The sequence below is a fragment of the Aythya ferina genome (genome assembly GCF_964211825.1).
Source record: "Aythya ferina genome assembly, chromosome: 6".
NCBI lineage: Eukaryota > Metazoa > Chordata > Aves > Anseriformes > Anatidae > Aythya > Aythya ferina.
The window spans coordinates 41,196,447-41,263,617 of NC_140303.1; the positions used below are offsets into that span (position 1 = coordinate 41,196,447).

The 67,171-nt window shown below is 48.5% G+C and overlaps 3 long non-coding RNA genes across 3 annotated transcripts; 1 reads left to right on the plus strand and 2 right to left on the minus strand.

The window, feature by feature from the left end:
- Positions 1 to 13,811: 13,811 nt before the first annotated feature.
- Positions 13,812 to 16,718, minus strand: LOC311439236. Its single transcript, XR_014694613.1, has 4 exons — positions 16,688 to 16,718; positions 15,618 to 15,681; positions 15,141 to 15,276; positions 13,812 to 14,607 (listed from the first exon to the last, which is right to left on the minus strand). It is a non-coding gene; the product is annotated as an uncharacterized lncRNA (long non-coding RNA).
- Positions 15,710 to 39,853, plus strand: LOC311439237. Its single transcript, XR_014694614.1, has 2 exons — positions 15,710 to 15,907; positions 39,386 to 39,853. It is a non-coding gene; the product is annotated as an uncharacterized lncRNA (long non-coding RNA).
- Positions 33,773 to 36,257, minus strand: LOC311439170. The gene is made up of 2 exons (XR_014694569.1): positions 35,866 to 36,257; positions 33,773 to 35,028 (listed from the first exon to the last, which is right to left on the minus strand). It is a non-coding gene; the product is annotated as an uncharacterized lncRNA (long non-coding RNA).
- Positions 39,854 to 67,171: the final 27,318 nt, after the last annotated feature.

Consider the following 67,171-nt stretch of genomic DNA (forward strand, 5'->3'; position numbering starts at 1 on the left):
CTAAAAATTGGATTGTAAAAATCCCAGAGCTTTTTTTCTCTCCGTGAATGCACCAAACATGTATGTGACAGGGCTTCTCAACCATTGTCCAGGCAGTTATCTGGAGTTCCTGGAGGAGATGGGTGCTGGCCGGGAGGCAGTGGGGGACCCATGGGACAGGAGGATGCCCTTCCTGGTGCCAGCCCTGGCTCTGCAGGTGGGGTGGTGGCAGCAGTGCCCGGTCTCCGTGCCCACGGCTCCAGGCGCTGCTGGCGGCCGCTCGTGGCACCAGGCTGCTGCTGCGTGGGCTGGGATTGTTGTACCCCAACCTGCGTGCCTGGGGGCAAAAATCCTCCAGGCTCATTAGTCCAACTAGCCTCTTGTTCCCAAACCTACTGCCTGGAAATGCTTGGGACTTTACCAACTTACGTCTCATCAGTATTCAGCTTCCCTGCCAAAGCATGAGAGGGGGGAGGAAAGATAACCATAAGGACAAGAGATAAACCAGAACTCAATAGAAAGCAAAAACAAACACTTCTGTGTCTGCACCGTGGATGACTTCTGCCATTTAGATAACCTCTGTACTGGGCCAGATCTCCTCCCTGCTGCTCCCGGTGAGGCTTGGGGAGCAAGCACGGCCGTGCCATGCTGGTCCTTGCTGTTCCTTCAGGACACCCGCACAGCCCCGCGGTGCCGCGGAGCTCCGGCTTGTGTCCACACTGCGGGGTGCTGCGGGTCCCAGCCGTACCGTGACAATGAGGAGCTGATGGTGGGGTGGTAGGAGGAACACATCCCTTGTGGGAAACCTTTGTAAGATTTCCAAAATTTGAATGAGTTGTCCCTGCAACCAGCTCCCTGCAAACCCGCTGCTCCTCCTTCCTTCTCTCCTCACCCATCCGGGGCTGAGAGGTGCCCAGAGCTGACAGGCAGGCAGGCAGGGCTGCCTCCTCCTGCGTCCATCCTCCCTCCCACTGCTCCTGCTCCTGGTCCTGGGAAAGCCAGGGTAAGGCCCATGGTGTGCACAGTCCTGAGCACAGTAGCCGGATCCTAAGCTATGCTTTCTTTTCTCAGCAGATATTTTAGGACTTCTTCAAAATCAAATACAGGTTTTTTTAATCTAGTCTAAACCTACTAAAACATTCACTATTCTTACTGCCTAATACATTTATTCATGGCCTATATATATTCTCCACTATAACTAACCTCTTTTTTCATGTCTTCATTTTTAATAATATTGCTTATGTGAAAATTGCTGGATAAATTATTCAATTCTCTCCATAATCTAGTATATCTGCAGTAAAACTGCTAACCCGGCTCTGTAAATACATTCATAATAATTCAGGTTTGTCTCCTCTGCTTATTTGTCCGTGTTTCTTTCCTCCCTCCCCTTCCTCCCCGCTCGGGGCTGTGCTCAACCCTCCCTCGGAGCGGTGCCGCGGCCGCGCGTGTTGTTGTTCCCCGTGTGATGAAGAGGAGCCGCCACGCCGGCGCACAAGTTAATAGTTACATCTCAGATGAAATTTCATTAGTGTTTGTAAGTATGGAAGGAGCATGGGTAATTAATTACTCCCGTAATCAGGAGCCTGCAAAGCCCAGTCACCTGCCACGAACACCTATCCGCAGGGCTGGCAGCCGGCTGCCAAGGAGGGGAGCACTGTGGGGTCGGGGCAGTGCCCACCCGGGGGATGTGGGTCCCCAAAGGGGATGTGGGGTGCAGGCAAGGGCAGGGACCCAGGCTAGAAAGTGCTGTGGAGAGGGAAGGCATCACATAGGGGAGGTACAGAGGGTCCCTGGCAATGGGCTGGAGGAAGCATGGCCAAAGGTTGGAGCAAGGAAAATGGGCCCTGCAGAGGGAAGGGCTGATTTGGGCATTCTGATGTATTAATATACTTGCAGGGGTTTACCATATGTGTGGCCCCTGCTCATTATGGACTGTGCAAATTAAAAATTAAATGGATCATTCCCTTCCCTCTCAGCTAGGGCCCCGTGGCTGATGCTCGAGTTTGCCTCCTCGATGCCCAGAAGCCCGTCTCACCTCCTTCCCCACGTCCTCTATCATTTAAGATGTCGAACTATAGCAATATGGCCATTTAAATAAAAAAGGGCAAATAAAATGCTGAGAGTCAGTTTGATCTAACTCAACCTTTTCAAATGACTACACTAATTTTCGACATATGAATTTAACTGTGTGTTTGCCCCCCAATAAACAGGACGAATAAACACTATATCATTTTTACACTTGAACTGTATTATGATTTTAATGCAGGCTCAGGTGAGACGAGGTCAGAGGATACAATTAAATGGATCTGGTACCATCTGGAGATTAGGGTCTCTTTAACCATGCTTGGGTGATTTATCCATCAGCAACTCATGTAGTGCTTCATAAAAATTGGTATCTGTTTAAAAAAGATGTTCAAATACAGTGTGTTTTTAAAATTAGAGACTAAAATATTGTGCAGCTGCAGGCAAGCAGTTTATTTCTTATCCACTGAAACAGAAATTCCTGTATAAGAATAAAGCTGCTAATTTAAATCGACTGCACTTACTGGTATTTATATAAGGCTTCTTTGTGCAGGGCAAAAGAAAAACAACAACAAAATCCCACACCCTTTTCAGTGACTGCCTAATGAGGCAGACTTCAAGGGGCTCAAAATTCCCTGAGTGAAGGATGATTACCTGCTTTCCTAACGGGGGTGGGGGGTGTCTTCGGTACTCATCGTTCCCACCTTCAGCTCGGTGATATCCCTTCTTGAAACCATTAAGGAGGGTGTGCCACAAGAGCAGCTTTATTACGGCAAACAAAAGTTGTGAGCCTTCTACTACATTTTATTGCAAGGCTGCAAGTAATAGTGTATGGCATTCGACAGAATTTATTTTGTAATAAAACAAAATGGGTGTAAAATCAAATATTTAAACTGTCAAGTTTCAAAGCAAATGAGTAGCTAAAACTCAGTTTAATAATTGATCCATCAATGTGCGGATCAAAAGCTAAGGCCAAAATTAAACAATTATTTTTCTGAAATTATATTTGATTAAAAATTTCCTGAAAGGAAAACAATTCAGCCATTCTTCTGGACAGTAATTTATACAGTTTAGTGATCTCGCTGTCAATAATATACAAATAGCACTAATATATTACTATAATGCTTCATTTTCATTAAGACATCTGCCAAGATCTCAAAAACCTTTTCCATTTGGGACTTGACTTATAATTGCATAATCCCTTGGGGGAGCTTCAATATTATTTTAATCAATTTTAACCACAATACACAATATGGATGATTACATTGCAATGTCATTTCCAAAGTTACTTTCCCCCATTACTCATTTGCAAGAGGAGAGGACACTAGAAATATTTGTGAAACGTAATCCAGTAGGGAAACAAACGACGAGCATGCAGAATGCATTTCTCTGTCTTTCAGAAGGATGACAGAGCGAATAAATACAAATGTCCATCTGCCAGGGGATGCAGTGCCTGCCGTGCTCGGTCCTGTGCCTGACCGAGACTGGGGCCGGCTGCTTCTTGCTGCCCTCCTGCTTCTTCTGGCCCCGTCCCATGCCAGCAGTGCTGGTGTGTGCCAGGATCACCAGCCCGACCAAACGGAGCTCGTTGCTCTTCCTCCTCTGCCGGGGCTGGCACGGGAGGCTGGAGGGTGGTGGACGAGGCACCGGGAGGGAGCCGTGCCCGCGGGGCTCAGCTCAGCCACTGGGGAGGGAAACCAGCAGAGAGGGAGGGTGCTCTAGGGGCACTGCTCCTGCACATATTTAACGTGCCAGCTCCCACGCAGCCCAAAACCGCCGTCAGACGTGACCTTGGCAATATTACAGTGGTAATATTTTCACAAGCATGACCTCCTCCAAATCTGGGTCTCCAATATATTCTGAGCAAACATACTTTCCTCCCTGTCAGGCATACTGTAGATATCTTCTTTCTCCACCTGTTTTTGCCTGAGTGAGCGTATTCCTTGGATATATTTCAGTCTCTCAGATGAGGCACATTATGCACACATGCTATGGATGGAGAAGTGACAGCTGTATTTTAATTGTCGCCACTAGGCTGGATGTGGTTTCTTTATAAATTTTGGTGTTAATCTTGGAGAAGATGTTATTTAAAGTAACAAAAAAAAAAGTTATTTAAAGTATTTAAAGATGTTATTTAAGAGTAACTCCCTGTTAGATGATTTTGTCTTAATTTCTGAGGTGTTCCTTGTCAATGTGCTGATTGCAGAAGGTGTGGAGCTGCTGCCCAGTGCAGCAGGTGACAAGGGGGTGGCTCCTCCTGTTCCTTCGGGAACAGCAGGCTGGTGACACCATCGCTGGGAGCAAGGTCCCTCTTGCACAGAAGGATGGAATCGATGTCTTCTCTGTGTGAGCAAACAAAACCAACATGCCCTGAACCGGTTTAAGTATGCATTGAATAATTTCTGTAATGATTTGCAATAAATACATTTTGCTGCTGTGAAGCCATAGGGCATGGAAAGCAACAGCAGAAATAAGCTCTCCTCCCCTTGCCCATCAGAGATGGTCACTGGGGTCTTCTGTACACCCCAGAGAGCTGCACCATCCATTACCGACATATTTGCCATTAATAGGCAAAAATATCCAATTTGAATGAATCTTTTAAAATCACTTTAATCTAGAGCTCAGGTCCAAAATCAACCAACGGTTCTTTGCCTGCATTAAATAATTTCCTGGTGTACTTAACAAATCTCAGAAGTGTCATCTGTAGTATAAAGTAAAAACTACAGTGACCCCTGTAGCATAAATTCATCCCCTACAATTGTCTGCCAAAACCCTCAAAAACTGTAAACAAAAACCTTAACACCAAAGTTATTAATGGATGTCAACCCAATCCACCACATTTAAAAGCAAAGACTGTTTGTAAAAGTTGCACTGCAGTCTGTAACCAGGGAAAAACATTGTTCTTTACTTCAAATTATAGATTTAGAGGGCTCTGCAGCCAAGGGGCACTTCCTAGGTGAAAAGGAGATATTCTGTGTGAGCCAGCACTGAAGTCAGGCGCTGCCTGTCACCACAAGAAAAATATAAGAATAATTTTTCCATGTTCTTTAAATCAAGGGAGGACTCAGAATGATCAGGAACTTTCCTCTGTGTGGTTTGTCTAAGCCCAAACCACAATGCATTGCATCAAGAACGCCCGATGCTGCCCATCTTACGGGACTGCCGAGCTGGTGTTCAGATGAACCAAAATGTGAGAAAGAGGAATCAGTTCTGCTGGGAGAGAGAAAGGCTCATCTTTTCTTCAGAACTGATGGAAAAATAGGACTGGGAACTTAAAAGCAGTCAGAAACTTGCTCATTTGGGGTTTTCTTAAGTGCTTCCAGATACAGTAGCCTCTGGATCAGGTTTGAGCTCATTTTAGGACTTCTCACCTTTGCCAGTATGAAATGTGGCACCTTGTCCATCATTTCATCTAGCAGACTGATAGCAGGCTTGTTTTTTTCAGTGCGATGACAACATCGAACGTTTCTGTTCTCCTGATGTCGGTGCTGAATCCTGCATATCTCATTAAAACTCCAGCTGAAAGGAACTGAGCTGGCTAAATGCTTATTAGTCTTTTTTGGAAACTGGAATACCTATTTTTATTTTTGCGTGTGTGAGAAGCTCCCTAAATAAAACATAATACCTAATTATTTAAAACAAGCATGCAAACTGAAAACTTGTGCAGCATCTCCACAATGACATGTGTGGTTTGGTTCCATAAAACATTTCATTCTCAGAGAACAGTTTCATTGATAAAATAATTCATTTTTTATTATGGCAGTTAGCATTTTAAAAAAAAAAAAAAAAAAAAAAAAAAAAAAAAAAAAAAGAGGAGCTATTTTGCAACATGGAACATGAAAGAAAAGGAAACTTTCAGTTCCGGCAAAATGCTTTCAGCCCACCCAGTGCTCCGGGAGTGATGCAGAGCATGACCACAGCTCCCTGGGGACATTCCCTTTCTCCCCACGCCACAGCCCCCTGCCTCCCTGCCTGCCCCACTCCCAGGGCTCAGGCTCACAAAAGGAGAAGTCGGAACTACTGGGTAAACAGGGAGAAGTCTGTGGTGGCCAGGCAAAACCACGGAGAAAAAATCATTAAAAAGTCATTTCCATCAAATGGAAGTTTTACGAAAACATTTCTAAACCCAACCCATAGCACTTTGCATAATTCCTTCCTGTTTATGAAAATGAAATCCCCGAGAAATCCGTGCTCGAGCCCATATGGTGGCTGATGTGATATTTGGCATAATCGCTGAGGAAAGCACGGTGCTGCTAATTTGCCTTTCTGCCCCTGGGACGGGTCCCCTGGCCCCGCCGCCTCTTGCTGCGTGGATGTTGGACTTTGTTCCGCCGAGGCTCGGGGCGGGGAGGCCCAGAGATGAGCCTGGTGCTGTGCTCCCTCTCCTCGCTCCATCCATCTCCTCGCACCTGCCGGGAGGCGCGGACACGTCCCCAGAGCTGCAGCACCGGGGCCAGGGCAGCAGCAGCCCCGGGCCGTGCCGGGGGTGTTCAGGAGCTGAATGGGGGCTGAGGGGGCCCAGCCCCGTGGCCACGCTGCCACCGAGCCACCACGACAAGGGTTAAGGGAGTTTTGACGATTTCACTGCATGAACACTGTCGGCGAAACGCATTTTGAATCCCTGTTTAAAAGACATGTAATTGCCTCAGATTCTTTATATTATCATAACTCTTCAGAACTGATTGATTTTAGGTTTATGGAAAAATATGCAAATGCGCAGAGAACGACACACATTCCTCATCGCAGGCATAAAAGCAGTTCACAGAGAATCCGTTTGATTGAGTTTGATTACTGAACAAAATCTAATTATTTTAGATACACGTTCAGGCTTTTCTGGAGAGGCGTACTGAAGAGAAGAAATATTTGGTATACGTGAGTGCTGTTTGCCTGCTCAGGTTTGTTTATTCACATATATTTTGACAGTCCAGAATTTTAAATAATTGATACCAGCGTTCATTCTTCAGCATCAAAGAAACAAACCTAATTGCACGAGGTGCGGTGCTGACGTGCTCGTGCGTGCATGCCCTGTGTGCCCTGCACCTCCGGCGGTGCCTCTGCAGTGCCTTCTGTGTCAGACCGGACGGGCCTGTCGTGTCGTTTCGTGCCACATCGTGTCATGTCGTGCCATGTCACATCGTGCCGTGCCGTGCCGGCAGCTCCGCCACAAGCAAGGGAGCACGGCGAGGCGGTGCTGTCCCGCGTGCGGCTGTGCTGTGCTGGCAGGTGGGGAGCCGCTGAGCCTGGGCCTGCGAGCCTTTTAAAGCAGCTCTGAATAATTAGCAAATCCCTCCTTCTCATAAACAATTATCATCCTCTCCCAATTACCTACTCAATTATGAGCTACAAAGTCTCTCGCATTGAATTAAACCGTATGTTTTCCACAGGCACTTCTAGTAGGAACACTCCTGTCCGCCTGCTCCCCGGTGCACAAACTTTTTCTCCCCCAGCTCCCCCCTGACAGCCCTTCTCTCCTGCACCAAGCAGCAGCATGAAGCACCAAAACCCATCCCAGGAGGGCCGTATCCACCCGAGCTATGCTTAGCCAAGTCCTGAAACTCCAGCCCTCTCCTTCTTCCTTTTTCTTTCCCTTGCACTGGATGAATCAGGCGCTAACTTTGGGCGTTTTCTCCAGCTCAGTAGGCTGGCATGTCTCCGGGGCGCAGGGAAGGCAGAGATGATGCTGCAGGTCTCCGTCTCTGGACAGACTTCAACAATTACAATTATTAAGCATCAATATTGTGCCATCAAAACCCCCCATCCTTACATGTGGGCCTCGCTGAGGTCAGCATCGAGAAAGGGCAGGCTCTTCCCCTGTCAAGAACAACAGGAACAGCATGTTCTTTGGTCACTAACCCTTTTCTTTTCTCGGTAACCGTGAACGTTTATCATCCACCCGAGTCATTTCCCCTTGCCTTTCAAGAGAATTTTTCCGAGTAGCTGAGTACCGCTGTTGGGTGCTGTTGGGACATGAGGGCTGCCCGCCCCTTAAGGAAATTGCTATGTGATAATTAGGTGTAGAGCCCCTCAGATATACCCTGTTATCAAATACAAAAGCATTACTTATGCATTCTGCTGTGAGACCCATCATTAATTAGGAGTTTTACATATTAATTGCAACACAGAAAAAAAAAAAATGCAGTTTTCCTCTCTTTGTGAAGCACTGAGGAATGCCGAAGGTGCATGGCTGCACTGAGAAAAGCGGGGTGGAAATCTCTGGCCTTTGGGTACAGCGGTGGGACGATGGCCTCGGTGAGGCAATCCCGGGGCTGGCAGTGGGCAGGTGGTGTGCCTGGCAGCATGGGCACGGAGCCCACCCAGATCCCGGCACTGCCACGCTCCCCCTGGACCCTGCACCCCCTGCACGCTGCCTGCACCCTCACTGCAGCCGAGGCAGGCTGGTGCCCACACCTGAAGGCTATTGCCGAGGAGAAAACAAATCACACGGTATGTCAATAAGGGTTTGCACGGCATCATCTGTGCCAAAAAACTAACTCCATCTCCTCCACTTCAGTACGAATTAGAATTGATATGCAACTCCCCACTTCAGGTGGGCAATCCAAAGAAATTAACCTCAGGAGAAAATTGCTTTTTTCTGGCTTAACACATAGCTTATTATCATGTCAGGCAGAAGAGACAGTGGGGAAAATGCAAAATCACAGACATGATACAACAATGCATCCATACATTCCCAACTAAAGAACCATTTATTAGGAGAAATGTTTAAAATCAGAAGAGCAGAGTTCATTCTTTATGGCAGCAGGCAGAGACTAGCAGTCAATCCTGTGGGCTAATAAAAGGCTACAAAACTTCAGCCCAAAATAGTATGTCTAGGGGAGAAGATGTACTTACACTGCCAGTACTGACTTACAGACACGAGGCTGTTTTCTGCAAACACCCCAAAGCACTTTACAGACTTGGCAAAGTTTCCTGCATCAGGAAAAATAAGAATCAGAGTGAGTGAGTGCAGGTCACCTGATGACGAGTTGCAATTATGCAATCTGTTGGGATATCTATCACGATAAGCTTAATGCCACTGCTAACCAGGAGAAGGCTAACTAGCAAACAAGGCTTGCAGCAGGGCTCTGAGGCAGGCAGAGCTGAGGACATGGGATGAGTGGGGAGGAAGTTTGCTCTCCAAGGGCTCGAGGGGGGTTCCTCCCCCCACGCACACACCCAGCCTGAATCCAGACATTCCAACAGAAACCATTTCTGTGGTGTGTCCCTGGGAAAGGGATGGGGAACGTGGGTACAGGGATGTGCAGTGCTGTTAGGTGGTGCAGGAACAGTGCCCTGCCTGCCGCCAGAGAGGACAGGTCCAGGGTTGCACGCAGGCCATGGCGAGGGCAGGAAATCCACGGTGCTGCCCGCAGCAAGGGGACAAGCCCGCGGGCACAGAGGGAAGGTGAAAGGTGCCCGACCCACAGCCAACCAGGTTCCTGCAGCCCAGGCTGGCAGCAGGGCACAGCCAGAGGCGATGTCCCTGCTGTGCACGGCATCGCTCCTCGCAGTAATAAGCCACGGGTGTTTGGCTTTCCTAACAGCCTAAAAGGGAAAGCTTGACCTCCACGGTGCCGGCGGAGCTCGTTTATCCCCAAACATGTGTTGAGGGCTGGATACTGGCTAAACAAACTCGGCTCTCCTGTGGTTTGCCCGCCGGTAGGGCTGCAGGCACACGGTTGTTTCTTTCCGTAGGCACTTCAGCAAACGGAGCGAACAGCTCACCAGAGAAAAGTTGTCACATTCACTGATTCATCAACACTTCTCCGGCGGCAGCGGTACCTGTGCCATCTGTGTTGAGCACTTACAAAGAAACCTCTCTGCAACTGCCATACAAATCAGGGGCACCATCAAGGTCACCCTGAAGGGAATTTCGGGACACAGAGAAGATGTTCGGTGGCGCGGCGGTAAGCAATAACAGCATCCCCGCGCACGTCCTGCCGCATCCCCGCCTGCTCCGCCCCAGCCTGGAGCAGCCCGGGCCCCGCTGGGAAATGTGTATTATGCCTGGGTTAATTTACTGATTAATCTCTAGTCAGTGGTTTGTGCTTTCCCCAGATGGCCAATTAAAATTTACAACTGGCAGAGCAGTGCCCTGTTGGCAGGCTGCTGCGGGGCCGCGGCTGCAGGCAGCGACAGAAGGCGCGGGCCCGCTTTGCCTCTCCTCCCTTGCTGGTGGGGCAGGTTCGGGGTGCTGGCAGGCTCGGGGTGCTGGCAGTTTTGGGATGCTGGGCAGCACGACCCCCACCTGGCCCCAGGACAGGGCACCCCATGGCCAGGCACCCCAAGCACCCCGCTGCAGTCCCCGCGGGCACGTGGGACGCACACAGCTGGCTGCGCGAATCACACCGCAGCGTGTGGGGCTGGCAGTGAGGAATGCTGTGATGCGTACAACGGATGGCACACTTTTACAGCAGTAACGGAAGGAAAACAGAGAATTTTGTCATTTGGCATTCTGTACGGACGATGTTGGAGCATCCAGCTACATAAGCATAGCGCAAAGCAGAAACAGGCTATTGTGTGAGTCTTTGTTCAAAAGTTACTTTTGCATGGGAGTCACCTACGCTGGAAAACTCCAAAGCAAATTATTAATTGAGGCCAACTGATTTCCTGAAGAGACCAAACACAGCCATGATGATGGGTGATATATATCGCGACAATTTCCTATTTTCAATAACTGTCCTTACAGCTCAGAGCAACACTGAGAAATTTGTGAAGATATATTGTGAAAAAATGCTGCTTCTGCAAGTGCTTCCAGAAGATACCACAGTTCAGTATTTCAGAGCAAAATTTCCCTGCTGCTGCTTTTTTTTTTTTTTTTTTTTTTAAGAAGACTTCATGAATATTGATGGTAAACATAATAACAGCAATACTCAGGAGTATAGTCAACTCTTGCTGTACAATTCACATAATTCCCCTTAAATTAATGGCAGTTACATGTGTGCCCTGGATAAAGACTGCACCCCCATGGAAGCAATACTGAACCTTCAGCTCACTCTACAAGAACACAGCAAAATGCCCACTGCCTGTCAGACAGGCAGAACTGCAGCATCAGGCATCCTTGTAATTGTTTTGAATTTTCCTTTTTCTTTTTAAGGTTGAATTCTCTTATGTTGAATCGCATGTACTTTTATATGCCCCTGCTCCACGTAATCATTGCCTCTGTAAGGTAAGCACCTGAAAAAAAAACCGCTGTTGATTACATTCACAAACTCCCAGACAAACATCTTTTCCTCCCACCTCTTCAGCAAACCTCCCTGTAGGGCGAGGGCAGCCCCTGGATGCCAGCACCCCACCAGGACAGGGCAGGGGTGTGTGACCAGCCCTCCACCCAGCCCTGCGGGATCTGCATCCCTGGCGTCATTGTGCTCCCATAGCACGGCTGCCTGCTACGGGGACTGGGGTATTTCTTGATGCCCACAGTGTTTTCCCCAGTCTCACCCCACTGCGAGCTGCCCAGCTGCTGTTAGCTCGTCCATCAGGACGGCACTGGCATCACGAGGGCATCCTGGAGTCATCCTTCAGCACGGAGGCACTGTGGAATTGCACTCCCAGCACTGACTGTGGATGGTTCACCCCAAATGTCTGATTTTCAGTGTCTAATGACAGGAACCCCACCGCAGAGCTGCTCAGCTCATGCACTGAAAGACACAACGGCACTGAACGGGTTGCTGCTGGTGGGTAGCCTTTGTTAAAGATGTGTCTCGTCTTTCTCTCTGCCAAATTTCTTTTCACTTCTTATAAATCTTAATGGTAATTTTTTAAAATTTCTTAATTTTAGAGGCTTGTTGAACTGCAGTTGGCTAAATCCTGTATCACTATGTCTCTTCTCTTGTAGGATGAGAGCATAAGCACTCCAGCTGAAGTAAGTACACGTGAGAATCTCAGATCCACAGCCTCCTCTGAAATGAGCATTGTGACAATATTTTCCTCTGACCTGAGATCACTGGAACAGTGCTGGAAAACAACACAAAAGGGGGATGAACATGGTTCGTGTAAGCATTTGAGATTCGGTATCAGAAGACTTTTTGTACTGGGCTCCCTTTCCCAAGGCTCTCCAAGGAGTAAAGGCAGAACTACAATACACAAACATCCAAGAGCTGGAGTGGCAGCTGAGCAGCGCAGCCTGGGCTGCCACACTTCTACAGGTCCTGAAGGAAAAGCATGAGCCAAATTCCTAGGCTCTGCAGTACCTCTGGATTTTCCTTCTTGAGACAACACGCGCTGTGGTGACCAGGCCTTGGCAGTGAGGGGTTTCTGGCTGCGAGGTGCATCCAGGGTTTCTGCGTGATGCCCAGGCTTGGGGCCAGGCTGGTGTGCTCTGTGTCTGCACAGCTGTGGTGTGTGCTTTGCCACCCCTTAGCCAGAGAAGGCAACTTGCAGAGATGAAAAAGCACATTTTACTGCACACTAATGAGTTGGTTCAGAAGTGCTGTGCTTGTTCCAGTTTCCAACACCTTGGCATACAAACACATGCCCACACAGACCTGTGTCTGTCCCAGAGGCTGAGACCCAGCCCTGTGCTCCCAAGTGCTCCTGCAGAGAATGTCAGCAGGGGAATCGGGGCCGGGCACCACCACAGTGCCTGGTTTGAGGACTCCTTTGCCCTTGGGCTGGGCAGGGTGCTGGGGAGGTGGCAGCAGGGCTCGGGAGCCTGGCGGTGCTGCCTCTGCCTTGCCAGCCCCTCACCAAGCCCTGCCGCTGCCTGCGCCGTGCCTGCGCCTCCCGCTGCTGCAGTGTGCCCTCAATTAGCCTCTGTAATTGCGATGCGCTGGGTGAGGAAGCAGCCTGCTCCCTGCGAGCCCCCGCGAGCATGGCTATCACCCTCACAAAGCACCCAGTGAGGGCTGGAGTGTGGCTGACAGCAAACACTGTGCCAGGCATGTCCCTCAGGGGGGAGCGGAGCTTGGAAAAGCAGCAGTGGATTGCCACTGCCACAGTGTCCAGAGTGTGCAACGCTCCTCAAACTTAGTGCCACAAAACCACCTGGTAGACAGGTGCTTGACGCTTGAGATACAGATGGTCAAATGATATTAGGGGCTGAGGGGAGCTGGGAGGTCCCTGGGGACCTTGAGCACAGGGTGACCGACCCCACAGGCGACCTACCCTGCAGGCAGGAACAGGAGGAGAGCTGCTCTGGGTGCAGCTCCACTGCCAGCAGCTCCACTGCATCCAGCCCGGTGAGAGCAGTGTGAGAAGGCAGAAGTTCCACAGCAGGCAACCACGGAGTGGTTCAAAGACAAATGAACACCGGGAGCTGGAGTTGAGCAATAAAAAACAATGGGCTGAAATTCAAAACACTTTTGTTTTGTGGAGCATTCCTAGTGGTATCCCACGGGATGTGGTGGAAGCTGCATCCCCTGAATAGCTGAAACTGTGCTGAGTGGGGCACTTGTTCCATCTCTGAAGAGAACAAACCTGCATGGGCAAGGACAGCAGGAAAGCAGACCTAATAAGTCTATTCTCAGCTAATTTCTGACTGCGGGAGTTTCTGACTTCTCTGTTTGTAAGTGGTTTAGAAATGAGAAGAGGCTCCATGTGGTCCCAGCACCTGCTTCCCCGAAATTCTCACGGAAGAGGCAAAACTTCTGCATGCTGCAACCACTCCAACAGCAAGGTCTGGCTGAAATGGAGGGGCATTGGACGTGTCCTGTGAAATGCTGGATTGCATGGCCCATACGGTGCTTGGCTGTGGCCTTTCTGAAAGAACACTTGATGACATGACAGGAGCAGCACACGGGCAGCAGTGCCAGCACCGGTGTGCTCTTTGCTGTTGGACCTGATCCTGCCTGGCTCTGAAGATGAGGGAGGAAAGGGAGACAATACAACAAAACACAGGCCTTCTGTTGTCCTCTCATTGTCTCTTTAACACGGTGCAGCTTTCTGAGAGCCAGGAGGGAAGGATCAGTCAGTCCTGCAATAGGAGTGCCAGGACAGGCAGCTTCCCTCATTTCAGAGAACCATTCCTAGAAGAGGAGCAGAGCAGAGCCATGCCCTGCTTCACCCCAGGGAGCACCTCCAGCTTCAGCAGGACGGGCTGGGGCTGCCACCACGGGAGGATGCGCCTGGCCCGAGCCCCGGCTGCCTCGTGAATCACGGGCCCTTATTTTCCCCTTTCTCTTTACAGGTAAAGAAGATCAGTATTTTGGAAAAATCCAACACATGTTAATATCATGACCTGCATGGTTACTGTCAATAGAGATGGGCTGGTGATCTTTAAAAGGAGATTTTCTCAGGGTGAAGGACAAACATGACATTAGAGTCATCAAACTCCCTACCTGACAAGGACATATAAATTGTAAATGGTCGGGGGCACAGAGATCAGGTTGTCTTTCTTCCAGATGCTTCTCCGTCACAACAGGGATCTGCCACCTCTCATCTGCATCTCACTCAGTGCCAGCAGCAGGGAGAGGAACAATTCATGGCAAGTTGCACCCTGCTGCCCACCGCTGCCCACGGCTTCCAGGCACCAAAAGGGCAGGCTGGGCCTGACACACAGGTGGGCAGAGGGTGAAGACCGTAGCTGCAAGAGGCAAGGAGTCTTAGGGCCTGATCCTGTACCTATTCACACGTTAGGCACCCTCCTGGCCCCTGGTGAAGCTGGAATTCCTGAAAGAGAGGAAAATATTTTATTTATTTTTGTAACCTGTTCATTTATGTGCTTATTTAAGCACACGTTCAGTTGCATTCAACCAAGAACATTTAAATTTACCTTTTAAGAATTTCCTTCCAGAATAGCATAGTTGGAAAAATTTGGATTTTTGTAGTATCCCCGAGCAACCAGCCCGAGCAGCCCTGACAAGTTCAGCTCCGGCTGGGTTAGATTTATGTGCACAAGATTAAGTGACCCTTTCCTGAGAAGAAAGGAATCTACTAGGTAGGAAACAAAGAGAAAGCGAGGAGAGCAGGACTTTTATCATCCTGTTCTTACGCACTGTAAGCAGAGGCACGCGGTGCTGTGGAGAGAGGCAAAGCCAAAATGTGGAACAAGAGCAAAGCCTGCCCGTCCATCCTCCAGATGGTATGCAGGGGGGCAGCGAGCTCTGCACCAGGACCCCGTTGGCCATCCTGCACCTCACCATGCCCTGCAGGGGGGCCTCTCCTGCACCTCCCCGAGGAGATGTGCATCTGGGGGGGCTCACCTTTGGCCTCCAGGGCCAGGGACCTCCTCCCCCTGACACACCGGGAAGGGAAGGATCGTCCTGCCACAACGCTCAGGTTTGGTGAGGAATTAATCCGGGCTCCCAGCCCTCGCAGCAGTGAGCCAAATGTCTTTATCTGCCATGTAAATGCAATAAAAGGAAATACGCACAAGATTACAGAATTTACAGCCTTGAAAGGAACAAAATCGTATAAAGTGTCACTTCTATATAAAAATGTTGTCTCCGTCTTCAACATATGCAGCCCTCCCCACAAAAATGTGTATCTTATATAAGTCTTGTGGATGTCTCATGTGTATCTATGTGTATATATATATATATATATATATATATATATATACGTATTTTCTAAGGAATTACATCAAAGGACATTGTGGTCTTCATTCTCCCAGATCTGGCAACTTATCAATGCTATCCACATTTAATTAGTAGACATTTCTTTTCCGTGAGCATATTTACTTGAATTCCTTGTTCCTACGGCAACCCAGCGAGTGCTACAGCTCCAGGAACAGTCTAGACTAACCTAAAAAAGAATGGAGATTAAAGAGCAAGCTCAATATTAAGATTATGCTGCAAAGCCTGAGCTTGGTGAGAGCAGCATTACAAAGCAGGCTCCGATAAGACTCTTATTTCAAGGAGCCTATTTATAGCATTGCAGATTTGTATTTATTCAAGGGTACCTATAGTATACAGGCTGCGAGAGACGACTCATTTAGCACTAAGTTCTCAGTAATTGGCTATCAACTCAGGTAAGGGATTTATTTTTTTTTTTCCTAATAATTACAATCCATTTTCATTTTAAAATACCTACCAAGGGAATAGCTAAGCAATATTCACACCATTTCTATTTACAGATGCTCTCCTTGCTGATGTAGTTGTAGTTTTAAAGCATACAAAATATCTAAATTATCTAATGGCATTGCAGCTGTTCAGAACAGAAAATATTCTTTAAAAGAAGACACACATTACCACTTCCTATTTACAATCTTACCATTCGGTTTCCTTACCTAGTGTGAGTGATGAATACAGCTATAAGAAGAATGATACAAGATAAATATACAGCACTTAAGTCCTTTTGTCATTTCCTTTCTTTTTTCTTTTTTTTTTTTTTTTAAAGTTTTTAAATGCCCCTTCTTTTAGATTCAGAAAGGAAAACGAAGAATAAATTTAAAAAAGAGAAAAGGGCCACTTATCAGTTACAGAGAAAACCATCTCATTATCTCATTTAAAGATTTTTATTATATGTGGTATTCTGATTCTTTTAAGTAAAAAAAGTGCATTCTAACTAGTCTCATGTCTTTTGTTTTAAACCCTCTTTGCACAATTTAATTTCAGACAAAATAGATCTGTTACAAGATACCTACAAACAGTTAAAGAAATTCTTACACAGAGACCCAAAATATATTACGGACTTCAGAGGTTAAAATTTATATATATATTTTTATGGGTGAAAGTTTAAGGCATTCATAGGGGAAGATCTCTCCAATCAGCATAATAAGGACAAAGATGTTAGGAAGCCTCTAAATTACCTGGTGTGGAGGAAGGAAGTGAAACTCTTCCCACCTGACCTTTCAGCACTGTTTTATTAACTCTAGGTTGCAAGCAACAAGTTTAACCGAGGGGTTTCTAGGTGGTGGCTGCCTTTGTGTTCAGACTTCCAGTGTAGAAAATGTTTTAGTGTCAGTCATCCGATTTGGAGACGTCTGCACCAAACTCTCATTGTGCTTGAGCTTAGCTTTTGTCTCCCTTTCACGACTGGTCCTCTCTTTGTGTCAGAGCAAAACATTTAAATCACACCACTCTAACACGTACCTTGCCGGCACATATGGAGCTGCGAAGCCATCAGAAAAGCAGGTGTGAAATATCCCTTTGGTAAGCAATCACTGGGAGGTAATTGACTGTATTTATCCTTTTAATGCCATGAGTTTAGAGTCAAAAAAACACTACTTTTACAAAAATAACTTTCAGGTGCAATCAACTAATGCAAACACATTCAGAAATCTTTTAACTCCCTTTTGCTTGCAAAGCAATGGGAGATAAGAGATTGTATTTCTTATGCATTATTGCCAGCTTCCAAAGCTTTAGTTTCCCTGCAAATATTAGCCATCAAATGAATTAATTAATCTCCACAACCCAACAATGGCGCGCTTTCCTCTGTAGTCTGTGACCTGAACCCAGCAATCCTGTGTGTCCTCCTGCGCTTGTCTGAAGTGCGTTTTAATACCAAAGAACACAACAACTTAAATGCCATTCCCTGGTTTTATGAAAAAGCAATATCAGAGAGTAAATAGGGCAAATACCAACAAGGAGGGACACACAAGTTGAATCGAACAATAAATTCAAATAATATCACTAAATCGAAGAGGAGAAGCAGTGTCGGTAAGCTCCTTTCTCCCAGTGAGTTTTCTGGAAAGTCTGGGAGCCAAGCAAAGGTCTGAGCACCCCGCTCTCCTTCTGCTTTCACAACAATCAGGACTGGACTGAACCTCTTCAAATAATTCTTCAAACAGAGATAAAGCATAAAAGAGAGAGAGAAAAAAAAATCATAGCATATTCTTTTGCAAGCGGTAATAAGCTTACACTTGCAATAGACTTGTTAAATAATTAGAGTTAAATTACCTCCTCTCCCACCACCACCCTTCTCAGCTTTTCACTTTGAAGTCACAGTTTAGTGGAGAGGAATCAGTGAAGGAACACACGGGAGAGGGCCGGCTGGACCACCAGCCCTCACTCACGATGGGTTTGTGCCCTGGTGGCTGCATGCATGGCCGTGGAGCGCTGCAACTCACCCACAGCCACCCCAGCTCCCGGGCACAGCTCCACACGGGCACACGGCTGTACCTGGCCCTGCCCCAGGCCCCGCACACGCGTGACACACGCACACCCTGCACACGCATGCACACGCACCCCTGGCCCCGGCTCTGAAACAGAAGGCACAGAAAAAGGAATTGAGATTTGCAGATCTGATAATGAGCCAGTTAATGACATAAATGATACCTCAAGAACCTCACTAAACCATCCAGGTCCTACAATTTAATCTGTAATAAATACTCCTGCATCATTGCGAGATGGCTGCTCATAATGGCAAATGAAATATGCTGGTATGATAGGTACAATAAATCTGGATTTTCCTATGGTTCCCTCAGGCTAGAACAATATGTAACCAGAGTGCGCACTGTCAGGATGAGCAGATCTCAAAGCCATCATAAAATCTAAATGGGGACTAATTAGGAGGCCCTTCCCTTCTAGAGTTACTATTTCTATTGACATTTTCCATGCATGAGCCCCTCCATAACATCATAAGTCACCAAGATAAGAACTCCCTAGATTATAGGGAAAAAGCTTTAATGGAGAAGTTGAACTCAAAGGCGATGCATAAATTTTCCTTCTGATACCACGGGAAGTCTGTGTTCAGTACTTTCTTTACAAACTTTCCTCCCTGGCCCCGGCTGTGGCTGCACCACCCCCCAGTGCCCCGGGAGGTGCTGCTGTGGTTGGGGTCACCAGCACCCCCAGGGCCCTTGGGTGCTGAGCTGCAGAGGGACAGGCTGCTGTGGGCGGGGGGCACACACCAGCCCTGCTCCAGCCCCGGACCCTACACCGGGGGTTTGGAGCACCAGGGACTCCCCCTGGCTGGGTGGAAGACACACGCCGCAGAAAGCAAGATTTATTAGCTGTTTACAGCAGACTTTACGTTCAATTTTCCCTTGTCACATTCGCACAAAGTAATTGCCCTTGTGTGTACGTGCATATTCCTGTTTGCTGAAGGCGTGGGCACGTGTCCTTGCCTGCCTCCCTGACGAATTGCCTCAGGCCCAGCCTCCAGCCGGGGGATTTAGGAACCATCCTGCCACTGCCATGCCCTAACCCATGTAAATAACATGTGCGGGGTCTCCGTCCCTCATTACGACCACTGTGATCTGGCAGGGAGAAAAGCACACAGGGAGTAGGAGAGGGCTCTCATGGTACATGCTTTTCCCCAGAGCACCCTCGGAGGGCGCGGGGCTTCGTGCTTTGCCTCCTTGGCCAGCACAGACCGCTCCCACCCCTCACCCAGAATTGTGACAAGGCTGGCCGTACGCTTCAGGAACATTCATTAACACTGAGCTGAAATGTCTGCAGCACTTTGGCAGTCTCTGGACTGGGGGACAAACGTTTTCCCTCTAAAGGACCCGCGGGAGCACAAGCAGAGCGTGGCTGGCGGAGTCCTGCACAGACCCGAGCACACAGCAGTGCAGTACGGGCAGATAACGCTCAGCAAACCACGTCCAGGAGTGTGCCCTGCTCCTGCTCAGGGTCACCCCCTTGGGAGCTGAATGCGTTTTATTCTGCATTATGATTTGCTTTCTCACCCTAAAGGAGAATTGGCAAGGGGCCTTCAAACCTGCCAGGAGCGAGCGCACCTCAGCCTTTGGCACACTGTCCTGGGATGCTCAGCGCCCCGTGCCCCTTCTGCCACTGCACAGGGACATGGCACAGAGAGCCTGCTTGGCATGGGAAGGGACAGCCTGGGCCTCTCAGCAGCGGTGGAACTGGCCCAGGGTTGGGGAGATCATGGAATACCCTGAGTTGGAAGGGACCCACAAAGATCATTGAGTTCAAATCCTCGGTCCCCAAAGGCCACCTCCCCACAAAAAAAAATAAATAATGATAATAATAATAATAATCAGATCATGTGTTTGAGAACATTGTCCAAATGCTTCTTGAATTCCAGCTAGCTTGATGCAGTGACCACTGCCCTGGGGAGCCTGTCCCAGTGCCCCAGTATTTGGTATCAGCCTCCATGAATCAGCTGCTCAGGAAAATCGGGTTAAAATTTCATGTTTTTCAGAGGGGTTGGTTTTGGAATTCTTCCACTTGGGCCTGGTAAATTTTGACTCATTAGAGGTTAGATTTTCTAATCTCTTTCCTTTACTTAATTTTTAGAATGAATGAATTTCATTTCACTGTGATGTTGCCACTACTTTTTTTAATGGAAAGCAGTTTTCATCTGATGACATGCTCATAGCAGCAGGAGTAGCACAGAATTATTGGTGCAATTCATTTGTACCCGTAATCAATAAGGTGCTTGAGCAAATTCAGTAATTCAAACTGACTGTACAATTAGGATATATTTAACAACTCAAAATCTGTGTGCTGGGCAGCTCTGAAAGCTGCTAAGGGCACTGGGGGTGCTGGAGGTGCAGTCGGGCACCCCCTGCCACCACGGCCACTGCCTCGGTGCCACCTGGGGCATCAGCTTCTGCCTTGCCACCTGCTCTGCATTTACACAAGGCTGGTGCAGTTTTGGTATGCAGAAACCAGAGCTGTGATTTGCTTTTTACGGCTGTCCATTTCTGTGAATTAGGATAAAAACAGAGGAATGCGGTGTGTGCCAAGCATGTCATCGACGACTTATTCTTCCATAGCCTCAAAAAATATATTAAGAAAGAATCTGTATGAGCTTCTACAAATATTTTCCCCTTCGCATAAAAAAATAAAAAATAAAATAATTAAAAAATACCCTGAGAAAAAATTGTAGCGAGGTGACTTGCATTGTATAGAATACATAATGGCTCCTACCTTTGATGACATTTATCTTTACTCATGAGGGAAGACCTAATAATATGAATTATCAGGTCCCTCCTCACTCATGAAGAATAATGTCATAAAGGACCCACGCCATCATACATTCAGTGTGGTCTGTACTAATCCTTCTATTGTTAGAGCAGGCTGATATCTCATGTTTTCATTGTTTTCATGCTATAAAGTAAGCGTGCATGGAGGGGTGTTAAAAATGCAATTCTGCCAGAGTTTCGACCTGATTGAAATGCTGGAGTTTTCACATGTAATTATCTTTGATCTTCGAATGCACATTATATTTTTGAAAATTACTGACATAGGTAAACAAGCATTTTCTCAAAAACAGCATTCCTGAAGGATGAGTCTAAATACCCTTTTCTCAACTTTGTGTTTACACAGAGTTATACAGGGGAAATGAGCCTTCAGAGAATTATTAGAGGGCAAACGAGAAGCAGCCAAGTTTATGAAAAAATAGCACAAAAATGACTGAGAGGATAGAGATCTATATCCTAAGTCAACTCCAGTTCCATTTCATTTTTTTACAGGAAAATCATTGGTGGGTGCGATTCGCTCTGTATTTTCTACCGAGGCTTGGCTGAGGAGAGGAGCAGACCCTCCATTTCCCAAAAAGCACCAGCAGGGTCCCACTGCTCCGCTGCCTTCTGCTTGGGGTGCTGCTGCATGGGCATGAGAACAGTCCCGTGGGGCTGAGCCCTTTGTGGCTGCTCCTGGCACCCTCTGATCCCAGGGCTGGGGGAGTCCCCACCACCCGAGGAGGGTTCCCCAGTCTCAGGCAGGGAGCCAGGATGGGGATGCTTGGGCATGCAGACCGGCTGCAGAGCAGCAGGAGAAAGGCTGCACATCAGGCTCAAATTCAGATCATTTTTACAGGAGGGTGGTGGAAAATGAATGCCTCGTTCTCATAACTCTCCCTTTAATGAGTATATTGTTTTATCTGCTCATCGCTTTCTAAATACACTTATAGTTAGGCAAGTGGTTAAATTACTGCCAAACACAGCATATTAGCTTGCCAGGACCGTATTTCAATCATTTGTGCTATCGCTAATGTAAGTACTGGGAACAGTTTAGATCTACACACAGACACACTTTTATTGTACCGCCAGGGAAGGGGATTTCCATTATGCAGCAGCGGGACCTCACCTGATCGCAGGCATGGACCCAGCCAAGCTTCAGCTGAAGGATTCCACTGAGGCATCAGAAACTGCTTTGTGTACGTTTCCTAAGAGTCTGTGTAGTGTAACAAAGCAAGGTGCAACGTGGATCAAAGAGCTGGAGGGGAATGGCACTGAGAGAAGGGGGATGTAGCTCACTACCTGCCCCATCGCTGGCAGCGCACCCGGGGCACTGCACCTGTGGGGTGTTCTCATCGGCACATGTGGGGAGGACAAGCTTTTCCCCTTCAACACCATCAGCAGGGAGGCAATATGTGTGTTCAAGGCTGCTCGCATATGCTGCATCCACAAGCACCATCCCCTATACGTGGTGCCCCCCTGTCCGTGCAGAGCTCGGGGCCAGCCGTGCAGCCTGGGGGCTGCCACCCACAGAGCACCCCCTCGGTGGCCTGGCAGCAAGCACAGTCTGTTTATCTCACGCTTCTCCTCTGAGGATTTTGAAGAGGCTCTCAAAAAATGGTATTCGTAATTGCATACGAGATTTCCACGGTGGAGGCAGAGCTATTTTTCCAAAGTTGTGCTCAGATACTTTGAAATGACAGTGCATAAATACCAAAGATAAACACCCACTAGCTTTCCACTGAAAGGGTGTGAATTCAGGGAAACAGAAAATAAATGTATTTAGGATTAAATGCAACACGAGTTCTTGGTCAAATAGCTGTTGGGTTTAAAGGGATCTGCAACTGCTCACTGGAAGGTGCAGCAGCCAGGAGCAGCGCTTTGCTCTCACACCGACCGGCCCGCCAGTAGGGCAGCACGGCTGCTCAGGCCTCTTGCTTAGGTATTGCAGCCATCAGCTCGTATTATACAAATGAGGACGAGCAGGTTTGTTCACCAGAGGGAAGCCATTCAAAGCCCAACAAAATAAATAGGAAAATTCATGAGCCATTTCCCCTTCCATAATTTCCTTCTGGTTTGAGTCTGGTTGCTCCCGAGGCAAGCGAAGGGCCCACATGTGGTGCAGGGCGGCTGGGGGAGCCGAGCAGCAGGGCGAGCTGGCATAGGGTGGGCTCACACCATGCCCTGTGGTCCCTGAGGGGCTCGGGCTGCCCTTGGAGCTGTGCCGCTGGCTGCCAGCCCCCTACCTGGGGCTCAGCCTGGCCCTGTCCCCGGAGCAATCCCCTGCCAGCCCCACAACACCGGCTAGGCCTTGCTAAGGAAGAGTGATTTATCAACAGATATAAATCAAAATGACTGTTTAGCAGCACTGATTAGCTTGAAATGAGTACTTCTGGCGGCACAACAGCTTCTAAACATGACATATCTATCTCGGCTACCATGGCATGGCACATCTCATTTAGTCAGCGTGCCCATTTGTATGTGCCCTTCAATGTCTCCAAAGGTTTAAAACGGGGGAAGAAAAGAATTTTATCTCATACTGAGGATAATCCTATTTCACATGCACCAAATCTATAATCCAGCGAGTGTGATTCAAGATCACAGCACACATTCCTGCGGACACAGGAGTGCATCATCTCACACCTGAGGCTATGCAAAGCCAGCACCTACCAGGGCAGCTGACCGGGCATGGCTGGCCTTGTGCTGCCGCAGGTGCCACCGCGCTCCTCTGTCCTTCCTGAAGAGTAACTAACCAAATGAACTCACTGCACAGTTGCACTGAAAAGCAAAAGCATGAATCCTGAAGGGGTGGAGCAGAAACAAAGGGGTCACTGCCTAAAAACGCTGCTGGTGCTGAGTGAAGCGTGTGGTGCTGGGATGTTGGGTGCCTGGGCACTATTACCAGTGCATGGAGCAGCAGCACCCGGCCAGGTCTCTGCTCCAGCCTCCTGGCAGGTGGGAGCACCTGGGCTGGCCCCCAGGGAAAGACCAGCAGAGACCCCCCCTAAAGCACAACGCAATTGGAAACAAGTGGGGAAATCGGTGTTGCTTAGCAATTTGCTACAGCATGCTCAAGTACTGGGGAGCAGGCAAAAGCATTGTCAGTAGTTCCAACATTATTATCAGTACCATTTAAAGAGTATCCCAGATGTGCAGGGCACTTTACAGACAAAAATAATTGATGGTCCTCACCCCAAAGTTGAGATAGCACAAGATGAAGGCACCGCCAGCAATGGGCAAGGGCTGCAGAGGGACAGCGAGGAGGAATGGGCAGCACACAGAAGGTGGCTGGCTGCACCTATTGCCACGTTCCAGTTTGCACTTGACCCTGTCCCAGCTGAAGCCATGGGAATTTTTTTCTCCAATTTTATTTGAACACACGATAGCAATGAGCAGGTGCTGGTTTACAGCATTTTGTATCTCGCTACCCAAAGCTGCCAAAGTGCAGGCACGGCTGCAGTGTGCGGTGCTGCTCTGAGCCGGCAGGCCCTGCCACCGATGTGCACCTAATTACTTTGTTACCCGAGTGGCTGGCAAGTTCTGCCGCTCTCTGTAGGAACGGTGACATGTTCTGAAGGACTAATTAATGGCTCTTGTATTTTGGGATCACCTATTGTGTGAGGGTGTCCTTCTGCAGGCCAGCCGTGCGTGCTGAGACCAGTACCAGCTGCTCGTTGGAAGGGGTGGACTTTTACCTCCTTGAGTGGACAAATCTGAATGAATTACTTTAACAGTGCTTTAGTATTTATGGTACAAAAGTGGTCTTGAATATTAACAGCACAATACACCTTTAAATGCAGTGCATCAGGGGAAGCCAGGCACTTCTCCCTGACGGCCCTGTCTCTTTGAGGTGTGTTGCAGAGCTGCGGCGAGGTCTGGGCCAAGCATCCCAGAGCCTGTCCCAAAGCTCTCAGGGGCTGGGGCAGCGCGGGTGAGGGTGCTGCAGACATCTGCCTGCGGACATCGCCCCTCAGCCCACCGCAGGGTGAGAGCAGCCCAGCACGGTGGGAACTGACGAGCCCACCGGGGTTGCAATAGGGTTAGCGACACAAAGGCAGCATCCTGGGATCTCTGGGGCTTGTACACCGGCCTTATGGCTCTTTGGGGCTCTGCAGTCTGCATGTCGATGCTTTGCCACAAAAGGAATAAACATACCATTGTATTAGAGCAGGCAAGGTAGTAAATCACTGAACTCCTTTAAGTGTCTCCAAGATTGGGACCCAAAAATACAATGCAAGCTTGATCCAGAACACATTTGAGATAACGGAGAGCTTCCTACAGCTTTTATTGAGTTCTGGACTGGCTCCCAGGTCGTTGTTGTGCTGTTTTGTGAAATTACTGAGATTTATGTCTGGCTTTTTAATACCAACCTGACAAAAAAAAAAAAAAAAAAGACCCGCCTTTGCTCAGCTCTGTGTCTGATGACCGCTGCTCCCCAACCAAAGATTTTAATTTTTTATCCTGTTCATTTTTTTCCCTTTGCACAGATATTTTTTCTAATTTGGTGATCTCAGCAAGATGTTTTGGATGCACTTGACAGAGCATAATGTATCACCTGTCGAAAGACCCTGTTTTTTAAGAAGTTAGGAAATTACTGGTGTAATCAGGCAGTAAACACTTGTCCGGGGCCGGGGAGCCGCTCGTTGCTCTCGGGTGGTCTGGGAGCCCGTCCTCCCCGAGCCCGCGCGAGGGCAGGGACCGCGCTCTGGGTGCTGACGGGAGCCTGACAAGCGGTTTATAAACCAGGCCTGCCCTGCTGCTTGGAGAAGCTTTATAACTGATTGTTTTAATACCAAAGTGACACCAAAGGGGGGTCAAGTAAATAAATATGCATGCCTCACCAGTTCAAAATAATAAAATTCCAATGTGTGCAAGCCTGCTTGTTGAACATATGTTTGCGGCACGGCTAAGCCATCTGGCTCAATGTCAAGCATTTACACCAACTGCAGTCTTACACTACCTGACAGCAGAAAAGCTTTATTCCCTTGGTGTTTGGGCACAAATGGAGAAATATTATTGAAATGATTATCTGCATCAAGACTCAGATTTGGTTTGACATTTAGCTGGCTCTGTTTAATCCAAAGGGTTGTCTGAATGAATAAAGAGAAGGGTTCCTCCAGAAGATGCTGCAAGCAGCCAGGGAAAGCCAAATGATTAATGAGACTGAAAGGCTGGGTGGACCCTGCCCACCTCCACCCAGACCTCGGTGCCAAGAACTGCATATGAAATTAGTCTGAGGCTTTCTGCAGCTTGTCAGGAGGATGCTCGCGACCGGAGGGGCTCTATTTTTGGACCTTAAGAAAACAAAAGAAATAGCCACGGTGCCTCAAGCCGGGAAGGAAAGCTCTGTGTTCTAATTAAAAACAATCTCTGCAAAGTCGTAGGTCATCATCATCACACCTCGGCTGAGTGAGATGCACCCAGGGCCTGCCTCCCTCTGCCCCTGCCACCCAGGGAGATGGGGAGGTGGTTGGCAGAGGAGCTGGCATGGGGGGCAGTGTGCCCCTTGCGTGCCACCAGCATGCCCCCTGCATGATGCACACCCCGGCCCCTCGCACCACAGCTTCCAAGTGCTAGCAACACGAAGGCTGCCAGTGGCTATCCTGTGGGGAGCACGGTTTTGTTCCAGGCAGGGTTGCCCAGTTCTTCTCTAACATGGGAGTGGAGAAGAAGAAAGAAAAAAAAAAGCAACTGAGAAGTTTTGAACGAGTCAATAAAAAAGAGTGTGAGCAGGATTTGTTTGAAGTCAAGGGGTTGCTGAAGGCTCAGTCTGACAAAGACAAATTTATCTGAGAAATCAGACATGCTATATTTTAAAATAAAATAGGATGGAGCTGCAAAGCACAAGATGATGATCAGCGTTATGGTCCAGAAAGTAGTTCTCCTTGGGAGTACTAGAGCGAAAACTCCTTCCCCCTTCCCACAGGAGAATGTACTGTACTGCTTTTTTTCCTTTTTCTTTATATTTCCACTTCTGATTGCTGATTTGGATTTAAAATTAATTTGGTGATTTGAGTTTAATAAGAATGTTAGACATGATTTCCTTCTCACTCTTACTTTTAATTAACTTTTTAATTGAGATTTAAATGAATTCTAATGAACAGAATTGGTACCCTAATTGATTTGTTGCAGCAGCATAGTGAGGGATCAGTATGCTGGCAGCATTTTGATATATTACTCTGTGATGTCAAACAGTTTGCAGGTTAATTTTTTGGCAGAGGTTACTTAATGTCAGCAGAAAACAATAATTTATTTTTGATTTATTAGTAAACAGTTCCTCGGAAGTGAATGGTCTATGATTTTTAAACAAACTCATGTTTATGCACAGCTGCCTTTGCCACCTATTAATGTCTCATTAGAAACTTGTTCTGGGTGTTTGTATGAGAACGAACAGGTTTCACCCAGATGTGCCCAGAGACAAACAGGTATGAGATGATTAGTAGTGCAGTCACAGGCAGGCGGGGTAGATGGAGTCTATGTACAGTCGGAAGGAGGGTTTCAGCAGCAGCTTTGGTTTTCCTGAGATATTGGGATCTTAAAAACCTTTGTCCCACAAATGACTTGACGAGAATTTTAGTTCTTAGTGGATAACCCTCTCATGCTTTTCTCAGATAAATCCCTGTGAAAATACATTCTTATATCAAGTTAAGGACAATGAGCAGAGGAGGACACGCACTGTGACAGAGCTGAGCATGGGCTATAATTCCTAACTGCACGAATTATGTGTTTTCCCCTATTATGATCCAGACAGGCAAACTGAATATTTTTGAAAGAAAATGACCAACGCATGATTAATTGCAAGCTCGCAGATTTTGCAGCTTCAAGAGTAAATCAACTGCTAAGAAGTGCTAGCTTGCTAAAATATAAACTAATTTTAGTCTCCAGATATTAAAACATAATCTATCTTCTTCCTCCACCGGGGAAGCTAATTAGAAACCATGACTGGCACAAGGGGAAGAAGCTGAGAAAACTGGGGTTAGGTCCCCCGGTCTGAGCAGAGCCTGGCCAATTTCATCTACACGTTCCAAAGCAGGTGATGGCACAAAACCACGTCTGGGCACTGGCGTCCCCCACATGAGCAGGGACAGGCACGAGGGCTGTCCCTGGCAGGGGATGGCTGCTCCAGGATGGGTTATTTCTCCCGGATCCCCCCCCTGCTGCCTGGGAGCTACCTTCTCCCCAGGCTCCAGCCTCTATTCCTGCCTCAGAAAATATCTGCACCCAGCTCAAAGGGCTCAATTTTCCTCTTGTCCTAGGTGTAAATCAGAATGATGTTGGACCTCTATTGGTGTAAATGCAAAGCTTTAGAGAAATTACTGCAGTCAGAGGATAAAGCAGGATGTATGGAAAAGGAGAATGGGGACAGTGCGAGAAAATAGGATGGAAGAGAGAAATATCACCCACAGCGTCCAAAATGGTTTGAAATATAAGATGCTACAAAACTTAAAGAATCGAGTTTAAAAGTTTCAATCTATGGTTTGTAAGTAATTTATGTGAAAATAATACTCAGAGACTTGCACTTTTTTTTCCAAAATACCAAGCAGTTAGCTGGTGAGAGCCACCCCTGGAGAAGAGTAAAAGCTGCATTCCCCGGCGGGCGCTGGTCCTCGTCCAGGAGATGCAAGCAGAAGGCTGACCCTGCTCCCCAGATCGAGGACAGTGTAACAACACTGATGTTCTAGAGGATAACAAATCTCTTAATTATGTGCTTTCAATATATGAGCAAAGTATAAAAAATGCTATGTAGCCCTTCGGTACCCCTGGGTGCAGTGCTGTGCATCCGAGCGAGGTGGGGGCAGTGCAGCTCTTGGGGGTAGGCTTTATCCTCATTCTTCGTCCACCCGGCCAGAGGACATGGGGGCTCTGTGGGGCTCTGCCCCCTGGACAATCTGGGCTTTCTTAGGGTTCTGACCTCCATGGGACAGGGGGAGGATAAGTTCACACCCAGCAGAGTCCCACACTTTGGAGACGCGAAATTTTCAAATCACCCCCAGCAGCTCCTTATGTCTTGTGTTATCTAAATAGAATAAATTGGCAAGTTGAAGGAGGAATGAAAATTGTTGATATCCCTTTTCGTTTCTCTCCCAGATACTGTGATTTTTCAAACATAAAATAATGAAATTCATAATTTGCCTCAATATGTTCCATTTGGAGTATTTCATACATCACAAACTTGAGATTAAGGAGAGAGCCTTTCTCAAATGCAGCTTAATTTTGTTTTCAACTTCTTAAGCTTCTGTTAACACCTTTTCTGTAATCAGTACAGTATCTTTTGAGTTAATTAGTTCTGGAAAAGAATTACTAGTATAATTTGTGGTGGGACCTGCCCCCCCTTTCATTCACCAGACAGAACAGCATCTGATTTAGATAAAAAGAACCACTGGAGGCTTCTTTAGTGAAGAGAGATGGTTAGATATGAGCTCAGATACATCTTCAAACCATTTATCCCTCCTTCATCTGTGTAAGTGGGGAGAGCTCAGGTTTAGCTGGCATGAAGCATACATCTTAATAACCGTCGCAGAGTTTCCTTCTGAATTGTTGAGGTTCTGAAACTGAGCTCAGTTTTGGGCTGTCCACAGATCTGCATGGGGCTTAAATATTTAAAAATAATTCTGTGTGTCATTGGTTTGCTGAAGAAGGCTGGGTGTTAGCAAAGCCAGCAGCCCCACACTGCACCTTCACCCTTCAATTTCAGTGGCTAAAGAATCGGTCCTGAGTGAATGACATCCACCGGTCTTATCAAATTCTCCATGTGTCCACGTACACCAGTATATTTTAACATACAAGAACTGTCCCCGTTGAACTTTCACAACATCTCTTTGACTCACTGTCAAGCTCAATAACATCAGAGATCAATCGGAAGTGCATACATTTACCTTCAAAGAGGCCCAAAAGCTAACATGTAAGATGATGAGCATCCCGTTCTGAAGCGTTTCATCTCTTAGCAGGGAACAGAAGGGCCAGTTAGGATCTCCTGCGCCTCCCATGCTGATGAGAGCCCGGAGATGAAGCTCTGATGTTTGGCACAGGTTGCTGATGCCAGCGCTGTAAGGACGGGGCTGGGGCTGGCAGCAGGCGGCAGGAGCAGGCTGGGGCAGCCAGGTTTTGGCAGGCTCCTGGCATGTCCTGAGGCTGTAGGGGAGCAGCCGGTGTGCTCCCGGTGGGCTAGCAGCTCTGGGACCCACCGGCGGCCACCAGTGCCCCTCGTGCATGCTTGCCTGGCTCTAAGACATAGCAGAAATGTGATGGTATTGGCTTCCAATGCTAATACTTTGAATTAAAATGATTAATTAAGTCTCCATGGAAACCATTTATGTAAAAAATAAATTTCCCTCTCCGTTTTTCACTATAAAGCCTAGATACAGCCGTGCTTAATCTTTCCTTTTCTACAGAGCTGGTGTTTCTAAGTGTGGTTACACTCAACTTTCCTCCTTTGAATGGAAGGAGGTTTATTCATAATTTGCAATACTCAGGGAAAAGCCTGGGTATTTGGCAAGATACACAATGCAGTTGACTCTGACTTAGTTAAATGGTTATGCTGAATTAGCGAATAAGCTGAGAAAGTTTGCAACAACTGAAATAAATAACTCTGTATGAAAACTGGCTACTGGCTGTGTTAATGGAAACAATTTTGTTGACCCATAATTGAAAGTAACGATCTTATGTTTTCTTACACCATTGTCTAAGTTTTCAGCACCCTTATATTTTCTGAAATGTTATTGACAATGAATAATGGAGTATACAGATCAGAGCTTGCTTCGGTTTTCAGCCTGAATCACTGGTGCTTTCTTAACTTGTAAGGGTCAGGGCTCTGCTGATGTTCATGGTATAGGGTCAGAGACAAGAAAATGATGAGCAAAAGGAGAAACATCCTCTGAATTCTTGCTGCCCCTTGAGGTAATATGATTTGTTAGAAAGAATGCAACAGCGAAAGCTTGTTCTGCATCCATTCCCTGCAGGGGGGATGCAGCCCGTGCTGAGGGGCAGCTCTGCTCGGAGGCAGGTCTGGGGTTTGGGCACCACATGCCTGCCCCACTGCATCCCTCCTACTCCTCCAGGGGACCTGTGCGTTGGGATCTGCATTTCTGACCTCAGGCTGTGGATGGCCATACTGCTCTGCAAAGTCCATCGAGCACAACAACTCCATCTCTGTAGGTCCAATAGGTTTTACCTATTTATTTATTGGAAGCTACCTGTTGTGTTTCTATTGTCTGCTCCTCTGTTTGTTTGTTTGTTTGTTTGTTTGTTTTTCAGGCTGCTTTTAAGGCTGGATTATTTTGTAGGATGGGCTGGGGTAGTTTCTTTTTGTTGTTCTGTTATTTGTTGTTGTTGTTGGTTTGGTTTGGTTTGGTTTGTTTGTTTTTTTTTGTATATTTGATCTTCTTTAATTTTAAAATAGGCACACTCCACATGTGCTCTTGCAGCTCACTGCTTCATTAGCCAAAGTGTATCTTCTGTGACTAGATCCGTCCTATTAGCACCTAAAGTTTGTTTAACAAAGGGCTATCGCAATTTAACTACCATGTTCCAAATGGTACTGCTGCATCTTCCATGGTCCTATTTCAGCACTAAATGCATTAGTAGAGTATTTAAATATGAGAGTCTGTGATAGAGCCCTTTCATTCTCAGCAAAAGGCTTACCTTTCTGCTAGCTTTTTCGCTGGCAAACAGCTAAAGAAAACCATGACCAGCAGTCAAGTGACTTGCCTGGCTTTCCTTCGAGCTTCCTGGGACAGAGGCATCCCACCTCCCACTGTAGTGGCCGTGGGGGGTTCCTTGTCCCTGTGCTGCTGTACTGGCTCTGGTGCGGGCGCAGTGCTGGGTGGGCAGCCGGCGCTCCCCACGCAGGGTGTACGTGACCTCCACACCAGCCCACTCATCCCAGCATGGAGCGTGATCATTAGAGAGGTGTTATTTAATTTATTTTTTACATACTGCAGTTAATTGCACCGTCTCTGATTGTGCTGATCATTTCTGCTCCCCCTCAGCCCAGTAATCAACACTTACTTGCAGGTCTTGCGGCAATGCCAACACACAGGACATGGCAACTCGATACGCTCCTGGTGTGAAGCCAATTCAGGCAGCTCTGGGATTTTCCTCGTGGATTCCTGTTCCCGATAAAGGAATCTGGTGTTTTCATTTGTCCGATGTAGAGTGGTGGCCGAGTCCCTGCCCAGCTCCTGGTGGCCGTCACCACCTGCACCTGCCCGGGCTGGGGCTGCGGCCACGTGCCTGGGGCTGCCAAGGGCTCAGAGGCAGCCTGGGGGCTTTTCCCATGGGGAGCTCAGCCCAAAAGGGTGGGCGCCTGCAAGGGCTGCAGACAGGAAGCAAATGACCTGAAGCATTTATGTCTCTCCTGTCCTCACATTGCTCCTGTCCCGCTGTGTCCCCACAGCCTCGGTGCCTCGCCAGGAGTGCCCCTGCGCAAAGCCCATGATTTCGTGTCATGCTCTGCACCGCTCTCAGTCTCAGCGCAGTCACAGCCTCAGCATCCTGTGCTGTAAGTTTTCAAGATTATTTTTTTTTTAACACGCCTTTTTGCCAAGGCATGAGAGCTAGAAACTGAAAAATGCCAGGAAACAGTGAGGCTGGAAATGAGCAGAGTCAAACAGACTATGATTCTTCAGAAAGAATCATTATTCAAAAAGAATAAGAAAAAGGTGTCTATTTTTTCCTTCAGCAGCACAGAAACCAGTAGATGCCTCCAAAACGATTTCAGCTCGCCTTGGTGATACGAGTTTACTTACCAGGAGGGTTTCCTCATGAACGTATCACTTTTTTTTTTTTTCCTCTTTCTTTTAAATGATGCTCTGTAACTGCTTACATGATATCATCTGCCAAGGTCTTTCGAATTTCTGCTCTGCATTAAAGACAAAGAATTCTCCACAATTAATGTGCTTTGAGGGTTTCCTGTCACAGGAACATAATTAACTCTTTGCTGGCCTAACTAATTTCTGCATTTTAAAAAGTAGCCTGATAATGACAAAAGTGGAGCACTCAATCCACAGGATAGCCATTAACTGCACTCAGTTATTGTGCAGTCTCAATTCAGACCACAATTACTGTCAGAGAATTGCACTGGAAGCTACTCCGTGTACGCAAACAAGAATACTATTCATTAAAGGCCACTTTCAATAAAATACAATCTATATTTTTAATGAATATTTGAGAAAGAAAATACAATCTTGGGTTCAGAAACCCGCAATACAGTTATTATTCTTTTAATAACAGACTTTCTCAGGTACAGCTACTGACAGATGTTGTAGAGGCAGCAGAAATGAGATGGCTGGTGTGAGAGCTTTGGCTGCAGAAATGAAAAGCGGAGCTGGCGCTACACTAAGTCCATGTTAAATAAGGCTTTCCCAGAGCCACCTACACCACGCACAGCTGCCCCCCGCTTCCCCCCACGGCTTTTATTGATGTCCCCGGGCGAGGACACTCCTTAAACCTCCCGTGCCCGGCTACCCGCAGGAACGCGGAGACGGCAGCGCGGCAGCGGCCGGGCACTGCCGGGACAGGAGCGGGGCACAGCACGCCGCCACCTCCCCTTTGGGAAAGCGAAAACCCGCCGGACCCAGAAAATAAACAAATAAATAAATAAATGTTTAAAAAAAAAAAAAAAAAAAAATCTCGTTTTTTCCCCGCGGCCCCCGGGCTCTCCCCAGGGCTGCAGCCCGGCAGCGCTCCGCTCCGCTCCGCTCCGCTCCCCCCGCTCCGCTCCGCGCCCCGGGCCGCAGGGGCTGCGGCGGGCCCGGTTCCGCACGGCAACATTGCCCTCTTTTGGCCGCTTCCCGGGAGCGGGGCCCGGGCCCGCCGCAGCGCATCCCGGGGCGCTCACACGGCTCCGGGCTCGGCGGGGCCCGAGGTCGGGCAGAGCGGCCGGGAGAGCCGCGGGGGAGGCGGAGAGATCCCGTAACTGAGACGCCAAAGCGCTTTGCACAGGTGTTTCCCAGCAATGTTCTCTCTCCGCACTGGTCTGTTGTGTTTTATAGGTAGGTGAACGCAGCTGGAAATCACCGATCCGTCAGCAATGTACGTATTTATTCTTAAGTGTGTAGAAATGTGCACATAAGCAATATAAAATTACCACATAATATTGCATTTGCCATCTGTGATATCTGAGGTTAAACACATTGCAAGAGGATATGATATCTGCCTGCTCTTGCTTAACTCAATCTATTCTTTAAAAAAAATAAATAAAACCAGAAGTACTTTGTGCAGCCAAATTGCCTTGCTCCTGTTCTGAACTCCGCAGCAGCTGCCACCAGCTGTGCCCGGCTGGGCACCCCCACACCTTCCCTTCTCCCCTCCTGGCCGCCCGGCACTGCCCCAGCACCACCGCAGCTGAGGCTGGGGGCTGCGGGCTCGTGCCTTCCCTAGAAGCTGAGAAGAGTCCACAGCATTTCTTTGTGAGCCTGTTGGCACGGAGCAGGCTTTTTCCTTCTCTTCTGCACGTCAGACTTTTAGCCAGCTGACTTTTTAAAAAAGGTAAAGCAAGCGAAATATAATGCACAGCCAGGTCCAGCGCTCCGGGCACACAGTATTAGGTGTTGTTTATAAAAGATGTAACTATATGAATCTGATAGGCTATATTTTAGAAAATGATGCTGGCTGTGTGTAAGTACGATCAGACATTAGCAGACCAGATGGCTGCTCCTCTCTGCATCCTCAGGTCGCCCTCTGACCAGGGCATCATTCAGAGCCACGCGTGGGGCTGTGCTGGGCACTGCAGGCTCCAGTTCCATGCACGGAAACCCACACCTGATACTTTAGGGGGCTTCGGAGGAAATTGCACTGTGCCTCATAACTCAACCGGTACGTGGCCTTCTTGACATCTTTCTTGTCTTAAATATGCTGGACAGTCTGTGCTTCTGTAGCACAGACTGCCCTGCACAATGTCTGGTGTGTGTCCCTGAGGGCAGGAAGGTCTGCAAGGACTCCGGGCAGTACTTTTATTTCTATTATTGTAAAACAGCCTCAGCGTTGTGCTACTGATTTTGTGGATTTTTATCCTTTTGGCTGAAATTGTAAATCGGTTTAGAATTTGTTTCCAACCTTTCCTTCAAAGAACAGCCAGAACTGGAGCTCGGCGGCGGCGGCGTGGCTGGGCTGGGCTGTGGCTCAGCTGACCTGAGAGCAGGCGCAGAGCTGTGCTGGGCAGGGAAGCGTCAGTTCTGTGAGCATCCAGGTCCGGCAGGGCCCCGATCCCCTGCACCCATCCTCGGTTTGACAATAGCCAGGAGAAGAAAGCAAGGAGTCCGGTGTCTTTGTCCATCCTGACAATTAATTAAAGGTGAATATGTAAAAAACAAGCAAACAAACAAACAAAACAGCAGCAAAAAAAAATTAAAATAAAATAAAAAATGGAACTTCTTAATGATTACATGGGGTTGCCTGGTAGTATTTCTATTGCACAAGTAAGAATTGATTAAATTATGAAGGAAATCAGTAACGATTCCAGTGTGGCAGTTTATATAGCTGAATATGCAGAGTGGCTAAAGAGGGAAATTTCTGAGACTGCAGAGCAATTACCTCCTGGGGAAGTAAAGAGTGACGTGGAGGGAGGAGGGCTGGAAGGATGGCGTGCCTTTCTCTGCATAAGTGGTCATTTCCAAAATAACTTTTGTTTCCCAATACCAAAACTATATTTAGTTAAGAGTTTACAAATGAATATCTTAATAATCATGAAAAAGGGAAATAAAAATATCATTGTCAGTGTTAAATACCAGCGTGGCTATTTAACTTAATATTACGGCACATGCCGATAAATCGTGAGTGATCCCTCCCCCTTTCTCCCTAGTGGGATAAACAGGGTTTGTCACATTGAGAGAATATTCTATAGTGCAGGAATAATCAGAACATATTGTTGGACCCAATTTTCTATCATTTACTTTTCGATATCAAACAAAAGTAAAGCTCAGTACACAATTTAGTCATGGGTGGAAGGAGAATTAGCCACATAATGCGGACTACTTTTGAAAGTAAAAGTTGAGAGATATGTGGCTTGCATTAATTCACATTGTTCGTTGCCCTTACTAATACGATGAAAGGATTTTGATTTTCATTATTATGTACTTTGCATGTTGCTTGTATCAAATCAATGGGCTACTTACCTCCTTGCTTTTCCTGCAGCCGATCTAAAAGGCTTTCTGAAAGAAAACCGAACTCGCAGAGACAAAGACTGATTCTTCATCCGTCTGACATGTCACGCCAACAAATGGGTTTTTGTGCACTCTGTCAGTGTCTTAATCAGAGTGTCACACCAGCCCGCAGCACCTCCGCAGCTCGGAAACCTCTCCCAACACTTAATCCTTCAACTTGTATACGTTGTAAAGACATTCAGATGAGGGCCGATAATACAGGAGATTTACATGTTTCTGTCATCGCTTAGATTTGTCACACATCATAACCGGGCGGCCTCCCCGCCCTGCATCCGGGGAGAGCTGCTGGCTGAGGGGAAGGGGCAGCAGCAGCTTTGTTCTGTTCTGGCCAGAGCATTTTGCTCCAGCGGAGCACCCCGCCTGATGGGTTTCACATGCCGGCTGCGGAGGGCTGACGCACGAAGATGGATTGCGCACAGCCGGTGAGGGGGAGGCCGGCGCCACGTCCCTCGCCCTCGCACCGCCTGCCCCACCCAACTCCAGCCCAGGCTGGGGCAGGTGCCAGGACTTGGGGGACAGTTTGTGTGCCAGCATCACCCCACGCTGCCCCAGACACGAGGAGGGGCCAGCAACGCCTTCTGTGCAGCTTATGAAGGCAGGCGTTAACTCGCTGGAGTGCTCACACACCCCCTCGGCCTGGCAGCAGGGCACTCAGGGCTCTGGCCACCCCTCATCCCGTGCTCTGGCTGGGCAGTCAGGGAGGTGCATTTCCCTCAACTTGGCTGTTAGGCTGTAGAAATGTAGACAGCTACTGCAGCAGCCTCCAAGTGCTTTAAAGATGCCACAAGCAAAAGCCTGGGGTGGATCTGAGTTAACACCACTATAAATATGAAATAAATCAGTGCAAATGAGCAGTGCTGCAGTTCCCAGCATTTCCTCCTGCATTCAGGTGAAGGAGCCATGCCTATGAATTCCCAGTTAAACGTCCACAGACTTCCAGCCACATTGCTTCTGCCCAGGTTGTGCTCATGGCAGATTCCCAGATTTGCTTCTTGGTGCTTTGTGACGAACTCACCTGTTCAAGCAGGCTTCTGCATTTCAGACTTTGTGCTGAGAGTGCAGCAATTCCACTCCTAAAAGGAGTCACAGGGGACTGGCAAGCCTTGCAGCAAGCATCAAGGGTTCGAGGAGCACCACGGGGAAGCATTAGTGTGAGTCATCCCGTTTGTGGCGTGTGGGATTTGTGTAGGACTTACACCAGCGAGTGACAAGTACCAGACACGACGTCTGTGTGCACCCACTGGTAATGAAAAGGAAATCACCAGGAAGCCAGTCCTCGTGGGCAAGCACATCTGATTCCTTCTGCAGGACTTTCAGTAAGGCTCCGGGCACTTGGTAGAAAAAACAAATGTCTGGAGGGAACACATGTAACCAAACTTTTATTTCCTTTTCCAGACTTCCACCAAAATACCAGTTAGAGCCCTATTTTGCTCCTCCTGTGTGGTGAGTGGCCCCGCCAGCCTTTCAGTACCTCCTGTATTGTTGTCTCCTAAAATGTGTAAATACGGCCAGCTCTGTGCACCACACACAATACTTAAATCGAGCTGCTCTTTGTCTGACATCCAGTTTGTCTGGCATCTGACATTAGCATTGCTAAGTACCTAATTGCTAAGTGCTTACCAATTCAGATATTGTACCACCACATCATTCATCCCGTCCAGCAGCCAAAAAAACAAAAAGGGAAAGCCAAGAGAGGCGAAAGACTTCCTAGCCAATGGGATGCTCCCTGAGAAATAAAATATGCTAATGTAAAGGCTTCAGGAACGGGAACGCCAAGAAGAAAGTATTCTGTATGGGCTCAGATACGGAGCCGACGACACGGTGCTCCCCAGGGAAGCTCGCTGCCTCCGTGCCCCTGGTGTGGGTGATGTCTTGGGGGACACAGATCTTGTGGGGAGCCCCAGACATCACTGAGGTGTTGGGACATAGCCACGGGCTATCCTGGCACTTGGGGGTGGCCCAGAACATCCCTGTGCACCCATGGCCCAAGCTCTGCCAAGCTCCATGGGCTGCCTCCCGTCCCGTCCCGTCCCATCCCATCCCATCCCATCCCATCCCATCCCATCCCATCCCATCCCATCCCATCCCATCCCATCCTGTCCCCAGGGTCACCGGCATGGTGTCACCAGGCAGACCCACTGCGGGGGGAGCCCGGCCCTGCTCCAGGTTGCAGCAGTGCTGGGCTTGTGCTGGGTGCCCTAAAAAGTTGTAACGCCCGGCAGAGCAGAGGGTGACACCTACTCTGTGCAAACGTAATGCTTACATGTAATCACTCGGACACATATTTTAAAGTACATTATGCAATACATAAAAAATAATGATTTTGAGACAAATTAAGCCATAACAGCCTCAAATCAGTTTGCCTACACAGTTAATATGTTGATTAATGTCCTGTTAGGACTGAGACACTCATTTTTATCTCATTATTCAACTCAGTGTTTTCCCATAGCTATTGAATAAAAATGTAATTATTGCTCTAAATTATGTTATTATTAACTTTCACATGGTGTTTCTTGATAAACAGCAGCACAAACAGAGGGCTGCTGGTGGTGAGGAGACAGGAATAAAAATACTTAAACAGGACTGTTTACTAGCAGTATTTTGCATGTCAGCGTTACAAAAACTGCACGAGTAAGAAGTGGACAGTGTTTTAAAAAGCACACAAACACACCACAGGAATGGGGTGCTTCAAATACCAACATGATGGACCACCACAGTGCTTTTTTTTCGATTAAAGTGCTCCAGATGTGGAAAATACTGGGCCACCCTCCCGTGGGCATCAGTCTGGCGCACCCTGGCCCTGCAGCAGCACCTGCCCCGCGGTGCTGTGGGCTGCTCTCCTGCTGCCCGCCCTGGCATCGCCCCACTGCTCGCTCACGGACACAGCAGGGAAACCTGAAACACAGGGAACCCAGCATGGCATTGCACAGTCAGGGTGTGCTCCCACAGCAGAGGGCTGCAGAGGAAGACCCCTTTGTCATGGGACTAAGAGACGCATTTTGTTTCCATTCCCATCTCTTATTACGGGGCAGTGTGTTACCTTGTCAGTGCCAGAGCTCTTCTACCTTTACATGTAAGTCATACGCACTTGTCCCACGCATCAGTTTTATTTTTCTTCATTCACTGAAATTATAGCTTGGTGCTAAAATACACAGCTGTTATTCAGGATGATAGCTATTGATATGAAAAATAGCATTATGATCAGTTTTAGCACTCGTTTTCTTCTTAGAGTGACCAGAGTGCTATTTAGTTGACAAGTCAAAAGCTTAAAACCCTTGAAAATAAAAAAGAAAATTTTCTTTCAGCACTTAAGTTGCATGTGGAAGGAAAACCAAGGTTTTCATGGTTTTTGATCAATTATAAATTTTTTTTTTTTCAATTTTGTTTGTTTGTTTATTCAGTCAAACAAAGCAAAATTCAAAATGAAGAAATCATCATCCCTGGTTCTTTTTTGCTCTCTCTTTCTGGACAGATTTTTTAATACTGAAGGGCACGGAGACTGCAGTTTCAAACCCACTCCTTGTCTGGATGCTCACTTGAAGTACTGTGAGAAAGGAAAAATAAAAACATATTCCAAAAAGAGAATCGTATCTACTGGGGACCTCAGCTCTTCGAGAACTTCTGAGGCAGCCAGGCTGTCCCCAGCAATTCCTGAACCTGCTCTGCCCGACGCGTTCGGGCCGTCCCGCTGGTGGCAGTGGGGCCGAGCCCCGCAGTGCATGGTGCCGCCTGCCTGTCATCCCCCGAAGGACGAGCCGTGGGTGCACAGCCGTTGTGGAGGAGGTATAAGGGATGCTTAGCTTGATTGAGAAAGGTTAATTACATGTGAAATGAGACTGGGATTCAGACTATGTTTGCTCTAGATTTTGTGTAATGTTATATCAACATTGGGATTCTCTGTTATTCTATTAACAAAATAAACTCATTTTGTTTGGTTTCATTTTACTGTTGTTTTAATCCCACTGAACATTTATACTGTTATTTAATTTTACTAAACATGTGTGGATAGTAAAATACCTACAGAATTAAACTACCCAAGGATATTAAAGTGATCCAGTTCTCATAGAGATTTGATCTGCTAATTAGCCACACCAATTTTATGGATCATTGCAGCGCACTTAAAATGTATTGTTATATGTTCATAATCTTTTCTTAATGAGCTTTTATTGAGAGCATAGGCCAGCCTCAGTGCAATGTTCAACAGAGGGGTTTTTTTCAAACCCTGTGTGCCTGCGCCTAGTTAATCACAGCACTGTGCTGTACGAGGCGCAACCAGCTCAGATTTATTAAAACGCGCCCTGATGTGGGGAACCTGGGCAGCCGGGGGGAGGCACACAGCCCTGGGGGGCTGGCCATGTCCCCGGGGATGGTGCCCATCCCTGCAGCAACCCTGCTTCATGGTGCAGTCGTGGGACCATGTGGGACCCCATGGCAACTGCACTCCTCTGTGCCCTGCTCCAGTTAGGCACAGGAAGGTTTCCAGCCATGTGCAAACCTGCTCGTGTTTATTCAGCGTGTCAGTGCTGATGTTTCTCTACATAAAGGGACAGGTGAGGCTCACGAGAGGGCTGGGGATGCTTTATGCTGCATGCTGGGCTGTGGGCCTTTCTCCATGTCTGGGTTCCTCAGCCTCCAGCAGCAGAGAAGAAATCCATTACCAGCCCCTTGGCACAAAGAACAGAAATCAGGTTTAAGTTTTCTTACCACCAAATATCATTTCAAGCCATAGCATGCATGAATTAAATTTGGAGGCTGCTAAACATTGGCTGTCCCTCAGAAAGGAGGGAGATGAAGGAATGGGGTGTCCATGCTGCCAACAAAACCTGGTGGCCAGCAAGGCCAGGCAGCACCAGAAGCTGTAGGCATTCTTCAGGCTACAAAAAGGGAAGTGAAGTGAATGCTGTCATTTCAGGGAAAAAGGCCATGAGGACCTGCTGGGCAGTGGACCTTAAAATGTAGGTTATAGCCCTCAGTACAGGACCTGTTCCTGGCAGGACCGAGGCTGCCCCTTGCCCGTGCCCCACAGCGTGGCACAGCGCGGGGCCCCTGCCCTGGGCTCACTGTGACCAGGCTGGCCGCCAGCTCCCCGTCCAGGAGCTCTCAGCACCCCACACACCTGCAGACCCAGAGGTAACATCCCCACATCCCCTCTCTGCACACTGCAGGCACGGGTGGTAGTGCTCACTGAAAGCTGGGCCTGTCCCAGCCTGGCGTGAGCACCAGGCACTGGGCGCAGGGCACTGGGTACCGGGCACCAGCACGGGGCTGAGCGGGGCACCGTGGCTGGTCGGGGCACGGGAGGGTCAGGGTGCCCCCTGCACCACCCTGGGGCTACTGCTTAATTAATTAGGATGAAAGAACCGAGACTTAAGGAGTGCACTGCAGATCACGGAGCGAGCTGTTCGGCGCTGGCACAGGCTAATTTAACAATTCAAGGGTCACTACCTGCAGAAGTGAGGACACAGCTTACAAGCGTGCGGATCCAGCCAGTTACAATGTGCGCACCGGGATAATGAACTTAAAACAATTGCAATTAACAGGCTAAGACAAAGGATTAAAATTAAAAATGAATGGTGCAGTGCGTGCGGCTGGCTTGTAGAACAGCACTAAGCCAACTTAATCCATTTTAATTCCGAGTGGAACCCGCGGTGCCGGCGAAGCGGTGGCGGGGTCGGGTTCAGCTCCTGGGGACGCGCGATACATCCACCTGTGACAGTCCTTCCCGGCGTGATAAAGTAAGGGAAGTCTCTCAAGAAGTGCGCCCGACTGCGGGGCGTCCCCGGGGAGCAGGTGTCAAAGTTGTCCATCAGATGCCTGAAAGGGAAGAAGGGGAGCGCTACTCCGTGCTATTGTGAGACAGTTGTCATTGACTGATCAGGCCTTTTAAGCAAGCTTTCACAGTCAATGAAACCACCTGAATAGATGAAAGCCAGACAGCTTCTGACAAACAAGGGGCTGTGGAATATTCATTGTGCATCTGCGAGGGAAAGATTAATGTATTAGAAATTAAAATGGGGCCGGGACGTATGATCTTGCTCTAACACTTGGCCAGACCTGTGTCACCCATTGCTAGTGCCTGAAGTCGACAGACAATCCTGCCAAGGTAACGGGAATCATTAAGCATCCTGCTATTGTGCACGGTGAATAATAAAACTTTCCCCCTATTCTTTGCCCGGAGCTGACAATGAATAATTCTGGAGCTATTTGCAATGTTAACAGCACCTATCTTGCCCATCCATTCCTTTACGATAAGGATGGAAATATGCATTTCAACAGTCTGTACAGATACTGATTCACAGGCATTTCAAAGGACACCTGTCACTCAAGTGAAGGACCTGTCAGTCTCCAATGTATGACGGTGCCAGGAAAATGGCGAAAAAGATTATCTGTACTTTATTTCTTTTTTCCTCAGATTATAACACTGTTACATTTGCCATCAACTGACAAGTGATTTACACTCGCAACTGTAATGTGTTTAAGCTAGAAAAAGCTATTCTCTTAGGCAGCCCTTATTCTTTCAAGGTTTACAACTGTATCAAATATACTATCGCAAATGTGATCTAGGCCATACAGAATGCCATTATGTGAGATATTAGAAGCATTTAATCTGTTTGCTAACATAAAGGTGACATTGATAAAGCCGTATCTTTGACGTCAGGACCAGGCTGGCTAAACCTACCTTTCCAAACCACAGGGTCAGCCGCAGTCCTGGAGAGCGTGCCGGAGCATCCCCAAACTTCTCTGAGATGGGCACGGGGGTGCCCGGAGCTCCCCAGGGCCTCCCAGGGAAAAGGGCTGACTCGGGAGCGTGTGGCCAGCATCCCTCAAGCAGGCAGGTGAAGGACGAATGGAAGTGTAAGCGGGCTTTGGTCTGAGAAAGCGTCTGGTTTGAAGGGGTGCCCTGGGGCAGGACCAGGCTGGAAGCCCTCCAGCAGGCGAGCTCCCGGTGGCAGCACGCCCCATGGGTGCCACCCGGTGCCGGCCGGTGCCTCTAGGAGCAAGGTACCTGTGGCTGCGCTGTGTGAGCTGGTGGAGCCGGAGGTGTAGGAGCTGTCCGTGTGTCAGGTAGGGCCAAAAGTGTAGGCACATTGTCCCCAAGAGCTGCTCCTGCACCTGGGGCCTGACCATGGCAGCATCACATGCACCAACAACGGATGGACCTGCAGGTTCATGAGGGGTTCAGCTCCCAAATTCAGCTCCATCATTTCCTGCGGGTCCCAGCCTCACCTCTTACCCAAGAAAAAAACAGAGGGATCGGCCCTGACACCCAGCACTGCTGATCCCAGTGGGGGACACCTGGCTTGGCCACCCAGGTGGCAGAAGATGAGAGCAAGTGGTGAAAGTGAGCAGAAAGCTTTGGGACCTCTCCGAATGCCTCAGTGCAACCCGTGAAGCAGCCCCGTGCACCTCTCCCCTCGGCTGCCTCCCAGCAGTGTGGGCTGGAAGGTGAGTCAGCCTGCCATCCTTTGCAGCAGCTTGTGCTCGGGACGGGATTTGGTTCAGAAGTGAAAATGAGTTTGCTGCTCCTCTTCTGCTCCCTCAGTCACGCACCTGAGGACAAAATTGCCATGATTAAACCAGGGTCCACCTGCCCACAGCCTCTGCTCCCGGAGCCACGACAGAGAGGCAAAGCCACGCAGGTCACCTCGGTGACATACATGGGGGTGTCCTCAGGGCCACGGCCAGGCTGTGCTCCCATGGGTGCTGAACACAGATAACACAGCCAGTAGTGTGCCTGTAGGGCGGTTACAGCCCCTGAAATACACATGCACACACACCGTTATGTGTTTATATTTCTATTTTTCCCACACATTGCCATCCGAGCCCCCTGAGGCCAGCCGTCCCGCAGGTGCCTGCGCCTCGGGGATCCGAGGCTGGTGGTGATCCTCGAGCAGCTCAGCAGCTGCTGCTGCTCTGCTCCAGATTATCCCAGGGAATAAAAAATAACACTCTGTTCACATTTATCTTAAATATTTTCCAGATTATTTGCTTCAAATTTTTCCTCGACAATCTTCCTATTGTGGCTTTCAAGTGGACTCTGCAAGCAAAGAGGCTCCGCTGGATGAATGTTCACTTTCTTTCCCCATCCAGTAGGCAGAAAATACCGCAACGTGACTCAGAGCTTCTGTGACTGTGTTCGAGTTCTTTCCACTTTAGAAACAATTTTAGCTCCAGAGGAACAAGCACTGATGTGTTGTGCACCCTGTCCATGCAGGCAGCAGCCCAGGACCAGCCATGCCAGGCGCCGGGGGGGCTGGGGACATGCTCAGCACCACGGGTGGGCATTGAGACCCTGCACCAACCTGCCCGGCTCACCACGCTGACCAACCTCGTTAGCTCAGGTAGTGAGACACGGATTTATTAACCACTGAATCTGAACCCAGATGGAACAACTTGGAAAGAGGCAAATACAAGACCCTCGTAGCTTGCAAGAGGGGAGGTTTTGTGCACACCCCAGCACTGCTGCTGGTGCCGTGCTGGTGCAGGGCCCCTGTCCCTTGGCACGTCCCCGCAGACTGCTCATCCCTGCAAGAGGCACTGTCCTCCCACCAGCCTGAAGATATCTGTGCCGGACAAAGCCAGCCTTTCCCCCAGCTCCCTGAAGCCCTGGCTCACAGAAGGAGACCTGTAGGGGACGTTGTTGCTGCCCTGCAGGCACACAGTGCCTGCCCGCAGCCCTGCCAGCATCCTGCTTGTCACCAGCAGCTTCACATGGGGTTGCCCAAGCTTTTTGGTCTCAGATCCAAGCCTCCTCTGTCATTAACATGGGGCCACTTCCCTCCCTCTGTTACCTCACTTCTGCCACCAAATTAATTAAGTCCGTTCTCCATTTTGCCACAAAACATGGTAACCTGAATGTGCAGGGCCAGATGAAGCAGAAAGAAGAACAAATTTATCCACTAGTCAGTCACTTGTGAAGGCATAGTAATTTCTTGATTTACATAGTAAATTTTTAAAACCAAATAAGGGGAGTAAGAATGTCCTGAAATGAATAGCAGGCATGTCTTTGTAAAGGGGCACCAGAAAAGCCTCACCGCCACCAGCAGATCATTTGCTGCCTGATGACAAGGCAAAAATGCTGGTGACAGAAGTGATAGCACCAGTGACAGTGGCACCAGCAGCTGCACAAAATGATTTCCTGGCATTGACCAGCGGCTCCCTGGTGATAGGACCCTGTGTCCCACCTGGGGACTTCCACACCATGCACCATTTCCATGAGTTACCCAAGTTAATTTAGATTAATTAGGGGGAGAGCAGAGTTGCCCTCAAAGCAGAACTGAGATGTTTTTAAAATGCCATTGCTCAGGGAAAAAAGCCAATGTGGGAGACAGGGAGTGGGAGAGAGAATCTCGAGAGTCAGAGGATGCTGCAGAGTAGGGTGGAAATCTCTCCTGGAGAATAAGTTTAATACTAACCTGGCTCCCTTCCCTCCCTGCAGCTTTTCTTTCTGGATGCGCTGGAACATATTCACTATTAAATGCCCTTGGCAGCTTGCAGCAGGCTATTCTCTTTGCTGCTGGTAGCTATTTCCAAAGTAGTCAGGTGGATTGGAGGGGAACTATTAAGGTATTAAGGAAAGCTGGTGAAACATGGTGCCTGCTGGACATTTTTTAAAGCAGAGCACAGGTTGACCCTCAGACTTGCAACCTATCTGCAGGCAAAATTTGCACTGAAATCAGAGCACATTTCTGCATGTTGCAGGGATGCCAGATCAGGGTCATGGTTGCAGGGATGGTAAATGGCACCTTAGCATTTCATATTTATTCTCTCTCAGTGACTCCCATATAAAATTTGCTCAGCATAAAAGTCAGAGCCAAAGTTTTATGACTACGAATGCTGCAAACTTGACCTCATACCTGAAAAATCATGCGGTGGTCTTTTTGCTTTGCACATTGCCAGCAGTAAAGATTTGAGAATCAGGACCTGGCAATTTCATTGCTAATTCATGAGAGAAGGAAAAGCAATTTGCTCGCTCCTCTCATGGCCAGATTTTGCTGTTGAGATTCCAGTTTGTGCGAGATGACTCATTCCTCTGCTGAAGCCGGCAGCTAGGGAGCGTCCCGGCGATTCCTGCAGCACCCTGCTGGACGGCTGCCGGGGGGTCAGGCACAGCCTGCACTGTGGGGCTGGGAGCGAGAGGCTCCCTGGCATCCAGAGCAGGATCCCCAGGAATGCCTTCTTCATTTACCTTTGCCTTCCCGTGAAACCTCAGCACTCCCTGACTTAAATATCTTGCAGTTGGTCCTAGCTTGAGGTCCTGATTTAGGTTTTGCCAGAGAACTTTCAGGAACGTTTTTATTATTTTTTTTTCCAACCATGAAGGTGAGCACAAAGAGCAGCACAGGAGCCTTAGGACAACTGAGGGCCTTGTTGTGAATGTCTCTTTCTGGGGTCTTCTTGGAAATCAAGGTCTGATGCATGGGTCAGCTCCACAGGAAGGAGCGCCTGGGTGTGACCAGCAGCTGTGACAATGCTGCGTGTCTGTATTTGTGTTACCACATCTGATGCCAGTGCTTGTGGGTAAGAGGTGCTGCACTGCCTGGCTGCATGATTTATTCACATTCACACTTGTCCCCTCCCTCCTATTTCTGCTTGTGGTTGCCTGTTTTGGAGCCAAGGAAGCCCAAGCAGATCACACCCGGCACCAACGCCACCCTCCTCTCTGGTGCAGGGGCAAGGATGTGCCACCACGAAGCCACGTGGCAGGCACAGCTCTGCTCTGACCTGGTACAGCTGGGATTTTGTTTCAAATGCTGCCTGAAATCCTTGTGATGCCAAAATTTCACTCTTCTGATGTTCAATTGTCCACTCTTGTGTTGGGATGAGTCGTGAAAGATTTACTTTCGAGATAGTGTTTACAAAACAGTTGATGTTCGTTCAGTGGCACGAGAGGGTTGAACTGTCTAATAGAAGTGATGCTTTGAAACAAACAATATTTTTATCTTTAAAAAATTCCTGTTAAACACGGGAGTCACAGCAGTTACAGGCTGCACTTCCATGTTTCATTTAATGTGCTCACTGTCCACCAAGGTCAGAGTAAGTCCCGCGCCCCCACTTCTCATGTAGATAACATGCTTTTGGGTGCTGTTGGGGCTGGATCCAAACCTGACTGAAGTCAGCGCTTCCCCCCTATGTCCCCACCACATTTCCACCCCTTTCCCATGGCCGACTCGTGCCTACAAACCGCGGTGGAAACACCCACGCAGCCCCAGGCGTGAGCAGTACCACGGGGACCAGCCCCGCAGTGCTGGGGTTTGGGGCCACCTGCAAAGCCCTGCCCTGGCCCCTGCACCCACATTTCGGACAGAGGGAACGTGTGACACTGCTGCCAAAGCACCAGCTCTCCCCTGCCAGCACACACACAGAGCACGGGGCCGGGCGCTCAAGTCTGTGTCTGGCCCTTGGAGCTCGCCCCCTGCCTCCCTGCGGGTCATAGGTCAGGTCTGACGCCTCTTTTTTGGAAACGGTGACCTGCAATTGTCACCATGGAAGTGTAACCGCTTCGATGAGGCCCCAGCAATAAAAGGCTGCACTGTTGGGCTGCCTGGGTTTTGTTTTTGTGCTCCTTCCAAAAAGCAGCACATAATCAATCTCATTATGCCACAGAACCAAAAAGGAAGAAACTACGAATCAGGTTGGAGCAGTGCCAGTGGGTATGAATAAAGTGGATTTTGTTCGAAGGAAGTGGTATTTTTCAGGCCGTCCCTTTGACCTGGGAGCAGGTTTTGGGGTCCCCACAGTGACGTTTGCTCAGTGCCTGCCTGTGCCAGCGGCTCCCCCCCAGCCCGCGGCTCCCTGTGGGGGCTGCGCAGGACCCGTATCCGTGTCTGCCTCCAGGCAGCATCTGCTTGTACACAAAAGTGCAGAGCAACATGTGTTGTAGGTTAAGAAAACACACAACGATCCCCTTTCCAGCCGATTTATTCTCCTGGATGAGTGTGGAAAGCGATCTTTTTTTATTCCTGTAGATCTTAAGCTTAATAGAACAGTGAATTCAGCCTCTGTCCCACTAAATTATCCGGCAAGGGCTGAACCCTATTTTTCTTTTGAAGAAGAACAAGGGCGCTGAAATAATTTGTGGATCTGGGTTCCTAATATTAAATAATTCTTACCATTTAAAACAGTTTTTGTAGGAAATATTTTATAGTTAGAGAAATAGTTTTTGACATTTTGGGGGGGAAAAGAACAATGGACCGTTTACAGGTCTACACAGTAGATTAATGAATCTAATTGAGTCTGTAGGGAAATGCTTCAGTTTAACTACTGGAACTAATTTATACATTCACTACATCGTAATAAGTCAATTTAAGTTTCTGGAAATAAAACTGGATATCCTGGGTATAGATTTGAACTATAAATTTCTGCAAGAAAGGAGTCTGTGTGTTCATTATACATTGTAAAATTACCATATGGACCTGTCAACACTTCTTAGCACAGCTTTGTAATAATGTCATTTAGTTTAACATTGTAATGTGCCAACTGAATTAATGCGTATGACACAATGAATGCCTCCCAACCGCTGGTTCTGGGGAGGTTTGCAACTTTTAAAAGATGTTTCTTATGCAAAAGAGTTTTGCCTGTATTTGCACAGCTAATATCTGGCCTTTGATCAGGTATTATCAGCATTAATGAGTGTCAAAGAATTGTTTAACTCCCAGCAACTCTGTCTGAAGTTTCAGGAATGAGGAGCAATATGCTACAAATACAACAAAATCCTAATTGCCAGTGGTTGGACATGGTGCCCGTGCTCCTCCTGCCAAGCTGCATCTAAAATCACACGTTATTTCTCTTGCCGTTGCTGCCCAACTTCCCCCTCGTCCTACTGTTATTTATTGCTCTGAAAGCCGCTCTGGTGCTCCTCTGTTAGCCGTACTGCTGATGTGAAAGACGCCCATTGTTCTGAATTATTTTATGCTCGCTACACTTCTCATTCCCCACTTTCTATAATTTTGCCATAATACCCTTTTCATTCATTCGTTCAAAATAGGAAAAGTCCTCGGCAGCGAGCGGAGTTAGAAACAGGCGCAGCGTGCTCCGGTCCACTGCTCCTTACGAGCTATATTAGGTGCTGGTGTGCTGCCGACGTGGGACCTCCAGCACCAGATTTAAACCCGCGCTGCGTCTCGCCAGGGCTGCCTTCCGCACACTGCCAGCCCGAGGCAAGCTTTGGCTGCACCGAGCAGGGATGAGCTCCACGTGGGAGCCTCAGCGCCTGGTGTCCTGCCCGCACAGGCTGTGCTGTGCACAGCTCTCAGGCAACTCTCGCTCCAGCAGTGGCCTCAGCCCCAGGGCTGTGGGACAAGAATGTGGCACAGGGCAAAAAGCCGAAACATCCCTCCTGAGAGGTGCCTCCAGCCCCTGCAGGGTATTCCCATAGCGGGAGCTGGGATTTGGTAGTCCCAGTCACCAGAGCTACCCTGAAGGCAGCAGTGACCGAGGGGGATTGAAGGAAAACTCCCCCTGCACATCTCAGGACAGACCCTGCCATGCTTGCTTCTACCCCCCTGAAGTCAGAGGGAGTTTCTCCTGGGCGCACTCTACATAAACTGAGTCACGCCTTGCCCTCTGTCCTTTGTTTGCTTCTCTTCTTTCATCCCCTCCTCCTTACCTCTGCCAGCAGCCTTTCTGAAGGGACACTGGAGACTTACCACAAAATACTGCAGTGTTTGGCTGGGTGATGATGGGTGGGGAGCTGGACTGCTACCCTGGGGGAGAAAAAAGATCTTCCCAACCCCTGTGCAGCTGGGCCACAGGCACCAAGGCGTGACAGCCCTTCCCTCCCTGTGTGTGGCCATCCCGGCTGCCCCAGGCAGGAAAACCCTTGTCCCATCCCTGTGGGGGCTGCCCCATTCCCCTCAGGACGCAGTCTTGAAGGCTAGTCGAACAGCTAAAACTCCTGCCACCATGAATGAGCTGAACCAGCTAACCCCCACAAATCGACAGGATTTAGGATTTGGTTCTGGGATATTCTCTCCCAGCAGCACAAGCCCTTGCAGAGCTGTCCCGGAGCTGGGGAGCCCCCGGGGGAGGTCCTGGGTCAGCACCATGAGCCCACAGCTCTGCTCCCCTCACCACAGGTCCCCAGGCTGGTGAGCATGGAGAAACATAACGATTTTTTGTAATTAAATGCTGCAACTAAGGTTTCACATCACTAATTACATATTAAAATCCAGTAGTTATTTACATTTCTGCACTCTGATTTCTACTTAAAGCTATAATGGTTAATGTCACTACTTATGCAAACCTGATGGCATCTGCCTATAAAAGGATGATTATAAAAGATTAGCGCCTTACCTATAAATTCATCTCACTAATAAGCAACACGCTCATGATTGAAAGTCAAAGAGACTTTTTAAAGTAGTTAGATGTTTTATTTCCTTTTAAAAAAAATCTGACGACAATGAAGCAAGTGCTTGAGAAGAGCGTGTATGTCAGAAGTATTAGTGCCGTGCGTTCAATAATTCTGGAAAGAGTGATAAATAGTGGATCCTCAATTACATCTTTGCTTTATTCCCCAAGTGACTTGTATTTTGGTTGATATACAGTCAATGTGATTGCCATTGTTTCCCAATGCAAGGAAAATGCCCTTCATGAAAACATTATTAATTACATAGAGCTATAATTGTGGGGAATGCTTCAGAAGAGGCAGGCGGCTGACACAGAAGCAGGCCCTGTTTGTGCAGCACTAGACTTTGCCTGGATCCCTCGGCCAGGTCTTCACGGCCTACACCTTGCATCTTCAGTTTCTTTGTGGTCACAAACACGGATGACACCGGGACAGAGGCAGCACGAGCAGTGTTGCAGTGGCAGGAGGATCGTGCCCTTTATTTCCAGAGGTGTTTCCAAATAACGTTGTGCCTGTAGCATCCCGGAGTTTTGTGCCAACGCTGTTCTTCTGGTTCATAGTGCTGCTCAGGAGCAGCAGCAGCAGCAAAGGTTCCCAGAGGTTTCAGCACAGAGGGAGCTCAGCCCTGTCAGATGCTGGGCACTGCAGCCTGTGCCATGAGCTCAGAGCTCAGAGGGGCTGGGGGCATGGCTGGGGGTCCGCTTGCTGGGGGCCAGAGCAGCACCATGAACACAGCAGCATCCCACAGCTCCTCACAGCCTGGGGCCTCCTCCAGGAAGGGCGTCCATGGCAGCAGAAAGCCACCTGGGAAACTCAGGTAGTCCTCTGGCCCTGCGTGGCTGTGCTGTGAAGGTGCCTTTCAGGAAGAAGCCCCAGACTTTGAGCTGGTTCTCATAAGCCAGTGTTATGCAGACAGCCCTTTCTGTCCCCAGACTCCTCACTGGGCAGACCTTTAACGCCTCCTTCACACACTGTGTCATCCTCTGCAGTGCACAGGCAAGTATCCGTGCTGCCAAGAGCACAGGACAACAGGTCTGGCTCCATACCTCCATTCCCAGTGGGACATCGTGGCTGGAGCTCCAGAGGTGCAACCCCTGCTGAAATTGGTTTGGCTTTGTTTGAAAACTTCCACTCACCGTCCCTTATAAACCATTTTTTCCCATTTATCATATGGTCCTTGTTTCCCTTTAATACATTTGTAATTGTACATGCTCAAGGATATTTGCTATGCTTCATGCTTTGACATCTCCTGCGTGAACCTTATCCAGGTTAAGAGAGGTCACTAGTCGGTAATGATTTCCCAAGAGCCCCAAAACAGAATCTGTTGGGTTTTTTTTGGAATGTCTTCTATTTAATTGACCACTGAATCAGGCAGACAGTGTTCTGTGAACAGCCTACTGGTATAAGAAACATTTCACTGAATTTCCAACCGGGGAGTTTTCCTTCCCACAGAGCAGCCCTGCTGCATGTTTGCGGGCAGTGCCCACAGCACCAGCCTGCTGCTTCCTTTCCCCCCCTCTTTTCCTCTATCTCTTTTTAATTATGAAAATCAAGGAACCCATAATTCCCATGACAGCTGTGACTACATTCAGACTTAACCATAAACTATGAAGCAAATGCTTGGTTTGTAGAAAATCATGTTCTATAACATATGCTTCTCATTATGGGGTAAATTTGCAAAAGAATAAGCCTCATTTCTTTTGCAGGTGCAAAGCAAATGCATGCATTTCCTACTACCTGGTTTGCACCTGCAGCCAGGCATTTGGAGGTGCAAGGACCACGGCAAGGGAGGGGAGCTGCCTCCTGCACCGTCCTCTGAGACCTCGCAGCCACAGCCCAAGGAGGAGGCACCTCCTGGCAGGTCCTTTAGTGCGGAGCCTTCTGCCCACGCCTGGCCAGCATCTGCCCTGGTGGCACCGCTCAGCACAGGCTGGAGCACCAGGCAGATCTCCTGCTCCTTCAGTGTTCGCCACGGGAGGGCTGTCCCCACAAAACTGTGGGAGCAAATTGCTGTGGATAATTCTGTAGAGAAATGTGTTGGAAAAAAAAAATTCTTTATGATGGCCCCTCTTTGGTTCTTGCAAAATGAGATTGCCTCCTCCTGCAGCACCAGCCAGACAAACAAGTCTAGCCTAAGTCTACCTTGCAAGAATCTCCTCGGATAGCATACTTGATCCTCAACACTCCATTTTTTTTTTCAGTTGAAATCTACGCAAATTGTGATTGGAAATATAGAAAGACAAAGTATTATATGTACAGAAGTATGTTTTCTTACATACATTACAAAATTGCTTAATTCAATGTAAGACCGGAGTTGCCATTAGGTATTAACTAGACAGGTATTAGCAATAGCCCGTGTCTCTGTTTTAAAGGAAATCAATATACAACGCAAATGCAAAATCAAAAGGTTCTTCCCCAGATGGCATCATCTTACCAGCACTGAACAAATAAGCACCATATCATCTTTTACTGATCCATCCATCTTACTTGAATTGCCCAAAAGTTCCAAGATCACACCTTGGATGTGCAGGGAGAATGGCATCCACAACGTGTGAGCTTTTGAAGATTCAGTCCTGCCTTCGGCAGAGCCACCCGGAGGCACCTGTGGGACAGACGTCCTCAGCTGCTGCCATCAGCCATGCTCGGTGCCTGTGGGTTCCTGGCACACGGGGCAGCACGAACACCTCAGTCCTGTCATCGTCTGCACAACCACACATGAGCCAGGAGTATTTTTTGTACAACACACCTCTGAGTTTGGGTGGCTTTCAGACTCTCACAAGGAGTCTGGGTGCAGGAGGACCGACGTCCCCTTGCCCCCCAGCTGTGCCACAGGACTGCATGCGCACCCTGCGTGTGGCTGTGGGTGGCCTCTGCTCCCCGGGACCCCCAATATCATCATGGACAGGGGCTGCAGGGCCAAGGCCAAGCACTGACCAGCGGGATCGTCCACCACTGAGCAGAGTTAAAGCAGATCGGCCGGCCGGATACGTAAGCTCATTTTAATGACTAAGCCACGGGGGTGTGCTACCTCCCTGGAAACTGTTCCATATGTTTAATTATGCTCACTGCTAAGAAATTACATTTTCTTTCAAGGCTGAATTTGTCTAACCTCCACTTCCAAGCATAACTTGAAATGAAGAATAAAGATTATATTTTTAGGATGTGTGATCATTTGCTCAGAGAAAGAGTATAGAACACATATCAGGAGAAGTTGCCTCATTAGATTAATTAACTTGTGCAGGCAAAGCCTTACACGCCAGTTCTAGAAGGATCGCAGAGCCCTCAGCTGCCAGCGCTTTCGGGGAAGCGGGGCGTGTGGGGTCCTGCAGGAACACCCGGGCTCCCACGAGCTCGGAAGGGCAAAGCCCAAAATCCTCAGCACGAAGGAATGCGCAGCTTTTCTTTCTGCCCGTGCTGCCCCTCGGGAGGTCCTGGCGGCTGCAGCCGGGTGTCCCTGCAGCCCGTGGGGGAGCACCCTTGCCCTGAGAACTGCAGGGTTTTGGTCCAGCTGCCCCCACCCCTACCTCCCTCCTTATCGGCTGCCAAAGGAACAAAGGGGACGAGGCTGATAACATGCGGCCCCTGTCCTGCCTTCCTGCGGCTCGCAGCCCGCTCCCCTCCTATTGTGGGTAATATAATTCAATGTCAAGGGGGCTTATGTAATATTTAGGCGTGTATTACACTAAATTAATCTTAACATGAAAAATCTTTTGATTACATAGTATGTTTTTGTCATTGATTGATTAATTCATTTATTCATATAGTAATGCTATGTCCGACTCCTATTTATATTCAGTTGTAAGAGAAAGTTCCTACTCGTGTCAGGGGAGATGAATTAAAATGGTTATCACTGGTATTTTCTAACCTACTTTTTGTAAGGGTCCTTTCGCAGCACCTGCTTTCCCTGCCTCCTTCCCCACGCAAACTGCCTGCCACAAATCCCTACCCTACCAGCATCTCCACGCCACACAAGTGACCAAGCCCATGCCAGTGTGCCGAGCTGTGCGTGCCAGAGCGGGGCAGGCAGGACGGAGGTGGGAAGCTCCCTGTGCCCTCGCCCTGCTCCCCTGCCCCGCAACCTGCACCCTCCCAGGCCACTGAGCCCACAGCCCCTGTGGGACAGCCACCGCACACCCACACAGCCAGGCTGAAACCCGATGCCAGCTGTGACACCTGGTGGCTCACAGGGCCGTGCCACCAGCGCCCCAGCACCTTCGCATCGCCAGCTATCGGTGCATTAAGACTTGCTCCCTGGCAGCAATGCTGCAGAGGTGAGCAGGGGAGAAAGGCTTGGTTGCCATGGCATGGAACTGCCCTGACATGGGAGAGATTTTTCTAAATTTAAAAATAATGCTTAATTAATTGTAATTCTTTTATGGGCTTAACCGTGCCGTTAAGGCAGAACAGGGAGGAAATGCCAGGGATATGTGGGCCCCTCGTGTCCCCCAGTCCCATGTCCCCTTGCCCAGCCCTTCTGCCCACTGCAAAGCTGCAGCAGCCGGGCCCCAGGGACTGTCCCCTTGTTGGGAACAGAGCACACAGCTGGGGACCTGCTGCTCCACCAGCGCCCGCCTTCCCTGCATGCTCACTAACAATAAAGCAGGCTAAAATTATCATCAATATGTTATTTTAATTTCACACACAATAATGAAGCCATTGCAAAAGTGGTGTGTACACATGAAATATACCTTCTGCTATTTATATGTGTTTTTCTAAATTAAAGGGAATATAAAACCGGTGAGAAATCAACTTGGAAGCATTCCCCTTTTGGGTAGAACAAAATACATCGAGCCAAGCAGTACTAGCACAGAAAAGAGAGCCCACTGAGTGGCAGCTTCACGTCTTGCCACCATTCGTGCCGGCAGCAGGGAAGGTGAGGCTCTGGCCCCTGCAGCCTTGGATGCCCGGCAGACAGAGGGGCAGCACCAGCCACGTGGGGACCCTGGTGCAGGAGCCCCCCAAAAGCTGTGTCCTGCTCTGCCTGTGGTCAGCCAGGGGGATGGGAAATGAGCAGAGAGGATGCACTGCTGAGCTGGAAACCACAGAGGGTTGGAGACTTCTATGAAACTCAAAACAAGTCAATAAGCATCCGAGGTGGTGCCAGAGGTGACCGCAGCACCTCCAGAAGTCAGAATTCACAGGCAGGCTCACTTGTGCTCAGGTGCCCAGCATGCCATGTGGTCTGGCCTCAGCAGGCTCACATTGGCCATCAACTGGGAAACTTGTGGCTGAAGGGGGGTGCTGGGGACACAGGTGACACCAGGGGCACTGGGGACACCGGGGATGCTGAGGATACCACGAGGGTTTGGCCAGCCCTGTGCCGTATGCTGCTGCTCCCTGCGCTGACCGCACTCAGCCAGTCCTTCCCAAACGCATCCACGACCGATCCTTTTTGGACACAGAGCAAGAGGTAAGCAGCACTCAGTGTGTTTACAGGCCAAACCTGGAGCTGACTGACAGATGAGAGCTGTTGCACCTTTCCAGCTGATTTATGCAGCAGGAAATCAAGTCAGCTAACAAGGACCTGGCTACCAACTTCTCATTTCACTGTTAGCCCGCTGAGCAGAAATTTATGTTTAAAACTACTGTGCTTCGCTTTATTTGAAAACTGGTGTTGTGGTTTCTACATACATACAGTTCATTCTGTTCATCAATATTTTACATATGCAGGTGTACATAATCTTCATTTTTATGCAAATCTCTCTGCAGCCAGACAGGTGCGTTTTCTGATCTCTATTCATCATCAAGAAATCCAATAACTTGGCTGTGTACTTACATCTGGTTAGGGGTTGACCCAATGTGCACTTAAGCATGGATTTCAAATATGGGCAGCAGGGAAATAGCTTATTTCCCCCCTGGCCTTTATAAAATTAAATGCAAAACCCCCCAGTGTTAATGCAATGTTAATGTTGCAAGATCAAGCATTTAAAAGCCAGGGAATTCCGTAACTTGTGGTGGCTCCAGCAACGCTGAGCTGATACATCACCCATCCTGTGTCTTTCGTGGCATATAATGAAGAGTATTAAAATATTGTTAGTACTTCAGCTAATGCCAAAATAAAGGCAAGCCTAGTAGAAAATGCCACGTCTACTAGAAGACCCTTCGAGATGCCCTTCCTTGCTATAGATAATGGTCTGACAAAGCGGTTTTGGGGAGATAAACTGGAGTTTTGTCAAAGCAGTGTGCTGGGGGCTGAGAGGTGTCCTTTCACCATGGTGATTTTCCAGTTTTCTTGCATGAAAATGGCTCAAAGGCAGAAGCCTGGGGAAGGTGCTGGGGTGCTGCTGCCCTTCACACAGCCGTGCTGCCTCCCGGCCTCCCCCTGCCACCGCCCGGGGACACCTGCGGCACAGCTGGGTCCAAAGGCCCTAACTCTCCTTCCTCCCTTTAACAACATAACAAAAAAAAAAAAAACAAAAAAAAAAAAAAAAAGAAAACAAGACAAAACAACAACCCAAACCAAACTTTTCTATGGGGGAAAAAGCCCTGAGCTGTTTTCTCGCCAGCCCCAATGCCGGGCTGTGCCTGGATCTCTTGAAGCCTAGTGCTCGCAGGCGGCAGTGAGGAGTGTACCCACACGGCAGTTCAGTGCTGTTCTCTGAATTGTAATGCTATTGTTAAATCAAATCTGTTCAAATTCAGAGAAAGGCATCTGTCCTCATTGGGGGCTATAATGGAGCATGCCAAACCTCAAGCATGGTAATGATTCTGCTATCGCTGTTTCTTCAAAACACGTCTCTTTGTTTTTGTTTTGTTTAAGTGGGAAGAGTGTGTTTCCTTCATTATCTTGGAAATACATGAAAGAAGATTAAATTAATTTTTTGAAAGAAGAGGAGCAAAAGGCCATGTGGCTTTGGGAATGGGCCAGGTATGAAGCCCTTCAACCTAGGAGGGGAACATTTCCCAAAGAGAGGCTTTAAATCCGCAATGGGTTGGCTCTGCTCCTGTCCTGGGGGCTGAGGTACCTGGACTGGGGCAGCTCGGGGGTGCCAGAGGTACCAGGGAGTCTGAGAAGCTGCAGGAGGGCTCCTGCCCCCAGCAGGCACTGAGCACCCATTTGCAGACTGCGCCTCGTCAGCCCTGCTCACGTCCAGCAGCAGAGCGGGTGCCTGGAGGGGCACCTCCTGGTTCCACAAACCTGGGGGCCTCAGGCAACGATTTTGGAAAAATCATGCAAAATCATGGCAAAATCGTGGCACGTGGTGCCTGTGTCTTCATTTACAAGCCTGCACAGGTCTCAGACACCGCTCTTTGGCTCTCCCCAGACGCCAATGTCAGCCGGAGGGCAGCAGGCGCTGGCTGCAGGCTCCATGGGCCCCACGCCTCCCACGGGGAAGGGGAACGGCTCCGGCCCCACCGCCCCTGAGAGGTGTCGGGGAGGATTCAGGCTGGTTTGGACTGCAGCTGCTCAAGAGCTGCAGTTCCTACTGGGCTGCCACATGCAAAGTACAGGTTGCACGTTACGGCTCTGCTATCTTATTAACTTTTGTGGGTTCCTTTGAATAACCAAACAGACAGAACTGCTTTTGTTTCCTGCAGTTCACCAACTCCTCCCCCGCAAGAAAAGAAGGGAGGGAAGAAAACCCTTATAACTATATAGTGGTCTACTGCTCGGATTAATTTAGTTCACCAAAACAGTGACCATTGTCAAATGCCTTGCATCTCCATGGAAACAGTTGCCTTGGCCATAGACAAAGGTCTGCCTACAATACAATGCCATAAGAGTTTCTGAGGATGTGGACCCCATGTTTAAATCATAGTGCAAAGGTATAAGGGTATATCTTATATTATTCCTGCCTGTCTGCTGCAGCTGCTACGCCTTCATTCCAAAATAATATTTTTTCAAATGAAGTAGCAGAAAACAGCTTTACATTTTTGTTATCCCTTCAAGCACAAAATAAAAAATGCCTGTGCTGCCACTACCTGATTCAATCAAGTGGAGTACATTGGATACCCACAGGCTACGAGTACTGGAAAAAGCTGACTTGTATTTTAATTAATAATGCGATGCAGTGTCTCAACAACTAGGCCTTTGGCAATATGCTGTGCTTTGTTCATTATTTGCTGTAAACAATTTCCAAGCAATGCGTAGACAACCCTATTTTTTTAATTTCTGCTAATTCATAACATTATCAGAATGCCGGATTTTTCTTGTGCAATAAAGCAAGTGATTAAACCTCCTTTCTAGCATGTGAAAGATTTCAGACTGGTTCACTGCGTGACCAAAAAACCGAAGGCTGCTCAGCCTGGTTCCCAGTACCCTGCAGGGCGGCTGCTTGGTGATGGCCGGGATGGGGAGCAGGGAGCAGGGAGCGAGCAGTGGCTCTGGTCCCAGTGACGAGCTCAGCCCTGAGCTGGGAAGGTCCAGGGGTTTTGGTGGCCTGGAATTGTGAGCAGGCCCCCGGCCTCCAGCGCCTCCGTGAGCGCTGCCTCTGCTGCACCTCCCCGTCACACCCTGTGCACCGTGGGCACAGCGGGCCATGGGCTCAGCAGGAGAGCCTCTCAGCCACACTGACATTTTCTTGCAGAGAATAACTCATATTTGGAAACAGGCTGCACGCCTCCTAGTCTGCTTTCCCTGCTATTTGGCAGGCAGGGAAGGCCCTTCCAGCTTTTGCTGTTCTGCAAATCCTTGTGAGCACAAATAACAGGCTCCCTGCGCACAGCAGAGCCCTGTTCTTAATTAACGTCTCTTTCCGGGGCCATCTGCTCAGCAAGGATGGGGCTCAGCCCCCCCAGACCCCACACATGGCCCAGCCCCCAGGCAGGGTGCAGGGGGTCCCACACCACGTGCACCAACCACACCGCTGCTGCTGCCTGCCCCTTGCCCCTTGGCGAGGTGCTAGTGGACGTGCGCTCCGGCACAGCACGACACGAAGCTGAGCCACCCCTGACTCCTGCAGCCTGCCCCACACCTCGTGTGGTCCACTCCGACACAAGACACGTCCAGCCCCACGTGCGCTCTGCTCTCCCCAGCGTGAATCACCCCTTCTGCAGGCTCCCTGCTAGCGATTTGGCAGCAGAGTCGCTGTTCGATGCTACCAGGTAAGAGGCAATTGGTCAGAGCGCAAAGTAAAATGTCACCCAAATGTCACAGCAATTTCCAAAGTGTCCACAGAATGGCAGATGCTCCCTCTCAGTGGCACATGGGCTGCTTGGAACAGCAGCACCTTGCTCGTACCTGCCGTCCCCATTGTCATTGCCGCGTGCTAGCGGTGGCTGCTGAGGGACTGAGCTGCCACCGTGCTGGAAGGAGAGGCGTTATCCCACCAGGAGAGACCCCTCCTGCTCAGCGGAGCAGCTGTGTCCATCTCAGCCCTTGCCTTTCCCAGCTTGGCTGGGGAGCAGCTGATGTCCACTGGGCAGCTGATGCGGACTGTTTCTGCCACCCTGGCTTTTCTTCCCCGGCTTGTTCTGGGCTGCCAAGACCCTTCACCCAAGGCTGAATGAAGAAACAAATCCAAGCTAATTTTAGCAGGGTGAAGCTGAAAGGTAGCACGCTGACACCAGCAGTGGACATGCACAAACTGGTGCCCACACAGGTCTCCGTGGGGCTGGGACACTTCACTGCTGCGCACTCTCATGTTCACGAGCCCCTCTCATCTCCTCAGCTGTTAGGCACTGGATTAAACACCGTGGTGACCAAAAACAACTCTGGAGCCTCTTAAGCATTTCTCATGCTCCCTGGAGGCTGGTTGCTCCCCAGACTCTGCCACAGCTGTGGAGATGCTCTCTGAGGCACACTGGAATTGAGAGCCACCTGAAGTCCTTTCTGGTGGCTTCCAGCACCTGCTCATGGTCAAGGACCAGGACCTGCTGTACTCGTAGCACCACTGCCCCACACCTTCTTTGGACACCTGAGGTTGCCTGGGCTGCAGGGGTGAATAGGTGGGGAAGAGGGGAAGTTGCCTCCAACTTGTTCTGTTCCCAAGCCCCCGAAGAACTGCTAGCAGGCAGTGAGGTCTCCCTGCCCCATCCTCGTACACGGGTGACATTTTTGTACTTCTCCCTGGTGCAGGGCTGGCTTCCATTGAAGATGACTGGGCCAACCCTGTAACAACCAGGGCTGCTGTCAGAGGGCTAGCTCTTCCTTCTGGTGCTGTGCCTCCTGACTAAAGGTTTCCCAAGACAGCAGCGTTCACAGACTCCAGGTGGTGACCTGGGGCAGGGTTCCAGTTTGGTTTTGCCTTCTCCTGTGCCTGGCCACCTTCATACAATCCATTTCTGGTACTGCACTTGCTTCAAAGGGCCAAAGATGCACTCCAACAAACGCAGCCGTGCTAGCATGCTTGTGAGGTGGAATCATCTCTGTAACTGCCACATTCATGGTGTCTTGCTGTGCCTAGCACTCCGGGTACAACACGCACTGCTGATGTCTGAGCTGGAATATTTCTGAAGGCGCTGGCAGAGCCGCCCAGACTGCTCTCTCCTGGCAGCACAGTTTCTTGGACATGACCTCGTATGACTGAAAACACATTGCACCAGGAACACCTCTCCTTCTATCCTGCTCATCACCAGCACGTATGCAATACAACACAACAGTGACACATGCTCACAATGTAAGACAAGTGTCAGAAGCAGCGAGCTCTGACTGCTCTGATGAATATGTAAAAATATCACTAAGAGCCACATAGGAAAATGGACCAGAAATAAGAATATATATTCTGAAATAGCACACCATCTGCTGCATAAAAAATCTTACACAACCACAGCCAACCCATTGGTATGTGGTGATGGAGACAGATCTCCACTTCCCAAACTTCTTCAGTGGACTACTCGTTAAAGCCTGGAGGAAAGCTCCATCTTCTGCATGGGCAGAAGACCCAGCAGAAGGTTCCTGCCATAAATGTTTTGTTCTTTCAGCTGGGCCCTGCACTTAGCTGACAATGACCACACTGTCACTTCCACTGCAGCATCAGCACACAGCTATAGACTTGGTGGAGGTAAAACCTGGGTCCTGTCCAACTCCTAGCAGAGATCCCATTTCTGTGGCTAGGTGTAAGATGTAAATTCTCAAGCCAAGGCTGAGGCCAGTGTGTAGAGCCGCAGCTGAGAACCGCAGGCAGTTGCTGTGCTGACGAGGATGCTTTGCCTGTGATCAGCCCGTTACTTTGTGCCATTAATTCATCAGACCCCTTCATGCTTGTGTGTGCATCTAATTCTTGTAACTTCCGGATCAGTTTTCTAAATATCTCTATAAAGTATGCATAAATAGCTATACTTTCTATTTTGCCTGCTTAGCGTACTAAGGACTCCAAACACTGCTTTAAATGATTTGTCAGACACCTACGAAATGTGCATTGCCATCAGAGCGGGTTTGATGAGCTGCAGTTTGATGAGAGCCCCCCCCTGCAAATACAGGAAACGGTAGTGGTACAGAAGGCACAGCCCTCTGTGGCAGTGCTGTAATTACACAACTCCGAACAATTAAGTGCTTACTGATTATGTGTTGAGAGGAAGCTTAACGCCATCAGATCATATCATTGCTGATTTATTGAGTTGTTATTGGACACATCCTGAAGCTCTGACTGTCCTTACTTGATCAAAACTCCTCATTTACCTGAATAAAGATGAAGAATTTTGCCCTACAGTATTTCAGGCAATAGTGTATAATCTCAGAACCTTTTCAAATGCTATTTATAATCCTGAAGCATATTGTTTTATGCTTGTTGAGTTTTATAAACAACTATTCTTCCTGCAAGGATAAAAATAAAGTCAGCCAATGGCTTCTGCATTTAAGTCAGGTCACCACAAAGTGCAATAGGCAGGATTTTAAAAGGTCTGTTTTTAGAATTTATTGAAGACGAAAGAAAGATGTCTCTTGAAAGCCTACTGATTTTGTGTGCACCACAGTACATTATGTATAAAACAAGGTCATGTATGTATTATCTTTATGTCATACATTAGGAATTAAATGAAACAAGGCTGACAAGCCATTTTCTGTGTGTTTCTGTTAATATCACAAACTTAATTTAGGTGCTAGAAGACTCTTTGCTCAGAGCTTGTCATTGACAAAAAGGTACTAGACAATTGTAAAGAGAACAAGGTAAGCAATCTTCATTATTATTATTATTTATTCCATCTCTTCTCTTTTTCCCCATTAAGCATTTTACTTGGAAATTCACTGGGGAAAAATGGGAGGAAATGTATTCTGCTTTCCCATCTGAATATCCTTAAGTCACATATGTTATAATATATTTGCATTTTTAAATAAATACCCCTCACAAAAATAAATAAATAAATAAATAAAAATAAAAATAAATTAGAAATGATTATTTATGTCTTATGAAGCTATGTTACCCTGCAGTGCTGTCAAAAGGTCAACCATTGCCTCTAACTTTGCTGTGCATACAATGACCTGGAAGTACCATCGATAATGACCCTATGGCTGCAAGTCTTGAAGACTTAATCATCTGACATACAAGGAGCCCTAAGGCTCTTGTACTTGGCATTTGCCTTATTGAAATGTACACAGACAATATGCATTTTAAACAATTCAAAACTGCGTGCCTAAAATAGTCATTGGGCCACAGATCCCTTTCCGAAGCAGGCTTCTCGCTATTTCAGCTCTCTCGCTTTGATGAGCAAGTCAGCTAACGAAACAATCTGATGCATCTGGAGCTAGAAACTAGCTGCATTTATTATTGGCATTTGCTCCATATTGCAAGGGAAAGTTATCATCTGCGTCATCTGGAACTTAATTACTATCTGCCACCAGCCAAATTTGATTTTAAGCCTCTTTAAGAGAGAGTTCATAAAACTCAACAACAAAAGAGGGGGGACCAGTGGGGAAAGAATTCTGCATTAAAGAAGAAACCCAACCAAACCCCAGCAAAAGCAGCCACCCTGGAAGCCCGACTTAGCTTTGCTGGGTCAGTGGCTTCTGCCTGTGGGGCCTGTGCCCTGCTGCAGGCTTTAAAATGGGTGGGTCAAAGGCGGAAAAAAGAAAAAAGAAAGAAAGAAAAAAAAAAAACTACAAGGAGGGAGATGAAAACTGCCTTGAATACAAAAGCCAAAGTCAACATCTACCATTATGATCATGAAGGACATTATTTAATGATCCCCTGTTTGGGAACACCACCATGTGTTGCTGAGTGAGGGCCTGGAAGGAATAATTTCCAAAATACAGCCGTGGGCAGGCTTTGCTGGAGAGTCTGACCTCACCTTGAGAGCCAGCAGAGGCGCAGGAGGAACTCCTCACCGCCTGCTGCAGTTTCAGCCCTCCCACCAGATAACCAAAAGCTCCTCGGGCAGCAGCCATACCCGTGGACTCCCCTTCTCCGTGGGTCCATGCCAAGCCCTCCAGGGGCACCTCCACCATCCTGCCAAGGCTGCAGCCTGCACTCAGCAGGGGTGAAACCCACCCTGGCTGCTCGGGGCTGTGGGAGCTGCCCAGTGCTGTGGGGGTGCCCCGAGGCTGCCCCCCACCGAGCCGCCCGCTCCCCTGCCCGTCACAGTGCGCAGGAGGACGCAGAGATGTGCGGGCTGCGCGGGAAAAGAGGCAGCATATGTCAGCGGAGTGGTGGCTGTGTTCTGTTACGTGTTTACCCTCCTACATATCTTCTCAGAGGCTTGAAGGAATTATTCTTAATGCAGAAAGAGACGCGAAAAAAAAGTCAGAAAGAAATCTTCCCTGTTCTACCTACCCTTGAAAAATATGCCAAAGTGATGTCTCTTTCTGGTGTTTCACATCGCTGGGAGTCAGGAAAACCAACCCATGCACTTGCCATGTCTTCTGTTTTAATAAACTGCACATTAGTTTCATTCAGCAGCTCCAGCCTCTGGCTATCCATTGTACTGTATATTAGTTTTAAATACACATTGCTTGCAATAACACTGGAGCAGGAAGCTGTGCCTCAAGTTAAGAAATGGTTAGGATTGCTTTACATTTGCAGTCTCATTGAAAACATTTATTCAATCAAAGGGAAAAATAAATGTGGTCCCTCCGCTCTGTCAAGTATAAACTGTTATTGATCCCCTAAATGAAATTTGTCCATGCTGATCGATCAAACACATTATCTTTTTTTCCCCAGTCTATTACCAGCAATTGGAAACTCTCAAGCATCAATAGCAGCTTGACCACACAAACTGCAAACTTAGCCTATCAGCTCCCAAAATGTGAGTTATTCTGGTCCCCCTCCTTTCTCTGCAAACAGCTGGACCCCTGCATGATGACTATATTTTTCCTGAGCTGAAGGTTAGAAAAAATTAAATTTAATAAAGCGCTGGAAATCATTTGTGTCGTGTTAAACTCCAGCCTCGTGGTAATGGCTGGGCACTGGCTGCAGGGCTGGCGCACACCCTGGCTCTCTCCTGCAGCTCCTGCTCAGGGTGAGCTGTGTGGGGTTTGGCTCAGAGGGGCTCAGCCTCTGCTTCTGCTGGCTCCAAAGGCCATTCCTCAGCCACAGCTGCTTGCGTTGCTTCCAGTCCCTGCCCCTGAGCCAGTCCCCTGCGTGTGCCGTACGGCTCCCACTCTGCCAGAGAGCGAAGGGATGGGGCACATCCAGTGTGTCTGGGCTGAAAGTGCAGACACAGAGCATAACAGCACTACCAGTCCTCTACAGGGTGCTTCTCATCTTCACAACCTAGAGAAAAGCTGGGAAGGAGAGGAAGTTCACACATCCTCTGCTGAGTAACGAGCAAAGAATGGCCATAAAAAGGACAGCGGTTCTCTCTTGGCAAGGAGAAGAGAAGGGACAAGGGGTACAAGCTGCACTGGGAGAGGTTTCACCTTGGTATAAGAAAGGGACATGGTACAGACTCCGTCACTGGAGGTTGTTAAAATGGGATTGGGCTGGGTGCTGGATAATCTCATCTAGGCTCCCTTTTCCCATGAAAGGTTGGGCCCGCTGGTCTTTCAAGGTCCTTTCCAGCCTGGGCTGCTCTGTGGTGCTATGATTCCGTGAGTCTATGAATTATGTGAGGATGAAGCAATATCATGTCACGCGAGCTGGTCTGACAATCCCAGCAGTAGCCAGTGCTTTCTGCAGGGAACCTTTGCCACCCCAGGGCAAGGCACATCTCACGGTGCTCTCTGCGGGAGGATGCTCTGGGTGGCAGTGCACGCGCGTGTGCACGTGAATCTGTTCCCACGTGTGCACGGAGAGCAGCGTGGCCACCCCACTCTGCTGGTACTCGAGCACCACCACCTCCTCCCGAGGACACAGCCTCGGTGCACCTTTCTAAATCAATTTGCTTCAGAGACATTTTGAGGTTGTCTGAAGTGAGCTCCCAGCAGCTCAGCTGAGCACCGATCTTCAAAAAGAACTTAATTTCAGGTAGGCTGTGAAAAAAAAGGTAACTCTTGTCTCTTAATAGCCATCATGAGGGGCTTACTCTCTGCTGCTGTCAATAGCTCATATGTTTGTCTTCTGTCTTGCTGATAGGTAATAATTTTCCAAGCAAGCTTAGGGAGCAGTGACTCTTTATTAAAACTAATAAGGGTGAGAGTCACGGGTTTTTAAAAATCACTCAGGAAATTATTACTGACAACTCTTTCTTGACTCATCGTGTAGAAGGAAAGCAATGAGAAGTTAAAATGCCTTTCAAGAGGTAAGCTCATGGTTTTGCTGCCACATCTACTCAGGACGTAGAAAACTTTATAAAGCAATTCCTTGCAACAGTGGCAAACAAATACACTGCAAATAAAACCATCCTGAAATTTCACCTGGAGTAGTAAAAGCTTTGAATCTAAGTTGTTCCAAGTGGATAATTTTGGTTAAATATGGCAAAAACAGCATGTTAAGCAAGTAATTAACAGTGAAATATTTGTGGTTCTTTTAGCATCTGCTCAGGTACAGGACATTCAGGCATGGATAAGAGAGCACAGTCAGCACTGATGGCATGAGGCTGGGCAGAGCCCTCGGCCAGGCACACAGCAGCCTCGCCCCCAGGGGCAGTGGGAAGGGGGCAGCTGCAGAGCCTCATCCTCCTTCCTCTCCCTGCTCTTAACCCAGTGTCCGGAACCCATCTCCTCTCCAGATCCCGGACCAGTGACGCTGCCCTGCTCAGTAGGGCAAGCTGCCCCCGGCCTGCCCCATGGGGGATGCTGTGGGCCGCCTGGAACCAACAGCCATCGGCGGCACCCTGGCCTGCAAGGGATGATAGCATGCAGTGACTCCCACACCAAGCTCGCATCTGCTGTTTCAGCGTATCTTGCATATCTTTGTAAAAATAAAAAATAAATAAAATAAAATAAAATAAAATAAAATAAAATAAAATAAAATAAAATAAAATAAAATAAAATAAAATAAAATAAAATAAAATAAAATAAAATAAAATAAATAATTAAAAACCTGCCCAGCCATGAGGGGCTTGCCTGGAGCTCTGGCTGTTTTCTGAGCACTTTCATGTTTCAAAATCTCCTTCCCAAGGAGCAGAGCCCAGAGCTGGACATTGCCCTGCTGCGATTTCCCCACCACCCTGTCCCACCAGGTGGATGCTCTCACCCCTCGCTGAGCTCCCGCTCCCCAGGTGCCCACCTCGGTGCTGGGCACACGGCGGGGCAGCATTTAGCCCAAAGCTCACTGCTGCTCTTTCAGAGCTCAGCAGGAGCCCGTGTGCCAAACCCTCGCCTTTTGCAACTGTACGAGCTGGTCTAATAAAGGCGCTGACCTCTGCCTGTGCTTCAGCTGGGAATGCGATCTCAATGAGGTTACTTTTATCAATCAGACTTTTAACCTAATAAAAAAGATGACCGGGGAAATGACATAAAGACCAGTTTCTTGCCAATATTGTTGCATTACATACTATTATAACAATCTTCTCTGAAAAAAAGAACATGAACACGTGTGGCAACATCCATTTCTGTCCTGAAGGATGCTGGCCGAGGCACTGCCTTATTGCCACCCAGGACTGTCCCTCCACAGGGAGCCATCCCTCGCTGTGACTGGCCGGGGTTCGCCTCGGTCA